At 44.4% G+C, this 72,089-nt stretch overlaps 2 protein-coding genes, 1 long non-coding RNA gene and 1 pseudogene across 4 annotated transcripts; 3 read left to right on the top strand and 1 right to left on the bottom strand.

Annotated features, from left to right (window-relative positions):
* Window positions 1-14,398: 14,398 nt before the first annotated feature.
* On the top strand, window positions 14,399-17,352 carry LOC103640146 (DNA polymerase eta). Its single transcript, XM_008662783.1, has 7 exons — window positions 14,399-14,805; window positions 15,732-15,941; window positions 16,032-16,143; window positions 16,251-16,418; window positions 16,497-16,661; window positions 16,859-16,962; window positions 17,123-17,352. Exons 1-7 carry the CDS (start codon window positions 14,399-14,401, stop codon window positions 17,244-17,246), a joined length of 1,290 nt encoding a protein of 429 aa, XP_008661005.1. The 3' UTR covers window positions 17,247-17,352.
* A 4,187-nt stretch (window positions 17,353-21,539) lies between these two features.
* Window positions 21,540-22,040, top strand: LOC109942230 (uncharacterized). Its single transcript, XR_002264904.1, has 3 exons — window positions 21,540-21,591; window positions 21,725-21,800; window positions 21,883-22,040. It is a non-coding gene; the product is annotated as an uncharacterized lncRNA (long non-coding RNA).
* A 6,337-nt stretch (window positions 22,041-28,377) lies between these two features.
* Window positions 28,378-46,435, bottom strand: LOC542673 (barley mlo defense gene homolog 7). Of its 2 annotated transcripts, none has more exons than XM_008660810.2 (14): window positions 46,231-46,435; window positions 39,926-39,983; window positions 39,460-39,617; window positions 39,194-39,310; window positions 39,061-39,115; window positions 37,029-37,168; window positions 30,646-30,720; window positions 30,456-30,544; window positions 30,334-30,383; window positions 29,960-30,000; window positions 29,587-29,799; window positions 29,438-29,505; window positions 29,236-29,296; window positions 28,378-29,117 (listed from the first exon to the last, which is right to left on the bottom strand). In XM_008660810.2, the coding sequence occupies exons 1-14, from the start codon at window positions 46,342-46,344 to the stop codon at window positions 28,848-28,850; spliced, it is 1,509 nt and encodes a 502-aa protein (XP_008659032.1). In that variant the 5' UTR covers window positions 46,345-46,435; the 3' UTR covers window positions 28,378-28,847. The 2 variants fall into 2 exon arrangements, with proteins under 2 accessions (XP_008659032.1, NP_001105661.1); NM_001112191.1 differs by having other exon boundaries at window positions 28,736-29,117; window positions 37,029-37,159; window positions 46,231-46,392.
* A 4,382-nt stretch (window positions 46,436-50,817) lies between these two features.
* On the top strand, window positions 50,818-59,706 carry LOC103640145 (L-Ala-D/L-amino acid epimerase-like; annotated as a pseudogene).
* Window positions 59,707-72,089: the final 12,383 nt, after the last annotated feature.

The following is a 72,089-nucleotide window of genomic DNA, read 5'->3' as shown; positions in this document are numbered from 1 at the left end:
GGGCGAGGGACTCCGATCCTCCCCGCTGTCGTAGCGTCCCCCACGCCTGGGGTGGTAGCCTCGGCGCACCCTCTCGTCGAGGTGGGCTCTACGATTGCGGTGGTGGTGCTCGTTGCCGAGGCGACCCGGGGCCGCAAGCGCCGTGTTGCGCGTGCGCCCGGTGTGGACCGAGGCTTCCCGCATGAATTGGGAAGTCGCGGCATGATGCTCCGAGGGGTACCCCTGCCTTCTCGAGGCAGAGCTTTCGGTCCGTCGGACCGCGGCATCCTCCAGGAGATTCTTGAGCTCTCCCTGGATACGCCGCCCTTCGGTGGTTGATGGTTCCGGCATCGCGTGGAGTAGTATTGCTGCTGCAGCGAGGTTCTGGCCGACCCCACTGGAAGCTGGTGGCGGCCTTGCCCTGATGTCATTGGCAATGTGGTGCTGGATGCCCTGGGGTAGATGACGCGCTTCTCCGGCCAGAGCTTGGTCTGCCCATTCCTGCCCGATTTTCCGTTGGAACTGCTCAAGTGTTCCTGCTCCCTCGTTGAGCCTGGCCTGCATCTCGCGGATTTGCTCGAGCTGTGCGTCCTGACCCCCCGCAGGGATTGGGACCACAGCTAGCTCCCGAAGGATGTCAACGCGAGGCGCAGGCCTAGGGGGATCGCCGTTTTCTGGCATACCAAGATGGTTGCCTTCGCCGGGACCCCCTAGATCGATGTGGAAACATTCACGACTTGGGCCACAGTCCTCGTCGTCGAAGCTGCGGCTACCATCGGAACAATCGGAGAGGCAGTAGTCGCATGCGGTCATGAAGTCCCGCATGGCACTAGGGTTACTGAGCCCGGAGAAATCCCAACAAAAGTCGGGCTCGTCATCTTCTTCGGAACCCGAGGGTCCGTAGGTCAAGACGGTCGTCAGTCGGTCCCAGGGCGACCGCATATGGTACCCCGGAGGGTTGGTACATGCCTCCATGAAGGCTTCCACCGAAGCGAGGTCGCTTGGTGGGTTGAAGCTGAATCCAAAAGGCACGAGATGGGAATCGGTCGGTACCTCTTGGTCGACGGGCGGTGACGAAGTCGCGTCAGGGGCGGGCTGCACCATTGTCTCAGGTACGAGGGCGACGCCCAGCAAGTCCTTCGCGAGCGTGCTGGCGTCGTTCATCTGCTTGGGGTTAGCGTGTAGCGGGGAAACGATGCTCGTCTTCGTCTCAGACGCAAGGTCGAAGCCCGACGTGTCCCCCGCTGGGGCGCCAACGGTGTCGACTTGCTCGACAGCCGAGAGGTGCCGCCTCCTGCTTGGCCATGGTTGCCCCGCCTCCTCCTCCATCGGCGGGGGAGGTGACGGGACAAACCCGGATGTTGTTCTTCCGCCACGTGGGGAAGACGTCGTTGATTCCGCCCTCGGTGGGCGGACTGACGGTCGCCGTTGTCGCTGTCGCGTGGCGGAGGAAGGAGTATCATGTCGTAGCTGCCGTCGAGGGACATGAACTCAAGACTCCCGAAACAGAGCATCGTCCCGGGTTGAAAAGTTGTTCGTCAACACGCAGCAGGCCCCTACCTGGCGCGCCAACTGTCGGCGTTTCGACCCCGGGGGGTCCCTGGACCGACAAGTAAATTGTCGCCGCGTGTCCCAGCCCAGATGGGTCGGCGCGAGACGGAGCACGAAGGGGGGAAGAAACAGGCAAAGGGGAAACCCGCGGCCTTCGTGTTGCCCTGCGCCCAGGTCGGGTGCGCTTGCAGTAGGGGGTTACAAGCGTTCGCATGGGAGAGAGAGAGAGGACGAGAGCCTTATGCGCCGGCCCGTTCTCCCGCGCGGCCAACCCTCTCGTACGAGAGTCCTGAACCTTCCTTTTATAGGCGCAAGGAGAGGGTACAGGTGTACAATGAGGGGTGTAGCAGTGTGCTAACGTGTCTAGCAGAGAGGAGCTAGAGCCCTAAGTACATGCCGTCGTGGCAGTCGGAGAGGTTTTGGCACCCTGTTCATGTGATGTCGTGGCCGTCGGAGGAGAGCTGGAGCCCTGCGGAAGGACAGCTGTCGGGGCTGTCGAATCCTTGCTGACGTCTCCTTGCTTCCGTAAGGGGCTGAAAGCCACCGTCGTGATGGAGCACGCGGGGCGCCATCATTATTTGTTTACCGGGGTGAGCCAGATGGGACGGCGGTCTTGTTCCCCGTAGCCTGAGCTAGCTAGGGGCAGGGTAATGATGGCCCCCCTGGCGACGTGGCCGGTCCGGACCCGAGTTTGGGCGAGGTGGCAATTCCTCCGAGGTCGAGGTTGAGTCCGAGCCCTGGGGTCGGGCGAGGCGGAGTCCATCGTCTTCCGGAGCCGAGGCTGAGTCCGAGCCCTGGGGTCGGGCAAGGCGGAGTTCGTCGTCTTCCGGAGCCGAGGCTGAGTCCGAACCCTGGGGTCGGGCGAGGTGGAGTTCGTCGTCTTCTGAGTCGTGGTTGAGTCCGAGCCCTGGGGTCGGGCGAGGCGAAGTCCGTTTTCCGAGGCCGAGACGGGGGCCGAACCCTGGGGTCGGGCGAGGCGGAGTCCGTCGTCCAGCGTCGAGGTTGAGCCCGAGCCCTGGGGTCGGGCGAGGCGGAGCTTCCTATGGCGCCCGAGGCTGGACTTAGTTGCTGTCAGCCTCACTCTGTCGAGTGGCACAGCAGTCGGAGCGACGCAGGCGGCGCTGTTTTCTTGTCAGGTCGGTCAGTGGAGCGGCGAAGTGACTGCAGTCACTTCGGCTCTGTCGACTGAACAGCGCGCGTCAGGATAAGGTGTCAGGCGATCCTTGCATTAAATGCTCCTGCGATACGGTCGGTTGGCGTGGCGATCTGGCCAAGGTTGCTTCTCTACGAAGACTGGGCCTCGGGCGAGCCGAAGGTGTGTCCGTTGCTTGAGGGGGCCCTCGGGCGAGACGTGAATCCTCCGGGGTCGGGTGCCTTTGCCCGAGGCTGGGCTCGGGCGAGGCGAGATCGTGTCCCTTGAGTGGACTGAGCCTTGACCTTAATCGCGCCCATCAGGCCTTTGCAGCTTTGTGCTGATGGGGGTTACTAGCTGAGATTAGGAGTCTTGGGGGTACCCCTAATTATGGTCCCCGACAATTTTGGCTAGGACATGGAACTAAATACCATACCTCATTCATCGTGAAGTTGTTGAGTTCCTCTTGCATTGCCAGCACCCAATCCGAATCTCTTAGTGCATCCTCCGCCCTGTATGGCTCAATAGAGGACACAAAAGAGTAATGTTCACAAAAATGAGCGATTCGAGATCGAGTGGTTACCCCCTTATGAATATCACCGAGAATGGAGTTCACGAGGTGATCTCTTTGTATCGCTTGGTGGACTCTTGGATGTGGCGGTCTTTGACCCTGTACTTCTTGATCATCTTCCTCCTCTTATTCAACTTCATCTCCCCCTTGATCATTGTCCTCCTCTTGAGGTGGCTCACCCTCTTGATCTTCATCTTCATTGTCTTGAGCCTGATCCTCATTTTGGGTTGGTGGAGATGCTTGCATGGAAGATGATGGTTGATCTTGTGCTTGTGTAGGCTCTTCGAATTCCTTAGGGCACACATCCCCAATGGACATGTTCCTTAGCGCGACGCATGGAGCCTCTTCATCATCTAGCTTATCAAGATAAACTTGCTCCACTTGGGAGCCATTAGTCTCATCAAACACAATGTCACAAGAAACCTCAACTAACCCAGTGGATTTGTTGAAGACTCTATATGCCCTTGTGTTTGAGTCATAACCAAGTAAAAACCTTCTATAGCCTTAGGAGCCAATTTAGATTTTCTACCTCTTTTAACAAGAATAAAACATTTGCTACCAAAGACTCTAAAGTATGAAACATTGGACTTCTTACTGGTGAGGAGTTCGTATGATGTCTTCTTGAGGATTAGGTGAAGATATAGCCGGTTGATGGAGTAGCGGGCTGTGTTAATCGCCTCAGCCCAAAACCGATCCAGAGTTTTGTACTCATCAAGCATGGTCCTCGCCATGTCCAATAGAGTTATATTCTTCCTCTCCACTACACCATTTTGTTGAGGTGTGTAGGGAGAAGAGAACTCATGCTTGATGCCCTCATCCTCAAGAAAGCCTTCTATTTGTGAGTTCTTGAACTCTGTCCCATTATCGCTTCTTATCTTCTTGATCCTTAATCCGAACTCATTTTGAGATCGTCTTAAGAATCCCTTTAAGGTCTCTTGGGTTTGAGATTTTTTCTGCAAAAAGAATATCCAAGTGAAGCGAGAATAATCATCCACAATTACTAGACAGTACTTACTCCCGCCGATGATAATGTAAGCTATCGGGCCGAATAGATCCATGTGAAATAGTTTCAGTGGCCTGTCCGTTGTCATGATGTTCTTGTGTGGATGATGGGTACCAACTTGATTTCCTGCTTGACATGCGCTACAGACCCTGTCTCTCTCAAAATGAACATTGGTTAGTCCCAAAATGTGCTCTCCCTTTAGAAGCTTGTGAAGATTCTTGATCCCAACATGGGCTAGTCGGCGATGCCAGAGCCAACCCATATTAGTCTTAGCAATTGAGAAAGTATCGAGTTCAGCTCTGTTAAAATCAACTAAGTATAGTTGACCCTCTAATACTGCCTTAAATGCTACTGAATCATCCCTTCTTCTAAAGACAGTAACACCTATATCCATAAAAAGACAGTTGTAGCCCATTTTACATAATTGAGAAACAGATAGCAAATTGTAATCTAAAAAATCTACAAGAAAAACATTGGAAATGGAATGGTCAGGTGATATAGCAATTTTACCAAGTCCTTTGACCAAACCTTGATTTCCATCCCCGAATGTGATAGCTCGTTGGGGATCTTCGTTTTTCTTGTAGGAGGAGAACATTCTTTTCTCTCCTGTCATGTGGTTTGTGCATCCGCTGTCTTTTATCCAACTTGATCCTCCGGATGCATAAACCTGCAAAACAATTTAGGTCTTGTTCTTAGGTACCCAAACGTTCTGGGGTCCTTTCACATTAGAAACAAGCACCTTGGGTACCCAAACACAAGTCTTGGAGCCCTTGTGTTTGCCCCCAACATATTTGGCAACTACTTTGCCTGATTTGTTTGTAAGCACATAAGAAGCGTCAAAAGTCTTAAATGAAATATCAGGTTCATTTGATGTAGTAGGAGTTTTCTTTTTAGGCATTTTAACATGTGTAGAATGCCTAGAGCTAGATGCCTCATTCTTATACATAAATGCATGGTGAGAAACAGAATGAGACTTCTTAGCATGAATTCTCCTAATTTTGTGCTCAGGATAATTAGGAGGACATAAAATGTAACCCTCATTATCCTGAACCATAGGAGCCTTGCCCTTTACAAAATTAGACAATCTTTTAGGGGCATTAAGTTTGACATTGCTCCCCTGTTGGAAACCAATGTCATCCTTGATGCCAGGGCGTCTCCCATTATAAAGCATGCTTTTAGCAAATTTAAAATTTTCATTTTCTATCTCATGCTCATTGATTTTAGCAGTTAATTGAGCTATATGATCATTTTGTTGTTTAATTAAGGCAAGATGATCATGAATAGCATCAATATTAACATCTCTACATCTAGTACAAATAGTAACATGATCAACACTAGATGTAGAGGGTTTGCAAGCATTTAATTCTTCTATCTTAGCATGTAACATGGCATTCTCATCACTAAGACAGGAAATAGAATCATTGCAAACATTTAAATCTTTAGCCTTGGTAATTAAACTAGCAGTTTCATTTTTAAGGCTAGAAATTGATTCATTCAATTTATCAATCTTAGTAATTAAACTAGCATTTTCATTTCTAAGATTGTCAATTGAATCATTACAAGCATTTAGTTTATCAACCTTAGCATATAAACTAGCATTCTCAGTTCTAAGGTTAGAAATAGTGTCATGGCAAATGCTAAGCTCCTTAGTCAAGTTTTCATTTTTCTCTACTTTCTGAGCATGAGCATTTTTTACTTTAACATGCTTTTTATTTTCCTTAATAAGGAATTCCTCTTGGCTATCCAAGAGTTCATCCTTCTCATGAATAGCACCTATCAATTTATTTAGTTTTTCCTTTTGTTGCATGTTAAGGTTGGCAAAAAGGGTAAGCAAATTATCCTCTTCTTCACTAGAGCTACCCTCATCACTAGATGTGGTATATTTGGTGGAGGATCTAGATTTTACCTTCTTCCTTTTGCCGTCCTTTGCCATGAAGCACTTGTGGCCGACATTTGAGAAGAGGAGACCCTTGTTGACAGCGATGTTGGCGGCATCCTCGTCGGAGGAGGAGTCAGTGGAGCTCTCATCGGAGTCCCATTCCCGACACACGTGGGCATCGTCGCCCTTCTTCTTGTAATACTTCTTCTCCTTCTTTCTCCCCTTCTTGTCGTTATCCCTGTCACTATCACTAGACATAGGGCATTTAGCGATAAAATGACCGGGCTTACCACATTTGTAGCACACCCTTTTGGAGCGGGGTTTGTAGTCTTTCCCCCTCCTTTGCTTGAGGATTTGACGGAAGCTCTTGATGATGAGCGTCATCTCCTCATTGTCGAGCTTGGAGGCATCGATGGGGAGCCTACTTGATGTAGACTCTTCTTTCTTTTCTTCCGTCGCTTTGAATGCGACGGGTTACCCCTCGGGTGTGGAGGTGCCGCCTTGCTCCAAGTTGACGATTTGTTTGGATCCTTTGATCATTAATTCAAAGCTCACAAACTTTCCTATAACCTCCTCGGGAGACATTAGCTTATATCTAGGATCACCACGTATTAATTGAACTTGCGTAGGATTGCGAAAAACGAGTGATCTTAGAATAACCTTGACCATTTCATGGTCATCCCATTTGGTGCTCCCGAGTTTGCACACTTGATTCACCAAGGTCTTGAGCCGGTTGTACATAGCTTGTGGCTCCTCTCCTTGGTTGAGGACGAAGCGACCGAGCTCCCCCTCGATCGTCTCCCATTTGGTGATCTTGATCACCTCATCTCCCTCGTGTGCGGTCTTGAGCACGTCCCAAATCTCCTTGGCACTCTTCAACCCTTGCACTTTATTATACTCCTCTCGACATAGAGAGGCGAGGAGTATAGTAGTGGCTTGGGAGTTGAAGTGCCGAATTTCGGCGACCTTGTCCGAGTCGTAGCCTTCGTCCCCCACGGGTGGTACCTGCGCTCCAAACTCAACAATATCCCATATACTTGCATGGAGTGAGGTTAGGTGATGCCTCATTTTGTCACTCCACATGCAATAATCCTCACCATCAAAAAATGGTGGTTTGCCTAATGGAACGGAATATAAAGGAGCGCGTTTAGAAATACGGGGATAGCATAAGGGGATCTTACTAAACTTCTTGCGCTTACAAGTGACGGACGCCGCGTCGGAGCCGAAGGTGGATGGTGACGAAGAATCGGTCTCGTAGTAGACCACTTTCTTCATCTTCTTCTTCCTGTTGCCACTTTGATGCGATTTGACTCGTGGAGGTGATTCCTTCCTTCCTTTGGCGGCGGACTCCTTTGATGGAGCCTTCCCGTGGCTTGTGCCCGTTTCCATCTCCCTCTTGGCGGATCCTCCCGACATCACTTCGAGTGGTTAGACTCTAATGAAGTACCGGGTTGTGATACCAATTGAAAGTCGCCTAGAGGGGGGTGGATAGGCGGAAACTGAAATTTACAACTTTAAACACACTACACGCCGGGGTTAGTGTTAGAACAAATGTCAAGTCTAGGAGAGAGGGGAAAACAAATCAACCAAGAAAATAAAGCAGATGACACGGTGATTTGTTTTACCGAGGTTCGGTTCTAAAGAACCTAGTCCCTGTTGAGGTGGTCACAAAGACCGGGTCTCTTTCAACCCTTTCCCTCTCTCAAACGGTCACCTAGACCGAGTGAGGCTTCTTCCTTAATCTCACGGGTCACTTAGACCCCGCAAGGACCACCTCACAATTGGTGTCTCTTGCTTCGCTTACAAAGATTGAGAGTAAGAAGTGAGAAAGAAAAGAAAGCCAAGCCAAGAAAACAAGAGCAACAAGAAACACAAGTGATCCTCTCACAAGTCCTAATGCACTAGAATTGAATTAGGGACTTTGATCGGATCGGTGGCTTTGATTTGTGTCTTGGAGTGTTGCACTTTTCTCTTGTATTGAATGGAGAGTGATGAATGCTTGGATGGTTGGAGTGGAGGTGGTTGGGGGGTATTTATAGCCCTCAACCACCAATTCAACCGTTGGGGTGGCTGCTGTCGATGGGCGCACTGGACAGTCCGGTGCGCCACTGGACAGTCCGGTGCGCCACCGGACACTGTCGGGTGCGCCAGCCACGTCACCCAACCGTTAGGGTTCGGACGCTGTCGACCGTTGGAGCCTTTGTCTTCTAGTGGCACCGGACAGTCCGGTGCCACACAGGACAGGTACTGTTCATTGTCCGGTGCGCCTCTAGCGGCTGCTCCGACTTCTGCACGCACTGTCCGCGCACTGTAGCGTTGCAGGCATCCGTTACAGTCGACCATTGCGCTGGTAGCCGTTGCTCCGCTTGGTGCACCGAACAGTCTGGTGGCACACCAAACAGTACGGTGAATTATAGCGGAGCGCGGCCACAGAAACCCGAAGGTGGCGAGTTTGGACTTGTACGGTCCGGGTGCACCGGACACTGTCCGGTGGCACACCGGACAGTCCCGTGCGTCAGACCAGGGCACCCTTGGGTTTCTTTTGCTCCTTTCTTTTTGAACCCTAACTTGATCTTTTTATTGGTTTGTGTTGAACCCTTAGCACCTGTAGAATATATAATCTAGAGCAAATTAGTTAGTCCAATTATTTGTGTTGGGCATTCAACCAACAAAATTATTTATAGGAAAAGGTTAAACCCTATTTCCCTTTCAGTACCGCTTTGAATTTGGCTTCTCATTAACCATACATCAACTTACATGCCCATTTTGGCATTGAACATGAATTGACCTTGGCTTTTCGGGTCAAGAACAAAACATGCCCGGTTTTAATGTACAAAAACGATGGCTCCACTCAACGTGCCTATGAAAAGTTGTTGCACGCACGAGAGGTATCCTGGAGTAATCTATCGCCTTAAGATTGTTGTCATTGCTTTGGAGTTTGGATTTCTATTTTGAGCATTGGAAACTAGTCTGGGAGGTCCTGGCCTGGGTGGGTGCTGGTGGGCATTCAAAGGTATATGCATTGAAGCTATATGTAGCACCTCATCTCTGTCGTTCTTTGGCGGGTGCCACTTCAACTCGCAGTTCATCGTGTGTACTCATCAAAGTTGTGCCTTTGCGGTTTATGTGTGACCAGAAGTGGTAATGGATCGCGATCCAAATATTTTTTTACAAAATAAGAGGGCCTTAAATAAATGTTAGTTCAAAAATAAATAGAAATAGGACCCGATCTTATTTCGATCCTTAAATCATATAGTGTAAAATTTAGAGCTCATTGTCACCGATATGTGTGGCTAGATGTTGGTTAGAGACTCTCACCAACAATAGCCATGTTTTATGTCCTAATGCATTGGTACACGTTGTCTTTTGGTTTATTCATAGCATCACTTTTTGGGGTGTTTGAATGCACTAAAGATAATAGTTAGTAGGCTAAAACATTTCTAGTTGAATAAGCTAGCTAACAAATATCTAGCTAACTATTAGTCTCGAGATTCAATCTGCTAAGTTCAAGTAATCGCGTGAAAAACGAGAAACGCGAGCGAGCGCGTGTGGTAAGTTCATAACAGTCTCCATAGCCCTTTTTGTCTCATGTGAAGAGTAGCATGCACCCTCACATATAAGTTGGCTATCTTCTAACTAGATAATCAATGTGGGACTAAAGTCCTCTATATCATCTCTACACACTACCTTATCTTCCTTAAATCAATTCAGGACAACCACAAGTGGGAAGACCAAAATTCTAACTGCTTTATGAGATGCCCTAGCTACCTCTTCCCTCACTATGTCAATGGTGGTCGGTGGTAGTCCACCGACCCTCTGGTCTATCAATGGTGTAGGCGTTTGGGTATTATGTTGCCTCCGTGCCCACGAGTTTGGGTTTTGTGGGGCATTAATGCTTGCCCTCGGCAGCTCATATAGTTGGTCATCTTTTTCTGGCCTTCTGGGGGCCGAAAAGTGTTTGCCCCCACGCTTCTACGGGGCGGTGTTGTGGTGTTGAGGAGCCGTAGGGGGTAAGGGGAAGCTTGGCTGAGATGGGTCAGATGGGTGATAAAAATTAGCATCATGTTCTGTATACTCTACGCGAGACTGTCCGGCATAACACGTCGACTGTTGGGCCATGTATGCGAATAGTTCGGTTTGTAGGCGCACAGTCTGTGTGTGTCTGTTAGGGTTCTAGCATGTTGTGTGTCTTAAGTGTGTACTGTATGTCATAGGGGTGATGTCTAATACTCTAATGTATTTGAAAATGTCCGATTAGCAACACACACGGAACAAGAGACTAAGATTTGACCTAGATTTTGCCCGTATTATATAAGGCTAAGTGCCTCCAGTCGCTTGTCCGACTAACGCCTAAGGCTATCTTCAATAACATCCTCTAAATTTCATCCTCAGAAGAAATATTCTCTGTTTTTTACAGCACCTTTTAAAAGATTTTATCCTTTGATTCTCTATCTCCAGCAACGTCCTCTATAGCTACAACGTTAACAGATTCCATTTAACAAATTGTTTTTTCCTATTCACCATAGAGCCTACTCGTCATTATCGCTTAGCAAATAAATAACTATTCATGAAAAGACAGGAAGGGAGAGGACGCTTGCCCGAACCAACAATACGTGGGAGAGTGAAGCGGTCTTTACAGAAGAGCGTCCGCCATATTTGAAGGAACAAGGACGCCCTGTAAATTTTAGCGGACGTTATACCAGTCGTTGCTAGAGGCGTCGAGAAGCTTATCGTGCGCTATATTTAGAGTACAGAAGCCTATAGCGAGTGTTGCTTGAGACGAGAGGCCCATCAGCGCGTACCCAGCCCAAGAGCGCCGTGGAGGTCGTGGACGCCCTGTGCTCGCTGCCCATAATGCGCGTAAGCTAGGCCAGCCGCCGCCCTCGTCGTGCAGTGGTGGCGGCCGTGCCAGGCTGCCAGCTCCACGACACCACGACCGGGCATATGTGATTTTGAATTGATCTGTAGTTGCTGACTTGCTGCTTGGTTCATGGTCGGTGCTTGCAGTCACCAACCTTACTTGCACGTCTGGTGGTATTGTGGTTCAGTGCAGGACTGCAGGTGCAAGCGTGTTGCACTGTTGTTCGTCTGCTGCTTGCTGCTAATGTATGGACGTGTGGCGGTGGTAGTACTGTATAGTGCTGTGCAATGGTGCTTGCAAAAGTTGCAAGTTGCAATGTAAGCTTGCTTTGTTACACCACAATGCATGTCTGCACGACTAGGCTGCTTGGCAACCGGCATAGGTTATCCCGCTAAGGCCTTGTTCAGTTGCATGAGATGGGAGAGGATTGAGGGGATTAAATCTCTTTCTATTTAATTTTGACTAGCAGGAATTTAATCCCCTCCAATCACCTTCAATCCACTCATAACTATGCATGTTCAAATAAACGTGTCGAGCCAGGCACGGCTAGGCCCGACACAACATGACCCTAGACCCAACGGTTCAGTATCGTGCCATGTCGGGCTAGCCCACGGACTGTCTGAAGCAATCCATATCCGGCACGTTTGTTCTTACATCGGCCATGTCGGACCAGTAGTGTCGTGCCGGGCTCAGGCCCATAAACAAAAAAAACACTATAGAATTCAGAATTCAAAGGCAAGGATCAAATTCATTTCAGATTCAATAGCTTGCATTCAAAATTTCAGATACAGACTTCTCTACTACTTATTAAGTAAGCAATAGTAGTCTGCCTCTGACCCGTTCTGCCGTTCTGCCTCTGACCCGTTCTGCCTCCGGTCGTACAGCTCCGCGCCAAAAAATCATCTTGCTACGGTACCAGAGACGTTCGTCTGAGCAACAAACAGCACACACCAACACATCTAAGCAACAAACAACACACACCAACGCTTATAAGTCACGTTTCGACGCTCTGGGTGGCCGGTATGGCACTAATCAAATAACACCATAGCAGTGCCTCTGTTCGAGTGGTGTATGCGACCCAACGATGGTGCGGCCCATTTTACAGCCCATCCTACGGCGCCTGCCTTCTACACCCCAGGCTACGGCGCCTGCTGCCTTCACTCCAGCGACGGCGCGAGCAGGATGCCCACGACCTCGACCTCCTCCTCACGACCACGGTTTCAACCGCTCCGCCAGCTCCGCCATTTACGCACACGACTTCAACCTCGTCAGGCTCAGGCTCCGCGACGGCCGCCACCTGATTCAGCGCACGCACGACTTCAACGGCGCCTAAGCTCAGGCTCCGCGACGGCCGCCACCTCGCCTACTGCGAGAGCGGCGTGCCCCGGGACCAAGCCAGGTTCGCCGTCGTCTTCTCCCACGGATTCACCGGCTCCCGAGAGGACAGCGTCAGCGCCTCCCAGGTACCGACCGATCCAAGCACCACCACCACCTTGTCTACCTCCCCTTCCCTCCCCCATCTGCTGCCGGACCCGTACGCCGGCCTTCGCTTCACTCGCCCGCCAGGTTCATGGACGTACGGGCGAGATCTGGAGCGCGTCTCTGCCGGTGTCCTTGGAACGAAGACGACCTGGCAAAGAGTCCCCTTTTCTTTGGTAGCATCGGTAGGTGGAGGTGCCAAACGCTATCCCATCCGTGTGTCGTCATGTGCTGGGTGAAAGCTTCTTCTCGAAGGAACAACAGCTGCTTGCCTCTCTCATCTTGCTAGCTTGCACAGTACAGTACAATTCTAATCTTGTTGCCATTCGACCAATGGACCTATAATAACCTACACCTCATTAAGACAGCAAACACCCATTTCAATAAAAACTTTCATACGACCAGGAGTTCCTATGACTATATCCTGCAACCACAAACCCCCAAAAAAATGAATACAGGGTCAGGCAACAGTATGCTTTTACACAAATTAACTGTCAAAGACTGATTGGGGACACAGTTACATTACATGTCCTATATAGTAAAGAAACATTGAGTTTTCATTAAGTGAAATCCGTGAAAAAAGAAGTGGCATGGTAATGGTTTGGTATGCAACGATATCAAAAGTTCATAACTTAATCAATATTCAGTATTCAGTACAATTATATGAACTGTGGCTGGGAAAAGAAAAATGAAATCAGTTATCTTACCACTCCAGATTTAAGGGCAGATATTTGGGGTTCCTTTTTAGTTCCACCATAAAGACAGCCTGATTTTATCCCACATGGTGCACCAGCCTCACTAAGTACATCTGAAATATGGCAAAATATAGAAATGTGTAAATTATTCTTGTATGTTCACATTCAACCATATTATTTTTGTTCGCAATCAAGCTTACAGATTACTATGAATTAGTTCTTTTTCATTATCTCACACACCAAACAGGATATGACATGTGCATTTTTGTATAAAAAGGTAAAATAATTATTATGCCTCTCTTTCCCAACAAACAAATGGCTATTGATGACAGAATCTTCTAGGAAAAATCATGTTAAAAACTTCAAGCAGCAGTAGAAGCTCGAAAAAACAACTGGACCTGAAGTAATGATTATTTCAGAAAAGATTGTCAAATAAGAAAAGCTTCAAAGATTCATCATGCGATGAATTAGCAGCACGAGCAGTGATAGTGACATCAGTTTTGATTGAAGTAGTGATTGAAGTAGTGTGTTCAAACATCTAATATGGAGTGTATACAGAACATCTGCTTTTAGTTGACAGGGTTTGGTTCGCTGCAGCTTTAGAGTACCAGTTTTTCATAATGTCTATGTTCGCTGCAGTTTTTCATAGTGTATACGGAACATCCGTTTTTTCATAATGTCTATGTTCATTCTTTAGACCTTTGTAATCCATACTCAGTCTGTAATAGGATTTATTTTTTTCTTACAATTCTGGTTTGATCATTCTTTCAAGTAGTGTATTCGTTCATATGTTCAAAAAGCAGATGCTCCGTTCAAGTTTGGGGTTTAAATTTGCTTTAATTCCAACAGTATAATTCCTTGTTAAAAAATTCAAATAGATGAGTAAAATGGCATCATTTGATTTTGCATATGATTCAAACAGGTGAATGGATAATAGAGGTACTTCAACATGTATTATCTTGTCACTGAGTTTGTTTCTTTGCTGTCAGATGTTGCTAATATTAATTCACTGACATCCAGGTAATAACACCGCTAATGATTTTTTAGACCCCACTGACTGGGCCAAACTCAATCATTGGTAGAGCTGTTGTTGTTCACGTTGCTCCTGATGATCTTGTAAAGGGTAATTATGTTCAACACTTTTCCCTTTTGTGTGTTGAATGGTGGTGTTTTTCATCTGTTCTGAGCTAAGTTTTTCACATTGGTTTTGAGTTCAGATAGTCCTATAATCAATATATATACCTGTTTATGGGGCTCTCGGCCATCAGGATCTCGTCTGACACATCCGCCTTCCCCTACACGCACCGCCGCGGCCACCGCTTCGCCATCCGCATCTCCTGCATCATCTCCGAGACGTTCCGCCTCGGCCTCCCCAGCGTGCGCTGGTTCGTCATGGGCGACGACGACACCGTCTTCTTCCCGGACAACCTCCTCACCGTGCTCAACAAGTTCGACAACCGCCAGCCCTACTACATCGGCTCCCTCTCCGAGAGCTACCTGCAGAACATCTACTTTTCCTACGGGATGGCGTACGGCGGCGGCGGCTTCGCCATCAGCCGGCCATTGGCCGAGCACCTCACGCTCAAGTACGCATTGTGGCTCAGCTCCAACATTGTGCTGCAGTCTGCGTTCAAGGACCCCAGACCCCACAACGGGCATGGTTGCTATTCAACCATATGATAAGTCAAGGTAAGCTTATACCAATTAACCTTCCCAATGCAGATCCACTGTTGAGTTCTTTCATCCTATGTACTCACACCCATGTACTGTACACTGTCCGTTCATAAACAGTGTGGCTGCCAGTCACATGGCAGATCAACAACAAACAAAAAATCATTACGAACCAATTATATTCAGTATCACAACAACTTCATTAATGAAGTGCCGGGTATCTTGTCCATTCATAAAAGAATATCTGCATTTTATTCAACATTGGTGTGCAGTCTGTACTCTTTTGTTTTCTGTTTGTTCTTTGATCCTTATCACACTTAGGGACTTTGTAGACTCTGAAATTTTAGTCACTAAGGTATACAGAAAGACTCTGAAATTTATTTTTTCTGCACGATCCAAAAAATGTTTTTTGTGTGTTTCTCATTTTCATTTGGTTAAGTACATTTATGTTTCTACTTCGTGCAGTTTACAATTGAAACAGGCAATGTGCAACTTGGTTTGATCTGGTAACATTTATGTTTATACTTCGTGCAGCTTGTGAACATGGTTACACGTTAGCCCAGAGTTTGGATCCGAACAACGAAGGGAGAGGAGTATTGCAGTTCAAAAGCGGTTACATTTAAGATGTCCTTTTCTCAACTTCTACAGTATTGGAGAATAAACTTTTGAATTTTCATACTTTGTTGGTAAAGGCCATAGAAGTATATCACCATGAATCCATCCCCTTCTTTTTGTGAATCTTTTACTATTATTTTTATAAGGCCATTCTAGATGCTTTTACCTATGTTACTGGTAACAATGATGAATGTTTTTCTGGAGGGGAGAGTATTGGGGATGCCGGTTGCTAGGCCGGAGCCGCAGGAGCCCCGAGTGATCGCCCATGTCGACATGGACTGCTTCTATGTTCAAGGTCTGTGACCATCCTTGCCCGTCCCTCTCCCACCCCGCCCATCACCAACCGTTCTTCGACCGAAAAAGTGATCATCTGCTTTACCACAATCGAGCAACGGAGGAACCCGACGCTCAGGGGACAGCCAACCGCCGTGGTGCAGTACAACGGCTGGAAAGGCGGTGGCTTGATTGCCATCAGCTACGAGGCTCGTGGATTTGGTGTGAAGAGGCGAGTGCCGTTCCTTTCTTCGTCAATAGTCTCGTCTAATTGGAATTTGCTTAGGTCGTAACTTCTGACGAAATGGTTGTGCTTATTCAGGTCCATGCGCGGAGATGAGGCCAAGAGGGTCTGTTCTGGTATTAATCTTGTTCAGGTCCCAGTGGCACGTGGCAAGGCTGACCTTAATCTTTACAGAAGTGCTGGTGCTGAGGTTGGTTCACCATCGTAGACTAATTTACTACAAGTTATAATTGCGCAGGACTTACATGGCATATTATTATAGAACAATAAGTCTATATTTTGCACCTAAACTTTCAGGTTGTTGCAATCCTTGCAAGCAAAGGGAAGTGCGAGCGGGCATCCATCGACGAAGTTTATCTTGACCTTACTGATGCAGCAAAGGAAATGCTCTTACAAGCTCCCCCAGATTCACCAGAGGGGATTTTTATGGAGGCAGCAAAGTCAAATATCTTGGGCCTTCCGGCTGTAAGAACGCTCTCGCAGTTAGATTTGTTACTGCTCTACTATTTGATGTAGCATGGTCATAGGCCATGATATATTCAGGATGCCAGCGAGAAGGAAAAGAATGTGAGGGCATGGCTTTGTCAATCAGAAGCTGATTACCAGGACAAGTTACTGCCATGTGGAGCTATAATTGTTGCACAGTTACGAGTCAGAGTTCTAGAGGAAACCCAATTCACATGCTCTGCTGGGATTGCTCACAATAAGGTTTATAATGAGTCGTAATAGTGAGTAGATGCTTTTCTTTCTGTTGACAAAAATGTTCAGTAGCCCATGGTTATTATCATGTTAGTTTTGCTGTGCTCAAAAAATCAGCTAAGGTTCCTGTTTTTCTGTTTTATGCATTCCTTTATTCCTTTCTCTTGCTATCTTAGTTTTCCACTCATTGTTCTTATACTGTGCAGATGTTAGCTAAACTTGTCAGTGGAATGCACAAGCCTGCTCAGCAAACAGTTGTCCCTTCTTCATCAGTTCAAGACTTACTAGCATCACTACCTGTGAAAAAGATGTAATGATCTACCTCTAACAAGATGCCTCTATCCTTTATGGTTCTTTCTTTCCTGGGAAAAGTTTTTGAGACTTTGTGACACTATTAGATCACATAACATTGTGCTTTAGTTGGAACTCTGCATGTGAAACTGAATAGTGAGAATAACCATATTGTTCAGGAAACAACTTGGTGGTAAGCTTGGAAGTTCCTTGCAGGATGATCTTGGGGTTGAGACTATTGGTGATCTCCTAAGTTTTACAGAGGAAAAATTACAAGAGCAGTATGGAGTAAATACTGGGTAATTATGTTCATGCTTTATTAATGTGTTATTATTTGGTTTACCTTGATTAATGTAGACATAAGATTATAGTGAAGATATGATATCACATTTTAAAGAGTCAAGATTTGTTATTCCCTTAGGATTTTAGCAGATTATTTAACTTTTATAAGTTAATAGTTAGTTTGTTGTAGCAAAAACATGCTTCTTTGCATACATTTATTTAGTATCATGTCAAATACTCACTAACTCATCTTGTAAGCGCTTGACTTCGTGCAAAACTTGGTTATGGAAGATTGCCAGGGGCATTAGCGGGGAAGAAGTTGAGGACCGTCTTCTCCCAAAGAGTCACGGGTGTGGAAAGACATTTCCTGGCCCAAGAGCACTGAAGTACAGTGCTTCTGTATCTTTATTGTTATTTCTGGGTCTAGATTTAAGATAGATGATTTGTTGACATGGTATATGAGTGAACATATGACGTACAAAAGGCTAGAGTAGCTGAATGACTGGCCCCACTCACCTTAGCTGTCAGATGTCTGTTTACCGACTTCGTCAGCCTTGGCTTACTAACAAAATGTCATCCTGCAGACTGTCTTTGCCGTCTGCACATCGTCGAGGACATAAAATGGGGAGCTGAACCATGAGAAGGCCTCCTGCTCTTCGCCTTCTCCGTTGCGTGTGGGCTCTTCATGGCATCGATATGGCCTACCACAAAATTGCTCCGCGGTGATTCTTTCTCATCACTGAGAGCCTGACAAACTGATAAGGTGAGTTTCTTCTTCTCTTTGAGTGAGATCTTAGTTCTTCTTATATATTCAATGAGATAAGTCAGCTCTTCCTTGGCAGTATGAATTTCCCTATCAAGCTTTATGAGCCTCCTCTGTGAAGCTGACATTGATTATATGAGTTTGAACCTAAGCCAAGTGTTAGATCTCATGTACTTCATGATTGGAATTTCATCGGTCTTTTTAGGTGCCAGGGTTTTTTATCCTATAATAAAAGCGAAAAGGGTGTATTTGTCGTGAAAACATGCTATATTTCTGCTAGCTGTTCTTCTATTACATTTTTTGTGTAAAGAATCAATTTCATTCTTTCATTACATTACTTTCAAAACTCCATTGCTAACAAGGTTTTATTGACAAAAAAGGTGGATTTGAATGAGGCAGTTGAAACCAAGAGTTGTTGTCTCTCCCAAGAACACATTTCATCACCATCACTAAGTATAAGTGTTGTTTCATTTCAAGGAAGAGAACATGTCGTGAAAGATCAGATATAAAAACAATTCAGCTTTTCGTGTATTTCGTTGGTGTTTGGGTTTGTGGCTGGCTCCTTTCCTTGAGCAGTATCATTTGATCTCTGTTTTTTTACTTAGTTAGGTTTGTGGTACTCACAGTTGTGCAATTTCATTTGTGTTTGTGGTCCCTTGACATCCTGCGTCATCTCTGGACAACACATTCCTTAGGCTACTAGCACAATGCATGCTTGCTTTGTTTTATTTATCTTCAGTAGCAAGGAGCAGCTAGGTAACATAGCAAATTAGGGTTCTCCACTTCAACTCTGACTTCTGTGATGATTCGAGCGGCAAGTTGATGGTCGAGCATAACACCTGCTACCACATGACATGGGGCACTCTACTCCACTATGAAGGCTAGAGGTCCCGGGCCGAGAAGGAGACTATTGTGCACCCTCCATTGTCACCATGTAAAGTATTATTAAGCTATTGGTTACATTGGCCTAAGGATTTTATTTTGATTAAAATCATTTTACTCCGAGAGGTGTGAGAAGTGTATTCAGGATGATGAAACTTCTGTGCCATAAATAGAACTATGCATTAAATTTTCAGCCCTTCGGCCCTTTTTCGTTTTCCACTGACATGGTACTCAAGTTCACATCTTTATACTTTTGAGTAGTCTAAATTCAAGTATTAATTTACTGTCTATCACTTGGAGTATAAACTTTCCATGGAATACTTATATGATTGTATTTATTATTCATTACGTAACAGTTTTTTCAGGTTCTCTTGCAGCCACGGGATGGTGGCGGCCTTCGCGCGGGCAGCGTGGCTCAAGGAGTACCACGAGAAGGTGCTGGTGGAGATCTACGGGTCACCTCTCCTTCTCTCTGCCTAGATCCAGATCCATCCTATACCTCTGCAGCGCCACCCCTCTCTTTGCCTCGACGCAGATATATCCCATACCTCCGCGACGCCACCCCTCTTGATTTTTACTCTCTTGATTTTTAACTATATGATGTGTTTTTAAACTAACTACTTGTCCCAACATCATATATGCAAAACATGAGGGAGTATCTACTTTTTTGAAACTTATCGGTTTACTTTTTTTTCTTTACCACATCAACTTTAACTATGTGAGGTGCGGAATTCAAGATGCATATGCCATCTTAGACATACTATGAGTTAGTTTTGTTTATACAACATGTATGGTTTATTTGAACTGTCTAAACCCGTTAGTTTAGCATATAGACTCCAGAAGATGGACAAGGCATCAAAGTTCCTAAAACTGTTAGTTTAGCATGATTATAATTTGAACTGTCTAAATCATCCATTTTTAGTGTGATGAACTGTTATTTGGAATGGTGCTACAATAGTTTGTATATTTGGTGATGAACTATCAAAGGTTTGTTCATGTTGAAGGACTCGACCTGTCATTCCTGAATGAGGGTTGCTCAAGAATAGAAGAGGGTTCAAACTTTTCTATAGTATCATCTTTGGGGGCACAACTATACATGTAAATTTTTCTGAAATATTCTTTGCATAATGTATCTGCAATTCAGATTTCTAAAGCATTGTGTGTGGCACAAAACTGCATGGACAATTAAATTAGGCTACTTGTTTAAGATATGTGCCTCGAATTTGTAACCATTAATTGTTGTATTGTTCTTCAGGTTAGCATGACGCTGAACATTTTGGCCGACCTTTCACCTCTTTTCACGTGGAACACAAAACAGGTAAACACGTATTTCTGGCACTTCAGACCATTTCCTTCATGGTCGTCGTTCCTGGTTTCCACTAATTTTTACTGCACAATAAAGTGTGATTTTATCTTGATGTACAAGGTTAACACTGAAAATAAGGAATCCCCGAGCAGAGGAGGTACCTCTCGTTAATGTTCGGGTCTTTTAGCGAATGAGAATTTAAACCTGAGTTTTGGGTAACTGTATTAGAGTGTTCTCAATTTGCAGAATGTTTTTTCATTAGAAAATTTTAGTCTATCTTGATACATCAGTGCAACTGAATCTCTTATGAACCTTTTTTATTGTGTTGTTCAAGCGAAACTTTAAAATATTGTTGCTTAACTTTTCTTTTATTGCATGCTTTTAGGTGTTTGTTTTTGTGGCAGCAGAGTGTGAGACTCCACATGATGCTTTTATTCAAGTAAGTTTGTCAGTTATTATTCTTCATGAGTCCATATATTACTTGTGGTCCTGTAATGTAGGTCATTATTATAGTGGCTTAGATGATCGTTAATCACTATTAGCCTCCAACAATTGTCCATAAAAGCATGAGTTTTCTGCTTGGGACTATAGTGCAATCTCATGAAATTGCCACTTGCTTGAGGGTTGTAGTAATGATGCCATATAGCTTTTCTCTTGGTCTTCAACTTACATTGAGAGTTGTTGCAGATGCATATAGTGGTTTTGGAAAGTGAATTTTTACTTTGTTGTGGGTTGTGCCAATTGCCAAATCTTTTAAAGCTACACAATCTGACCTAACCCATTAGACATGTCCATGTGTTATTCATGGGATTTTTTCACCAATATATGTAAATCTAGATGAACAACAATTGAGTATATATTATGGGAAAACTGAAGTCTGTATGTTAATTAATCCACGTCCTTGTAGACCAGCTAGCTAAATCTGGTTCAAGGAACATCAATAGTTGATAAAAAGAATGTAGTTTGATTGCAACAGGCCAGAACAACATTTTAGAACAAGGTAACAAATTGAGACTGCTCTTTGTATTTGTGTGATATAATCTTGGACTTAATGGATACATGTACCAGTATGTCATTTGCACAATTACTGTTGTTTTTACCTTCAAAGCTATTTATGCTTCTATTGTTAATGTTCATTGTACATTCACTCTTCTGGCACAATTGTGCTTGACTACTTGTGTGTGATTGATTAGCTTAGTAATTGGTTAAACTGATTAAGTTTTGCAGGCAAACAATAAGCTATACATTTACTTGTCACCATTATGAAAACAAAGAAATAAGTTATGTGCATTAAATTGTGGGATTTCTTAAAAAACTATGTTGCTGCTGTAATGGTGGGAAGTTACATGCTCATGTGTTTTTGCAGTTGTGTTCAAATACGGAAGTGGTTTGATTATCGTAGCCATATTTGTATTGTAAGTATAATGCATGATTTTTAGAATTTTCCCCAACCTGTCAAGTAGACATTGGGGTCAAATCAATCAATAAATTTCAGTGAATGAACATGTTTGTGAGAAACTTGGCCCAAATTTATATGAATTTCTGTAGAAAACTGACATCTGTGAAGGAAAAGTCCCTTGGGCTCCTCACCCAGAATTTTGTCAAGCTCTTCTTCACCATGAAGGTTAGAGGACTAAATTCACACTGTGTGGTTCTGGTTATTTCTCTTTCGCACTTAACTATAATGGGGCTTGTATTTTGTGCAGGTTGAGACAATCTCACTTTGACGAAGGTGCAAGGCTTCTCCTTGGAGACGGACATGTAGAGAGCAACATGAGAAGTTAGCGCATGCATTCCTTTTGTTTAGTTCCATGTTTGTGTTAAATGCCTTTTCTATCCAAATAGAACACACAATGGACACATGTAAGCAAATATATACTCCAATCTTTAGATTTTCATTGTTAAAACACTCTATTTGTTTAATGATGTTATTGTCAATTAAACTAGGATCAGTGGTCTTCTCTATAAAGGTATATGTTGATAGATGCCTTATTTTCATTTTTATTTATATTAATACCCTATATTATTTTTTGTTTTGGGGAATGAAGTGCATAGGAAATTTGTAATGTGGGCGATGATGCTTATCTTATTCTGTGGGATGCTCAAACTGGCATTGGCTCAATTAATTCGATGCTTGTCTTATTCTGTGAATTTTAATATATTTTATCATAATATGTTCTTCCGTAGCAACGCACGGGCATTTACCTAGTAAACATAGAATTGCAGATACACACATAAACACATATTACATTTCAGAATTTTAGATACACATATAAACACATATCACATTTTAGGGGTGACGGACACCTGGTTATATACCTAGGTGGGCCATTACTGGGTCGCCCCCTTAACCGGGCCAGGCACGTGCCTGCACCGCAGACCAGACTGGCTGCCCAAGCACGGCACGGTAGCCGTGCCGGGCTCAGGCCCATAAACAGAAAACACTCTAAAATTGAGAATTCAAAGGCAACGTTCAAATTCATTTCAAATACAATAGCTTGCATTCAAAATTTCAGATACAGACTCAAACATGGAATTTCAAATACACACATATTACATTTTAGGGGTGATGGGTGTCTGGTTATATACCTAGGTGGGTCATTACCGTGTCGCCCCCTAAACCGGGCTAGGCACGTGCCTGCATCGCGGGCCAGGCTAGCTACCCAAGCATAACACGGTAGCCATGCCGGGACCGTGGGCCAGGCTGGATACCCAAGCATAACATAGTAGCCATGCCGGGATGACCCAGGCATGCTTCTAGTAGGGCAGGCCGTGCTCGTGTCGGGCCATACCCAGGCCGAGCCAGCCCGTTTTGGACATGTATACTCCTAACCAAACAAGCCCTCCCCTTCGATTCACATGCAATCGAACAAGGCCTAAAGTTTCTGACTTCCATCCGTTTTTATCCCTAGCAATAGTTGATGTCCATGTAAAGCATCTCCATGAGGACTGACCGAAGGGAGAGACTAAAGAATCAAATATGTAGCTAGCTCACCGAGAAGAGTGAAACCAAACACATCAAGGCGCTAAGTATAACCTATTATCTTGATTACATGATGACTGACTAGACTTCCTTTAGTTAGCTTGCATGAAAATAGAGACTTGGAGATCTCACATCTCTCAAACTTGCTTGGTTCATGAACATGCTACGAAGTCCCACAATCATAGTATGGGCATCCACATACTCATATTGCATCTGAAGCTCAGAGGATATAGTGGCAAGCATCAGGGGCAAACCTAGCCCATAATCTGAGTGTGGACCTAAATGGATATATAATAACTAATAGGCCTTTGTAGTTATAGTTTATGAGATAAAAAATCTATTAAAACATGAACATTATGTGGGTCCGCACCTGGCAAACATGAGGTAGCTAAAAACCAGGGAGTCATTCATGTGCTTCTCATAACCACTTCAGTCAGCATCACTTGCATTCTTCGTTGGTTCATCAAGATAGAGATTTTGAACGATATACTCCTTTTTTTATTTTGCTTTAGAATAATTCTCAATTTATGATACCAGTCAATAATTTTTATATTTTAATGAGCTTTTTTGTCAATAATCGATCGTAAATTAAAAATGGTAGAAGCATTAGGTACCACATCACTACAACAAAATAAAAGGCAAAGTTTAGCACTACGTTTAGTTAAACAATTTAATAAAATATTCTTCTATTATATGTTTTGCAATCATCTTCCCTCTAACGACATACGACGGACATAATCCATACTCACTAAGTTCTATTGAGCTTTGGCATCATGACTATAAACATAATAATATAGGTAAGCAATATTTGCTAATCACATTTTATGTGACTCTTGTTTTTTGCATGGCAAGCCTGGCTCCCAACATCATGCCTAAGACCCAAATCCGATTTTGTAGCATCGTTAACCAAACCAATACGATGCATGCATATGTCTGTCATCCACCCTGCTAGATTAAAATTATCCATAGCTCTGCTTTGGCAGACCTACTAAGTGATGATTAGAAATCTCTATAGACACAACAATTGAAAGGGCGTCAAAATAAGCTCTTAATTTTTTAGGGAACTTTTTCTATCACATTTAGTATATGGATGAATAGCATGATAGAAAAAAATAAAAATATCATAGATAATCATATTAAATATGGATAGTATGGCCCTTTATTCCATTTGTGGTTGTTATATTTTGGCTATACTATTCATTGTATTCCCTATAGAACCAAGTTACTGCATGGTGTAATAAGGGATTGTTCAAACAATCTATATGATGTAAGCAAATGGTGGCCCCGCTTAGAAATCTAATAGTCACATCAATGAAAGCGCATTGAAAAATTCATCAAATTTGATCAAATCAAGCTGATTCCAAGGTATTCAAAATGTCTCTATTTTTACTACCAATCGTATTGACAACCATGTGAGATAGAACAATAACAGAACATCTAACTCGGATCCTTTATCTCCTCTAACCTAAATTATACACATTGTTAGTCTCGATAGTGATTCTAGCTGGTAAGGGCAAACAAGTTATGCAAGTATACTGATAACTACCTCATGCGTCTCAATCCATGCTACAACCGAAGTAAAAGTAGATCCCATCTAATAGGCATATCACCTATATGTAAACCATTTAGATAAAAAAATTGTGCATGACCTAGCTTCGGTACCACTATTAAAAAATGTGTATGGCACGCACTAGCATATCTACCACGTTCAACCAAGATCCTATGGGAGTAGATGATCATGGTCGCTACCATTACACACGCAGCACAATGTAAAAAACATGTCGATGTAGTGAAAGCAGTCGAATGTCCTCGCCAGAGGCGGGCCCAGGGGTGGTTCATGGGTATTCATTGAATACCCCAAATTTTTGGTGATCCATAATAATGTGTCAATAATATATTAAAAAATAGTGTTAAAACACTAATTTCTTTGATCTTTTAAATTTTGAATACCCAATCTTAAATGTCTAGGCCCGCTTCTGGTCCTCGCACACCAGCAGTAGCTAGAACACATCCACTCATCCTACTTATGTTCGTTGCCAATCAATACTACATTAGTAACACCATCTACACAATATCTATACGTGCGGCGATGAAACAGTATGATGTTGATATGCTAGCACCGCATGTATAGTAGAAGAAATAGTAGCAGCATCTTGAACGCCCGCAACCATAAGAAGGGAGACGATAATCGCTAAGATGACGCTCTCTAGTATATCTGCCCCTTTATATATATAATGGAAGCCCTGGGCTTCCAATAGTTAAAGGAAGCCCAGGTCGATCATCTCTGCAACCTGGTTCAACCCAGCGCACCAACTGGACCAGGTTGTCAGTTGCACCACCCGCGCCCGCGTCTGTGCATGCAAAAAAAGAATGCATGCATGAGTCAAACACGTCCCCTTGCATGCGCACAAATTTAGGAAAGATATGTGTGACGGTTTCTATTTTTAAATGCTTTATTTCTTCCATAAATTTAGAATCGCTGCAACAGCCATGCAACTAGACTCGTAAGGACCATTTTATGATATATACTGCTACTAAATATGCTACCCTATGTAGATAATTATGCAATCTGGTATACTGCGTAAAAATCTGTTACCAGCTGTATGTACACGAATTTATGATAAAAATAATATGCAATGAAAGAAAATGAATTGCACACATAGAAACAAAAAATCATATTTAATGTTTTATTTTCTTCATAAATATAGGATCCCTCCAACAGCCATGCAACTAAACACATTAGATCTAGTTTATGATATATATTGATACAAATTATATTACATGTTGTAGATATTTATGCAATTCGTTACACTGCGTAAAAAATCTGGCATGTTGTTCACTGGTGGACACATCTCCGGGTTGGAGCGTAATAACCTTAAGTTTTGAGCATAAAATCCTTCAATTATAAGCGTAAATACCGAGCCAATGTGAGAGGTTGATAGCTCTAGTAGATTGTTATTACGATCCTATTTTTATGGCAGATCCGAAAAACATGGCAGTCGCATGCATGCGGTTATACAGATCCAAAAATTATGGCAAAATGCATGCATGAGTCAAACACGTTCCCTTGCATGCGCGTAAATTTAGAAAAGATATGTGTGACGGTTTCTATTTTAAATGCTTTATTTCCTCCATAAATTTAGGATCGCTGCAACAGCCATGCAGCTAGACTCGTAATGACCATTTTATGATATATACTGATACTAAATATGTCACACTGTGTAGATAATTATGCAATTCGGTATACTGCATAAAAATCTGTTACCAACTGCATGCACACGAATTTATGATGGAAAGAATATGCAATGAAAGGAAATGAATTAGAAACAAAAAATCGCATTTAATGTTTTATTTTCTTCGTAAATATAGGATCCCTCCAACAGCCATGCAGCTAAACGCATTAGAACTAGTTTATGATATATAGTGATACAAATGATACTACACGGTGTAGGTATTTATGCAATTCGTTACACTGCGTAAAAAATCTGGCATGTTGTTCACTGGTGGACGCATCTTCGGGTGGAGCGTAAAAACCTTAAGTTTTGAGCATAAAATCCCTCAATTATAAGCGTAAATACCGAGTCAATTTGAGAGGTTGATAGCTCTAGTAGGTTGTTATTACTATCCTATTTTTATGACAGATCCGAAAACATGGCAGCCACATACATGTGGTTTCTATTTTTATACAGATCCAAAAATTATGGCAAAAATCGTAGGAGTTTCATTGCATGTGCGTAAATTACGAACAACATAAATCAAGGAATTGTCTTTCCAATGTGCATGCAGTAAACTGATATACGAACTCCGTGTTTAAGCATAAAATCGTACAGTTTTTTGCGTAAATAATACATGTGGTAGGCATAAAACACAATAATCGAAAAAAGAAACTGCGCCGGATCGGAGGATGTCACGCGCGATCATCGCTGCGCGCATCTCAGGCCTTTCGTGACGCCGCTTGCTCGAACATCGCGTCTCATGCGTCGCCGTCGCTACTCGCACGTCGACGGGCGTCGCTTGCTCGTCGGCCTTGGAAGTGCTGCCTCCTCAGGATCTCGGGGACGCAGCCGCTTGCCCGCACAAGGGCCCCGCTGTCGCTTGCCCTCTGGATCGGGGAGCCGCCGCCACCGACCTGGGAACCGCCGCCACTACTCCGGATCGAGAAACCTCCGCCACCGCGCGTCGAGGCCATGGAGTTGCGGCCACCGGCTGGGGGTCCACCTCCGCGCACGCTCTGGGGCAACTGCCGTCGTCGCACGCGGCGTCGCTAATGAATCGGGGTGGAGCGTAAAAACTGAACCCTAGCACTCCGGGTCCTGTTTTATAGACGTACGGATGTGGTTCGGCTCGACCGGATTGCACCGTCCGACCTGGGCTTCCTCTAGTTATTGGAAGCCCAGAGCTATTAATATATAAACTATATATATATATATATATATATATATATATATATATATATATATATATATATATATATATATATATATATATATATATATATATATATATATATATATATATATATATATATATATATATACTAATAGATTTTTACTCTAAAGGTTTATTAAATATGGACGATGATTAACTCTTAGTCATATATTTAACAATGATATCTAACATGTCGTCTGCCTACCTGACCGCCTATTCCACCCCGATCGATTGATGCATGATTCATATATCTATAAGTCGGTCTCTAATGGAACGTGTATATATAGACGTACAAAACACAGTTTTACATTGTATACCGTGTTGTTTTTACGATGGAATTTAAAATAAAGAGTGAAATAGAAAGGTCGCTAGAGCCTAGAGATAGCCTTACGGAGCGGACGGTGCGTGCATGGATGGATAATGATCTAATCCCCGATGAAAATAGCATTTTCAGATACTCCTAGCACTAGAATCGACGTGATGCTGCGCGCCTCTCTTTCCCCAGTTCCCTGCCCTACGTACGCCTGCCAGGCACCGCAGTCGTCGCTTCTGCAATTATTGGCGTGCGCGCACGCGCACACACCCGTATGCGTCTGTCAACGGACACGCACGTACGTAATGGCAGACGAGCGCGCGCAGGCGCAGGCATCGAAAGCTAGACGCCTCCCTGGCCTTCGCCGGTTCTAGCTACCTCCATGCTTCGTACTACCAGTACATATACTGGCAGCGAGCACAGACACGCATAGTCAGATGAATGGATCGAACGCGTCCTTTTCCTTCCATCACACTCTTGAGAACGCTCACCTGCCTGCTACATTGCAATAGATCGCAGTGAGCCATGGATAATGGGTTATGTACGCCCAGCTTTCCTTTACAGCAAGGTACGGCCGGCACAAGGCAGCAGCAGCAGGCCATGCTGGGCCAGGGCCAATGACGCGCCGGCTGGCTGTGCCACAGCCCACATACAACGTTGTAGCGTCGCGCTGCAACGTCGCACGTGACATGCCACAACGCCTGGCGGCCGGCCCTAGCACGGGAGCAGGCATGGGGACGACGCGTCCCGTCCTGCCCGTACCGTTACACGAGATGACGTTGACGTTACAACACGCGATCAGAGCTACAGCGCGCGGGCGCGGGCGCGGCCGCCCAGCCTGCTCCCGACACGAGGAATTTTCCGCAGCGTCCGACCCATCAACCCGCTGCGCACGGTACCTCGGCAGCCTGCCTGCCTTCCCTGCTGGTGTTTGCTAGCTAGGAATTTTATGGTCCTTGGCCAACGGCAGCTGCAGCCACCGCGACGTCGTCGACGGTGACGATCTCGTCAGCCGGCGCCATCGGCATGCTGCGCGAGCTCCCCGACCGCTCCTTGGCCACCCTGCGGGTTACGTCGGCCTCCCTGCCGGAATCAGCGTTAGGGTCACCGCCGGGAATCTTCCAGAACGAGAAGGGTTTCTTCCTCAAGCCGATCCAGCCATGGACACTCTCGTGCACGCGGGAGCCAAAACCATGCAGCTTGATCTGTCCGGTCATCTGGATCATCACAAATAGCGACCCGATGCTCAAAATACTCCAGCTTTATATGATGAACATTAACGAAAATAACGAGATTCTTTCCAATAGATAGATAGTGTGTATCCTTGGAGCTTACATGGGTCACGATGGCGTATAGTGGCAGCGTGATATAGCTGCAGATGACTTCGATGATCACCCTGAAAAACACAACACAATTTACTGTCATGACTGATGCAAGGACCTGATTCTTTGCTATTGATCTATTTTGTGCGCTAATCATCCTCGTACTGACAAGGAGAACGTTCTAGATTTTTCAGGCAATTCAAACTTTCGCTGACCCGATAACAAGTCTGGAAATGACATAAGGCTTCCGTTCCATCATACACGAACCGAAACCTTCTGATACCTATTAAGTGATTATTGTTAGCTCCAAGGTGTGATTCATGGAAAATTAATTGAGAAGTAGAGGACGTAGTGCAAAAAATACCAGAATCCAGAAGAAAAAACTAATCTCGAACGAATTCTGGAACAGGATGAAATGGATCAAATGAAGGACTAGCTCAGGCTTGTGAAACCAGAAATGGTCCTTGCATGGCTTTATTTTCGGAACTTCCTCTGTATTATTTGATAATGATATCGCTGCCTCTTGAGCCAACCGAGTGATAATGTGCTCTAGTTTGGCACCAACAATAAGTAACAGCTGCAATTTACCACTTTGTTTAGGGATGGCTCTCATCCATTCATTCAAATAAACAGTGTTTGTAGTCAAACTTCTTGGATATGACAGTTTAGTTCAAAAGCGAAAGGCCGAATATCTGAATTCAATCAACACAACGCCGAAGGAAACGTATCATACTTACAAATAGAGGCAAGAAAGCCAACCAGAAGTATGTGTGCCATCCTGCATTTTGACAGAAAGCAACAGAAAAGGGATAAATAGAATCACAGCAGATAGTTAGATGTGTATGAATGTATGATGCACTGCATATGTGAAAGCAATGATAACTATATCAGATGTAAAAACAATGATTACTAACTATATCAGATGTGAAAGCAATGTTGATAGGCACAGACCAACTAATCCACCCTACTGACCAATCAATCGTCAAAGTTACGCAAAACTATAGTACTAGTTGGCATATAAATTACAGAGGGCAAATAGAAGCTATAAGAACAGCTACTGATATAGTTAAATGCTTCTGCTCTACCGATTTTAAGACATGAAGAGAATTACCATTTATATTCAGCAGCAGGAATAAGATTACAAAAAGCCACAGATACCAGCTGCATGCAGGTAACTCATGTAAGATCACTTATGTTTAAGGAAACATGGAACCTTTCTCTGAATACACCAACCTGATACCAACAACTCTTTTAAACTCATATTCAACAGCGCGAGTCATGTATTTGTGGAAATCAATATCTGGTTTCTCGGGATAGTGTTCCTGAATGAAAAGAACAGATATATGCCCAACGAGCTTCAGCACAAACACGGACAGATGCGTGAAAACTAATGGGTGCAATGAAACTAAAATGTATATCATACCACGACAAAAGCTGATCTAAGTGCTTCATAATCTGATTTACTCACTGAATCTTGAAATTGCTTCAAGAATGCAGTCTGCAACAAGTTGGACAAAAGTCCCTCCGTAAGACATGAATAACACACTAATTGAAACTGAACAACATCGATGCTCCAGAAACCCCAAAAATATAGAGCATAGTGTGAGTTGAGAGAATTACAGAGTACCAAACCCTAACCCTAACAGCTACAGTGATAAAGCCCCCTAGTGGGCTGTGGGCTAGGCCCATATACACAGACACACAAATAGCTAACACCCCCTGCAGTCGAAACTCTAGCCACTGCAGATGTTGAGACTGGATCAAAACTCCGTGAAGACCACCGACGGAAGCCCCTTTGTGAAGACGTCGGCGAACTGGGAGGTGGTCGGGACGTGAAGAATGCGAGCAGCTCCACAGGCTACCCGTTCGCGGACGAAGTGGAGGTCGATTTCGACATGCTTCGTGCGCTGGTGTTGGACGGGGTTGGTGGAGAGGTAGACGGCGCTGACGTTGTTGCAGAAAACCAGGGTGCTCATGGTCAGCGAACTGTGGAGCTCTTGGAGTAGCTGACGGAGCCAGACCGCCTCAGCCACGCCGTTGGCCACGGCGTGGTACTCGGCCTCGGCGCTGGAGCGGGAGACAACCGGTTGGCGCTTCGACGACCAGGAGACAAGGCTGTCGCCGAGGAACACGGCGTAGCCCGAGGTGGACCGGCACGTGTCAGGACTGCCCGCCCAGTCGGCATCGGTGTAGACGCGAAGTTCCGTGGCGGAGGACCGGCGTAGAAGAAGCCCGAAGTCGAGAGTGCCCCGCAAGTACCGCAAGATCCGCTTCAGCGCGGTGAGATGCGGCTCCCGAGGGTCGTGCATGTGAAGGCACACCTGCTGGACGGAGTAGGCAATGTCGGACCTGGTTTAGAGGAGGTACTGAAGGGCCCCGGCAAGACTCCGGTAGCCGGTTGGATCGGCGACCGGGGGGCCGGCGGCGGGGAGTTTGCTCTGCGTATCCACGGGAGTCGTGCAGGGCTTGCATTCAACCATGCCAGCGCGTTCAAGAATGTCGACAGTGTACTGTCGTTGGTGGAGGAACAGGCCCTGGGGACGGCGCTCGACGGTGACCCCCAGGAAGTGGTGGAGCGTCCCGAGGTCCTTCATCGCAAACTCCCGCTAGAGGCAGGAGATGATGCGACGCAGAAGCTCGCGGGAGGAGGCGGTGAGGACGATGTCGTCGACGTAGAGCAGGATGTACACTGTATCCGAGCCGTGACGAAGGATGAATAGGGACGTGTCCGACTTGGCCTCGACGAAACCCCGCGAACACAGGAAGGTGGCGAAGCGACTGTACCAAGCCCGGGGTGCCTGGTTGAGGCCGTAGAGGGACTTGTTGAGCTTGCAGACCAAGTCGGGTTGAGCATGGTCGACAAACCCAACGGGCTGGGTGCAGTAGATCGTCTCCGTCAGGGTGCCGTGGAGGAAGGCGTTCGTCACATCAAGTTGGTGGACCGGCCAGTCCCGCGGCCAGTGTAGAGTCAGAACAGTCCGGATGGTGACAGGCTTGACCACCGGACTGAAGGTCTCGTCGTAGTCGACCCCAGGGCGCTGGGTGAAGCCCCGGAGCACATAACGGGCCTTGTAGCGCTCCAGGGACCCGACGTGTAGCTTCAGCTTGAAGATCTATTTCCCGGTGACCACGTTGGCACCAGGGGCAGGCACCAGGTCCCAGGTGTGGTTGGCTTGGCGAGCCTCGTACTCCGCTTCCATGGCGCGCCGCCACTGTGGGTCGGCAAGTGCACCACAGACAGTCGTGGGTACCGGCGAAAAAGCTGAAGAAGGGGTCGTGGAGAGAATCAGGCGATCAGGTGGCCGAAGGACACCGGCCGCGCGGCGGGTGACCATCGGGTGGATGTGTCGAGGATCACGGTGGACGACGACAGGGTGAAAGGTTGGGACCTCGGCGCGAGAACGAGCCGGGTACCGCGTCGACCACGACGCTGGTATGTCTGGATGGGGTCGGTGTAGCGAGACAGTGGAGCGGGGAGTGATGGAGCAGAAGGCGCCGGTGCCGCACTTGGCCGTGCGAGAGATGGAGGGGACATCGAGGCTGCACGTGGCTGTGCAGGGGAGGGCGGTGCAGACAGGGCCGCGCGAGGCGACTCAGGGAACGTTGAGGCCGCACGTGGCTGTGCGGGAGAGGGCGGCGTAGGCAGGGTCGCGCGAGGCGACTACGGGAACACCGAGGCCGCACGTGGCTGTGCGGGGGAGGGCGGCGCAGAGGGCGTCGAGGCCGCACGTGGCAGTGCGTGGGGTGGGCGGCGCAGGCAGGGCCACGCGAGGCGGTGAAGCGGACGAACCGGTGGGGAAGGGAGGCACGATTGTGGGGGACACAGGGTCGAGGTCGAGGAACACGTCGAGGTCGATGAGAGAGGCAGTGGGGGTGGAGGAAAAATGGAAGTCCGACTCGTCGAAAACGATATGACGAGAGATGAGGACTCTGTGGGAGGCGAGGTCAAGACACCGATATCCCTTATGATCGGGAGAGTAACCGAGGAAGACACAGCGAGTGGAGCGAGGGGCGAGCTTATGAGGAGCAGTGGAAGCGATATTGAGATAGCAAGCGCACCCGAAGACACGAAGATGGTCGTAAGAGGGATGGACGCCGAAGAGAGCGAAGTAAGGGGTGGGGTGGGCAACCGCCTTGGTGGGGAGACGGTTGAAGAGATAGGTGGTAGTGCCGAGGGCCTCAGCCCAGTAAGGAGCGGGAAGGGAAGCCTGGAAAAGTAGAGAGCGCACGACATCGTTCGTCGTGCAAATCATACGCTCAGCTCGGCCGTTCTGTGGAGACGTGTAGGGGCAAGACATGTGAAGGTGGACGCCGCGAAAGAGGAAGAAGTCACGGGACACATTGTTATAGAACTCACGCCCGTTGTCACACACTCACACTGGATGCTCCGGATGGTGCGACTAAATTGAGTGGAGACCAAGCGAAGAAGTGAGTCAGGGTGGGAAAAGTGTCGGACTTCTGACATAGAGGAAAAGTCCACAAATAATGCGAGAAGTCATCAAGAATAAGTAAATAATACTTATAGCAAGAAATGCTGATTCCAGGGGATGTCCATACATCACAGTGTATCAGATCAAAAATGTCTGCTGCTCTAGAAGAGAAGATGGGGAATGGGAGCCTAACATGGCGACCTAACTGAAAAGCATGACAGAGGTGCTCAAAAGATCCCCTACAACCGGAAACGGAGGTGCTGCTGGAGAGCTTGGACATCACATCACGACCGGGGTGACCGAGACGACGATGCCAAGTCACAGAAGAGGCGACGGCTGCAAGAACACGTGGGGCAGAGGTCGGTGTAGTGGAAGCAGGCATGCGAAGTGTGTAGAGTGGCCCGGGGCTGTCACACCGAGCGAGAAGGGTCCTGGTGGCAAGATCCTTCACAGAAAGACCAAACGGGTCAAACTCCATGGAACAAGAGTTGTCAGTAGTAAACTAACGGACGGAAAGAAGATTTTGAATAATGTGGCGAGCAACAAGAACGTTGGATAAATGGAAAGGACCGGGAAGGACCGCGTCACCGGCTGAGGTGACGGGAAGGGCAGAGCCGTTTCCAACCACGATGGAGGACAGAAGGGAGGGGTGGGGGGAGAGGTGGAAGACAGAATACCTGTGTCCGGGGTGGTGTGGTAGGAGGCACCGGAGTCAGCCACCCAGTCAGAGACTGAGGTGGGTGGGGCCAGTGTCATTGTGGAGAAGGAGTTGGCGAGAGACTGCGTGTCCCACCCATTGGTCTAGGCCCCCGCACTGGTGGGGCCGGAGGCCCTGGGAGGGAAAGGCGGCAAAGAAAACCTGCTGAGGGGTGGCGGGGCGAGGGGCTGTCCGCGGACGGCCTGGGCCACATCTGGATGGTGCCAGTCCACGGGTTGTAGAAGGATGGCCACTGGGAGCCACCCGGTGAATGGCCTCGGCCGCCCGGCGTGCCACCGCGTCCACTCTTGCGACCATGACCGCGACCCCCCGGAGCCAGTAGGCTACCGAAGAGCTCCAGGTGGCGGGGGACCGGAGTGCGGTGAAGAGGATCCCCCCGGAGCCAGAGGGGGAGCCCAAGGAGCGCTGTAGAGCGCCGTGGCGGGAGCGGCGGTGGCAGTGGCGGAGAGGCGAAGCTCCTCGAGAAGCAGATCGTTCTTGGTCTCCGCAAAGGTGGGAAAAGGCTTCATGCGGGTGAGGATGGGCGTCACACGATCGAAGCGAGGGCTCAAGCCGCGGAGGAGGTTGAGCACGAGGCACTCGTCGGTGATGGGGGCCCCGAGGGTGCGAAGAGTGTCTGCCATCGTCTTCATCTGACGGCAGTACTCGTCCACAGAGAGATCGCCCTGAGCAAGCTTACGAAAGGCGGTCTCGAGGTACAGAATCCGAGTCTGGCGGTGGCCGAGGAACTGAGCCTCAAGGGCACCCCAGATCCGGTGAGCAGTGTCGTCCAGGACGCGAACGATGTCCTGAAGTTCGGCCGTGAGGGTGCCATGAATCCAGGAGAGCACCACCTCATCTATCAGAAGCCAATCCTCTGACGGGTCAGAGACCACTGAGAGGACGTGGTCGGCGAGGGCGTACCGGCGGAGGGTCTGCAAGACCTGATCGCGCCACCGGGGGTACTGAGTGGAGTCCGGCGCAAGGACGTCGGTGACGGTTGCCCGGATGCTGGTGAGAGTCGCCGCCTGAGCATGAAGAGAAGCACGAAGGGTTGAGGCCGGGGCGGGCGCGGGCTCGAAGGTGTCGGCGCTGTGGCGAGCGGATGTGGGGGAGCCATCCGACACGCCCTTGCCAGCGAGACGGCGGTAGGTCTCGGCGTACTGGCGCTCAATGGCGTCGACAACCGCCTGCTCCTGCTCAAGAGCACGAGCGGCGTCCTGGGCCCGCTGGCGAGCAGCCGTAACGGCCGCCCGGGTGGCAGTGAGAATGGCAGCAGCATCGTCCGAAGGAGCGCGCAGGGAGGAGGTGATGGTGGACGGCTGACTGTAGACAGTAGTCGCCAGGGGACAGCCACGCACGAGGGCCCCGCCGGTCGTGTCGAGAGGAATATGTGGAAAGCTCGACGCTAGCAGCTGGGAGCGAAGCAGAGCGACGTCCGGCAGGGAGAATGCAAGAGCCGACCAGGAGCCATCGGGGCCAAGGGCGGCCGCGAGGGTAGTGGATTGGGTCGGCGCCAGCGGGGGTGGCTCGGCAGTGGGGGGCAGCGCAGCGGTGAGGACGAAGGCGTGCCCCGGCGGCGAGATGGAAGCAGCGACGGGGCGCGCAGGACCGGAGGAGGAGGCCGGAGGTGCCGACGGCGCGCTGGCCAAGGAGGGGAGGGTCGGCGGTGCCCCTGCCGCAAGGGAAAGAGAGGCCGAAGGTGCAGCGGGCCTAGGCGACACGCCGGCGAGGCCCGACGGCGCTCCTACGCCGAGGGGGAGGGGTGCTGGAGGGGTGGCAAGGGGCGGCGGCGCGCCGGCCGTTGGAGAAGGAGCCGCCATGGGCGCTGGAAATCCCGGCGGTGCTCCAGCGATCGGATGGACGGGAGCAAGGGCGGCGCGGTAAGAGAGAGAGAGGGGAGGGAAGGCCTCACCGGCGGCAGAGGAGGGGGGAAGGGGCGGCGGCGGGCCCGCCATGGAGGGGTGGGGGAGGGGCGGCCGCGACTGGAGGGGGTGGGGGCGGCGGCGGCTGGAGAAGGCCTGATACCATGTGAGAGGAGAGAATTACAGAGTACCAAACCCTAACCCTAACAGCTACAGTGATAAAGCCCCCTAGTGGGCTGTGGGCTAGGCCCATATACACAGACACACAGATAGCTAACACATAGTACCATAAACACACACATATTGTGGTTCGCCAAAAAGGAACAAAAAAGCAAACAAAACAAAACTATGTGATTTTGAGAACACGATCTTGCAGGAAGCAGCTCATCACAATAGACTAAAAAGGAACATTACACGAGGATATTGATCGATTGTAGAAATTGGAAACATGAGTAGTTTCAAATCTAACATAGAAATGCATTATGGACATGGTTTATATACTTTTTGTGATAAATGTTTTTCTAGCCAGAACCTTAGAAGGAAACAGTCCTGTTTCTAGTGAAAATGCACTACGCACAAATTGTTGGTTGGTAATGATTTATGTGTCCATGTTTTGTAATTCCAGTGCCTGTTAATAGAAGTTCACATTTCTGTCTTCAGTAAATCTGCATGTAATGCTAATGAATAGGCACACACATGGTAGTCAAAAGCAATATCCACACTGCATGCTTTTATAAACACTGAGCCCTTATGTTAGCAGATAGATTGTATTTAACTGAACTGGGCAATAAAATTGGTTAAGCAGATGACTTACTATCCAGCTTGCAACAGCGAGCTTCATCCAAAATCCCTTTGTCCGCTTGTGGACAAATTCATCCTGGTGCTCCCGATGTAGCACAACAATACTCAATGATGACCCTTGTCCTTCATTCTTTTCTTGCTGTACTGCAACCACTTGTCATCAATGGCAAAACAAAACAGTGAGCTAAGAATACAGAAGTGTTAATTTCACTTAAAACCTCAATACAAGAATAGTTCTTTGACACAGAACTTTCTAGTAACAAGCAAGTCCAAATGAACACAGTCATTTCATCTGGAGATGGAAAATGATTGGTAATCACTACTTCCCGGAAGATAATTCCTTCACTTTAGATGAATCCAGAAACCTAGATATGCCTCAAGTTTCTAGCTGGGAGAATAATTTTATTACGGCTGACTTTACTGAAAGAGAGATCAATGAGGCTATTTTCTCAATGAAACTAAACAAAGCAGCAGGTCCGGATGGCTTTCAGCTGAATTCTATCAGCATTTCTGGGAAACCGTCAAGAGGGACCTAATGCAGATGTTTTGGGATCTCTCTAAAGGAGATCTTCCGCTTTTCAGTCTTAACTTCGGGGTTATTACCCTGATCCCGAAGATTCAGGAGGCAAATGTCATTCAACAATATAGACCGATCTGTCTACTTAACGTGAGTTATAAGATTTTTACTAGGGTGGCCACAAATAGGCTGAGCTGTCTCGAAAGTGAATAAAGAAATATGGAAACTAAAGGCCCCTTTGAAAATTAAAATCTTCTTATGGTTTTTGCGACGCGGAGTAATCCTCACAAAAAATAATTTAGCTAAGCGAAACTGGAAAGGAAGCTTAGACTATGTTTTTTGACATAAGCAGGAAACTATTAATCATCTGTTTTTTGAATGTCGCTAGGCCCGGTCGGTATGGGGCATTTTGCAGTTGGTTACAGGTTTTGCTCAACCAGAAAATGTGGATCATTTGTTTGGGTCTTGGGCTCGCAACTTCAATAAAAATAGCAGATCTTTGTTTCTGCTTGGAGCAACGGTCTTGTGTTGGGTCTCTGGCTCTGTAGGAACGACTTAGTTTTTAAGAAAAAAACTCTTTTGCTCTCCTTTACAGGTTATCCAATTGGCGGCCCGCTGGCTCTCTAGCTGGGCTATCCTCCAGCGGGAGGATTTGCAGGATTTGGTTGTAGCCGGATCGCAGCTCTTGGTGCGGGTGGCCACGTTGTTTTTCTCCCAGGCACATGGATGGCGATCTAGTCTTCGGATTGAATGCTCCTAGCATGGGACTATGATGTTTTCTTTTTATTTTGATCTTTAGCTGGCTGTGTGCGTTAAGCAGATGCCGGAAGCTGTACCAAGGCTTTGTATCTTCTTGATGTATCATACTTGGTATTTAAATAAAAGCTTCCTTTATCGAAAAAATCTTGCTATAAATCTATAATTCATGTATTGTTTGAATCGTTAGTTACTTGATTTTGATTAAATCATTGTTACAGAATTCATGTATATGTTCTTTCTATTTATTGAGGTTTGTATTATACTGCAATCAAAATATGCTTTGGTTATACAAATTTTCAAATTTGACCCATATTTTGCATTTCACGCCAGGGCCCTAAATTCCTAGAGACAGCCTATATATTCACTTGTATCTTCAATACCACAGAACTAGCCGAAAAGAGCCAATCTTTTTGCTCTGTGTTATGTATTCAAGGAAAATACCTTAAAATGCATATTCTACTATAGTTTTGTGTAAGAAAATGTAGGGAACCTACAAGGTACTCCCTACGTTCATAAATATTTGACACTGTTGACTTTTTAAAAAAAACTTTGACCGCTCGTCTTATTAAAAAAATAATGAGTTGTCATTTTTTTGTGATTTGTTTTATCACTAAAGGTAGTTTGTGCTTGACTTAAAATTTTACATTTTTAAATAAGACGAGTGGTCAAAGTTTTCAAAAAAAAAGTCAACAGTGTCATATATTTGTGAACGGAGGTAGTATCTTTTAATATTAAATAAAGGAAACAATAAGATAGGTAAATGACATACACTTCTCATGTACTTCTCTGTGAATTTCTGTTTCCCAATGCTTCCACTTTCTCATCTACCAAATTTTAGCAACTGTAAGTTTATTGCCTACAAACATTATCATAGCAACACAGATCTACATTCACATATATACCTTGGCCCCACTAAATGATATTGTTGTAGCGCAGAACACAACATGGACTAAACCAAGTACAAATATGAAAATGTGCAGCTGATGTAATGCCTCCAGTGATAGCAAGGGAACATCACCCTGAAACAGAGCAGGCCTATTGCTTTCACCATGTTCATTCTTGAAAACATTTTTGCACAGCACTACTTTACTTTGTTTGATGTGACAGAAAACCTTATTATCCAACATTATAAATTCATGTAATATATGGAAATATGATATACCCTAACCTTTTTGTTGCAAATTTTAGCACCTTCTTCTGCAACTCTGGAGTTGCCTCTATTGCATGGAAGCATGAAGTCAGTAGAAGTTTCTGGAATGCAAATGCTAACAATAAAACCTTGGGAGAGACTCAGGACGAATGAAATGAATCCGAGAAGCATTAGCTCTGCAAGCATAACCATAGAACCATATTAGACAAAAATAAACAAAACTATGTGCAAAGTCACAAATTGAAGAAATTGCACTGTGCCCTTGGTCATGAAAACATTTCCATCCATTTGCATTGTTTCCTTCAGCTATGATGTGTTTTTTTATGATACTCTTTGTTAATGAAATCACACGCGGTTATCTCCTACGTGGTTAATGAAATCACACGCAGTGCTTTTCTGTTGACAAGGCACAAAGATGACCCAGTGATGGCACTATGGATATTGATAATTTTTCATAGCAATCAAGATCTTCCAAGAATGCTACCTTCTTTTAGTCTCTGTAGAGCTGAAAAAAGCGCTTTCTGCTTCTTACACTCCAGATACTGCACGAGTAAAGATGATAAAAAAACAGGAGGTAATCAAATAAAATAAGTTGAATATTCAAATTACTATTGAAAGGCAGGCCTGGTTTAATGGTGAGAGTTATCTCACCGAGTCACCAGGTCATAGGTTCAAAACAGACTCCCCACAATCCAAATTTGTGGATAGTGTTAGAGTATTGTGTTTGTGTTGTAATGGGTCCTGTGTAATGGGCTTAGACCCAACCTCTCTCTATTATAAATACGGTTCCCAACCCTGTTAGGGTTAGGGTTTCATCTCCAATATGGTATCAGCTAGACTTAGTTTCTCTCCCCACCCAGCCGCCATTGTAGCCGCCGGCGAGCTCTCCCTCACCTCCCCCTGTCGGCGCTCCTCTCCCCAGCCGCCAGCGAGCTCTCCCTCCCCTCCCCCGTCGGCGCTTCCTCCCGTTCTTCTGCCGCCTCTAGTTGCCGCCATGGACGGCCGCCTCCAGTTGCCGCCACGGATGAGACGCTTGTCCTCAACCTCCTGCGTGGGCTCAGTCCAAGCTACGCGCACCTGCGCGCCATCCTCACACGGATCTCCCCGTTCCCGTCTTTCGCTCGGGTTCGCAATGACCTCCTGCTCGAGGAGCTCACGACTGCGGCCGCCACCACCACCGACGCCGCGACGACCCTCTACACTGCTAACCTTGGGGGGCAAGCCCAGCAGGCTGTCCCTACTGCCTCTGGGGGTGCACTCTCACTAGAGCGCTCCTCCACCGCCCTCTGACGCTCCCCGTTTAGCTACCGGCTCTGGCGGTGGTCGTCGTGGTCGCGGCGGCGGCCATGGTGGTCCACCAGCGGCTCGAGGCACCGGCCCCTGGCCGTCCTTCTATAACCCATGGACCGACTCTATCTCCATGTGGCCTGGATCGCCTGCAGGTCATTCTCCACCGCGTCCGGTCATGCCCCAGCCGACCTTTTATGCCGCTCCACCGGCCCCACCTCAGCTCTAGACGGGTCTTCTGCCTGCCCCGCCCTCCTCTCCTGCGCCCTCGTGGAGTCGTGGGGCCCTTAGGGTGGCGGGTGGGACACTTAGTCTCTTAGCATTATTCAGAGTCTTCTCTCTGTTCGTCAATTTACCACTGACAACTCTTGTTCTATGGAGTTTGACCCCTTTGGCTTGTCTGTGAAGGATCTCACTATTAGGACCCTTCTCGCGCGATGTGACAGCACTGGGCCGCTCTACACCCTTCGCCTGTCTGCCTCCCTTTCCTCGACCTCCACCCCGCATGCCTTGACCACTGCTACCTTGTTCATCACTTGGCACCACCACCATGGCCATCCCGAGCATGATGTGATGTTGAAGCTGTCTAGCAATTCTGTCATCTCTTGTAGTCGGGGGTCTTTTGATCATTTCTGTCATGCCTATCAGTTAGGTAGACATGTTAGACTTCCTTTTTCTTGCTCCTCTCATAGAGCAGCAGGCATTTTTAACCTTGTTCACAGTGATGTCCGGACATCCCCTGTACTCAGCGTTTCTGGCAATAAATATTGTCTGCTCATTCTGGATGACTAGTCACATTACTTATGGACTTTTCCCTTGTGCTTGAAGTCTGATATGTTCCCCACCCTTTCTCACTTCTTCGCTTGGGTTTCCACTCAGTTTGGACGCAACGTCTGGGCTGTCCAATGTGACAACGAGAGGGAGTTTGACAACTCCACGTATCGTTCCTTCTTCCTCTTCCATGGCACTCAGCTGAGGATGTCGTGCCCCTATACTTCTTCTCAAAACGATCAGGCAGAACACATGATCCGCATCGCGAACAACGTCATGTCTTCCTTGCTCTTCCAGACCTCCCTTCCCGCCCACTATTGGGCTGAGGGGTTGGCCGCTGCTGCTCAACCGCCTCCCCAACAAGGCAGTGCCTTACCCCACCCCTACTTTGCTCTCTTTGGCATCTCTCCCTCTTACGATCACCTTCGTGTGTTCAGGTGTGCCTGCTATCCTAATCTTTCTGCCACTGCCCCTCACAAGCTTGCGCCCCATTCCACTCGTTGTGTTTTCCTTGGGTACTCTCCTGATCACAAGGGGGTACCGGTGCCTCGACCTCTCCACTCACCGAGTTCTCATCTCTCGTCACGTGTCTTCGACGAGTTTGACTTCCCTTTCTCCGTCTCTTCTTCTGTTGCTTCCATCTTAGAGTACGACGCCCTCCTCAAGGCAGACTATGTTACTCCCTCCCTTGCTCCCTCTGTCGTGCCCTGCGTGACCACGCCCCCCTCGTGCTGCCCGCACGACCCCGACGTCTTTTGCGCCGCCACGCGCGTCCTCGACCTCTCCCACGCCTGTGCCGCCACGCGCGGCCCCGACGTCTCGCACGCTGCCACATGCGGCCCCGGCGTCCCCCGCGCTACCATGCGCAGCCACGCCATCCTCCGCCGATGCGACCTCTTCGTCGCGCTTCGTGGAACTTGTCCACGTCTACCAATGACGTGGTCGGGCTGCTGCCTCGGCTCCCTCCCACCTAGAGCTACCAGTGTATCACTCTGTTGCCCTCCACCGGGACCCCGGGCACGTCCACCCAATGGTCACGCGATGGGCCGCTGGTGTCCTCCAGCCTATCGAACGACTAGTCCTCTCCACGACCACCTCTTCGGCGCTCTCCCCCGAGCCATCGTCTGTTCGTGTTGCGCTCGCCGACCCCAGCTGGCAACGCGCTATGGAAGAGTATGAGGCCTTACAGGCGAACCACACCTGGGACCTGGTGCCACGCCCCTCTAGTGCCAATGTGGTCACTGGGAAGTGGATCTTCAAGCACAAGTTGAAGGCAGACGGCTCTCTGGATCGGTACAAGGCTCGCTGGGTCCTACGGGGCTTCACCTAGCGTCCCGGGGTTGACTATGACGAGATCTTCAGCCCTGTGGTCAAGCCTGGTACCATCTGGACTGTTCTGACTCTGGCTCTCTCATGGGCCTGGCTAGTGTATCAGCTTGATGTCAAGAATACCTTCCTCTACGGCACCCTGACAGAGACGATGTACTGCTCTCAGCCTGTGGGCTTTGTTGACCCAGCTCACCCCGACATGGTCTGCAAGCTCAAAAGGTCCCTCTACGGCCTCAAGCAGGCTCCCCAAGCTTGGTACAGTCGCTTTGCCACCTTCTTGATTTCACAGGGCTTCATCGAGGCCAAGGCGAAACCCTCCCTGTTCGTCTTTTGCCGCGGCCTAGATAGTACATACCTCCTCCTATACAACGACGACATCGTCCTCACGGCCTCCTCCCCCGACCTCCTGTGGTGCATCATCTCCTCTCTCTAGCAGGAGTTCACCATGAAGGACCTAAGTGAGCTGCACCACTTCCTGGGGATCACCGTCGAGCGCCGGCCCAGGGCCTGTTCCTCCACCAGTGCCAGTACATCATTAACATCCTGGAGCACGCTGGCATGGCTGATTGTAAGCCTTGCACGACTCCGGTGGACACTCAGGGCAGGGCGGAGCCAGCCCTTATTTTGGGGTCAGCTGACCTCGGTAATTTTTTGAATATCTAATAGAAAAACGGTGTTAATAACAAAAGTTCTGTAGTAAAGATCCAGTAGATAATACTGATGACCCCGATAAATTATTTGCTAGCTTCGCTACTGACTCAGGGCAAGGTCTCCTCTGACATCGGCCCTCCAGTGGCTGATCAGACCAGCTATCGGAATCTCATCGGGGCCCTGCAGTACCATGTCTTCACCCGTCCCGACATCGGCTATGTCGTCCAGCAGGTGTGCCTCCATATGCATGCCCCACGGGAGACACATTTCGCCGCTATGAAGTGGATCCTGCGGTACCTCTAAGGCACCACCGACTTCGACCTTCTTCTTCGACGATCCGCGACCACCGACCTCGTCGTCTACATGGACACTGACTGGGATAGCTATCCCGACACGCGTCGGTCCACTTCCGATTTCTCCGTGTTCCTTGGCGACAGCCTCATCTCCTGGTCTTCGAAGCGGCAGCCAGTCGTCACCCGCTCCAGCGCCAAGGCCGAGTACCACGTTGTGGCTAACAACGTCACCGAGACAGCGTGGCTTCGACAGCTGCTCCAGGAGCTCCACAGTCCGTTGACGAGGAGCACCCTTGTCTATTGTGACAACGCTAGCACCATGTACCTCTCCACCAACCCCGTCCAGCATCAACGCATGAAGCATGTCGAGCTCGACCTCTACTTCGTTCACAAATGGGTCACCGTCGGAGATGTGTGGGTTCTTCATGTCCCGACCACTTCTCAGTCCACCGACATCTTCACTAAGAGCCTCACTACGTCGGTGTTTGAGGAGTTTCGGTCCAGTCTCAACATCTGTTGTGGCTAGAGTTTCGAATGTGTGGGGTGTTAGATTATTGTGTTTGTGTTGTAATGGGTATTGTGTAATGGGCTTAGGCCCAACATCTCTCTATTATAAATATAGTTCCCAACCCTATTAGGGTTAGGGTTTCATCTCCAATAGGTAGGAAGGCTTACCTCGTTTTATCTCTTCCCTAAACTCTACTCATGTGGGGCCTTCTAGCACTGGTCTGCCTTTTTTAAATTCAAATTACTGTTAAAACATGATTGATTTATTGTGCGCCTTTTAAAAATGTGCAAAAATCAAAGTTAATCACTAATATCTTTGTCATTTCAATGGCGCTTTCTTAAATAAAAAACATTATAACTTAAGTCCTTCGACACAAAATAGCAGACAACTATGGGTCATTGACATAACTTCCCATTAAATCAGGAATAATTTATTAAAATAAAAAGGAAACTGGGTGAAGCTTAGAGCATCTCCATGAGCCTTTCTAAAATATATTCTCTAAATTATCGTTTAGAGAGTTATTTTAGGAAAAAATGTTTTCTACAACTTTGTACCCTACAATAACTTTTCCCAAGTTTTCTACATATTATGCGCAGTCTAGAGAGCCATCCTTGCTCTTCATCTTTGGCTAGCGAGTAATCCAAAATAGAGGGTGTCTAACTCTATAATTACATATCCAATTGAAGAGGTTGTTGGAGGTTTTTTTCGCTAATATCTATTCCTGTAAATTAGGAAAGATATAAAGAGCCTCTTGAAGACGCTCTTATTGAATAATTTGGTAGTTAGGAAGATAAATAGAATTAGATGCTAATAAATTGCCTTGCCGAAAGGAAAAACGACATGGTGTGTAAATGGACAAATTCAATGCATTTTTCTATAAACCTTGTAAAAAGTTTAAAAAAATACTTAGGACAAAACTAAAACAGCCTACAATTTGAAATGGAAGTAGGTTCCAAACTCCAACTCCCCTAAGGGTCCATTTGTTTCTCCCTACTAAATTTTAGTCCATGTCGCATCGGATATTTAGATGCTAGTTAGAAGTATTAAATGTATTGTAATTACATTATTAATTACACAAATAAAGACTAAATGACAATACGAATTTATTAGACCTAATTAGTTCATGATATCAGAATATATAATATAAGTGAATTGTCCACCTTCTCCCATCAGCTTAAGCTTTTGGGTTAAATTGGTTGGTAAATGCAACTTAATATGGTATCAAAGCCAGAGGTCACGAGATCGAATACTGGTTAGCGCAATTAAAAATAATAATTGTTGTTCGCTTCTATTCCACGTCTAAGAACTAAAAGAGGCTCGACGTGAGGGCGAGTGTTATAATATAATATAAATGAATTGCTTATCTCTTTTTATCAGCTTAAACTTTTAGGTTGAATTGGTTGGTGCATGCAACTTAACACATGATTTGCTTATGTGATGCTACAATAAACATTTGCTAATCATGGATTAATTAAGTTAAAAAAAGTTATCTCGCCGTTTAGACTTCATCTATAAATTTAATTTTTTAACTAAACTATATATTTAATACTTGTATTTGGCATTCAAATATTCAATGTGACATGATCTAAACTTTAGTCCCTAAAACTAAATACCCGCTAAAGAGGGGAAGACTTCAGGTGTAAAACAGCCACACAGGTTAGGCAGAATCCCACATTATCCCCAATTTCAATAACCTCTAAAGCATCTCAAAGCAAGATGGGAGTACCAACTCAATGCAACGCCCATGGCATCATAAGTTCATCACCTTAACTAGCTAACTGAAGGCCAGACATGGCTAGCACGAGCTTGTGAATGGATGGCAGAAAGGAGCACGTCGCTCTGCTTCCCATCAAGTGATGTCTAAAACTCTTGTTATTATATCAGTACATTCGCCGGGTTTTCCGAACTAGAACCGCAGAAACGCCACATCTGCATCGATAGACCACGTACCTTGCCGAGGTAATGGAGTGAGCGCTCAGCGGCGAGGGAGATAGAGACGATGACGAGGCATACGATGGCCACCACCCAGGTGGGCGTGAACGCAAGCGTCGCCTCCTTCCCCATGGATCCTCTTCCAACTGCTGCTGTCGGCGCGACCTGGCTCCTGCTAGCGGCGGCCCAACAATTGGTCGGCTAGCGAAGACAAAGCCGAGAGGTTAAAGCAGCGGGCGCACGCGATTGCCGAGCGACCGCGGCGGCAAGGAAGGAATCGGCGTGCCCTGCGCGCCTCTCGGTTGCCTCCCGCGTGCGGCCACCCGTCAGATTCCATCCCTCGCTCGCGGAGTGGGTACGGGTCTACGCCTCTACGGGGGTAGGGGGCAGTAGGCTACCTCCCCGGCCACATCGGAGTTGCTTTGCTTCGGCCACCGGCCTCCTCCCCTGATGCCTGATGGCGACCGATGTCATGGCAACGGCTACCTCCCAGTGCTGGCGCCGCGTGAGGCATCATGAATTCAGGATTCAGGAGGTCTGGAGGTGGCCTCGTCGGCATGCCCAAGCCCACGCGAGGTTGGAGGGCGGTCATCTCATCTGGAGGCTTGACGGCCCAGGCGTGGTCTGCGCGTCGGGCGGACAGAGTGGGCTTGCAGTTCGGAATTCGCTTGGTAGGCCCGTAGTTCTAGCGCTCCTATGTGTTAGTTGCATAGTTACAAGTGAAACAGTGAGTTTAGTTTCGAAAACAACTTAATATCTCTCATCATCATCATCATCATCATCATCATCATCATCATCATCAAACATGAGTTTGCAAGGTTCCACGGTCATCATGCTTCAACCTTGCTCTTCCCGCTTTATATAAAAAATAAAGTAAAATTATACACAGGTGAGATTCAAGTCTTGGTTATTGGCTCCACATTCACACTCATCTAATCAACAGAACACACATATTTTTATGTTTTATTAAAACAAAGTCTACTCGTGATATATAGAAACCGTAGCAATGCACGAGTATCAAACTAGTCGATGGTTATAAGCTCTAGTTCAAAACTTAAAAAATAATAAGATGAAATAGAGTGATTATTTTCAAAACTATAATTTAATTTTTTTAACGACAAAAACAAAACTCTTTTAATTTAAATATAACCATTTTAAAAAATATGCATCGGTCTTGTTGATTAGGCCTCATCCATGTGCCTCACTAGTAGGATCTATATGGTTACACAAGGGTGAATGGGCTATAAGAATAATCATCCATGCCAAAAGATACTAGAGTAAAGATAATTAGTATAAGAGACGGAGTGAAAGAGAATACTTGCTCTAGCTTTATTTCTCAAAACAAGCCCTTTAAACAATTCTAGTTGCTAGGTCTCTAAGATGATTTCACTCAAGTAGCAACTAAAAACTAAGTAGTTATACTAGAGAAATAAATACAACTTGGTTACAAATCAACTATCTCACTAGAAAATGATATCAATGCAAATGTAAGTGTGATAGTGAATTAGGCAATGGATTTGAATACGATGATTATCCTAGAGGTTTGGTTGCTTGTCGGTGACCTACGTCCTCATTATGGCAAGTTCAAGCTAAATGGTTCACGTGCTAATTGGCATCACATACCATGCCCACAATTAAGAAGTCATAAGAACCACACTAGTGAAAAAACTATAACTAGCCACGAATCCATTAGAGTTGATCTTTGCGGGCCTTTCACAAGAACCATTTGCGATTCACTAGGAGCTCTCCAATCTCTCCTAAATGATAATCTACAAGATGCAAGTGAGTGCAGTGTGTTTCTACGGTCCCAAAAGGTGTTCATAGGTGTATGAGGTACCAAAATGTGAGCCACAAGGGATATTTATAGACCCACAATAAAATCAAATGGTTCCCTACCGACGGGCTAAAATTGGGGTACTAGACATGTTTATAATCCCAAAAGGTTAGAAACTAGTTGTTATTATGTGTCAATGTTAGAGTTAAAGTGCGCATTTTACATGCTCTCTGACTTCCCTATCTAATGTGGTACCCAGTGCAACATCAAACACGTTTGGTGAACTTTAGAGCGAATGTGTCAGTTTACATGCTTTCTAAGTCCCTTGCTCAGTGCGCATTGTAAGGACCTTGTTTGATTTTGATAGTTAAGTAACAACTTAGGTGGAGTAATGTGGGTTTTTAAAGGGAAATGGGATTTAAGTCATTTCTAAATTGGTTTTGGTGTTTGATGACCATCACAACCTTATGGACTAACTAGTTTAATAAGTGAATGAATGCACGTTCATAAGAATAAAATTGAAGTATTCAATACAAACAATAGCCCAACATAAGGCTAAAAGGGCATAATTGGAAAATATGAGCTATAAGTAGTTCATGTGTTTGGATAAATTCTAAATGCCCTTAGAAATGTATTTAAGCACCTTAGAGGGATTGAAAAGTTCAGACTTTGAAAAAGGTGCATTAGAGCTAAGTTTGAGCTAGAATTGGAATCTAAGTTGGAGAAATAAAAAAGGTGAAGAACAATGACTTAGACTAGTTGGACAAACTCTAGATATGTTTGTCTAAATCATAGGAATGCTCATGAAGACATCCAAATGAAGACAAACAAGGAAAGCCCAAGAAGGACTTAAGTGTACTGCTCTACGGCGCATCGAACCAAGTCCAGTGTGTGTCGGACCAGTCCGGTTGGTCACCAGACTGGTTACGCAGAGAAGGTCTATTATAGGCTTGTGTGGGATGGTGCACCAGACGAGTCTAGTGGTGCATCAAACCATTTATGCAGAGAGACTATTTTGAAGAGCTAAAGACCATGGCACACTGGACTTGGTCGGATGAGCACCAGACCTATCAGAGTTCAATGGTTGGCTTCAGGACCCATGGCTAAATTACGAGGCGACACACACAACAGGGTTCGGTGGTGCATCAGACCAGTTCGATGCCACCCGACAAGATAGCCTTCTATCAGAATGGTCACTGAGCGGATAGACTGATAGAGGTCTGGTGGTGCACCAGACCATTATTGTAGGTGGTCCAGTGCACTTGTAGAAAGTGGGGATTGTCCACAATGGCTATTTGGGTAGTTAGGGGCAATAAATACACCCCTAACCTACCCATTCAATACACACGAGTTGAGCAATAACTCCTACAAGCTAGAGCAACACTCCCAATTGATTAAAAGCCTCCTAAGTGCCACAATAGAGAGAATTAAGCAAGTGATAGCCATTCTAGTGTGATTCGTGATATTGCCTCATGAGAGAGCAATAGAGAAGAGTGTGTGCTACGATCTTGTGCTCTTAAGCTTGGAGTTTTGACTTGCTTCCATTGTAAAGCTAGCAAGAGGCTTCGACGTGTGAAGTACCTTGCAGAGAGTTCGGTCTTGTTGGGGGCCTTCCTCTTCCGAAGGTCCTAAAAAATGTGACTAACCATATGTTTTCAGCATGATTACGAATAGTTATAGGAAGCTTCATCTTTGGGATGGAGAACTTATTTTATAACAGAACGAAGGAAAATAAAGAGTGGGCGACGAAGCTAGAAGCCAAAGGACTTCGGCTGAACATGTTGACGAAGCTCAAGTATGATAACGACTGAAAAGGATAAAGACCATAGAGTCCTTAATAATTCTTGTTGATATTATAGATAGTTACCAGGGACATAAATGTACTTTTACCCGGGCTACGTCTCGTGCCTATAAATAGATGAACAGTAACACCGTCCTGTTCACGTTGGTTTGTAATCACTCTCGCGTCATTCTCGCACCCTTACCTTCTGGCAAGCCAAAGGTACTGATGTAATATGAATATTATTGATGTTTATTCGTGTTTATGAAATATAAGAATGAATAGATCATTGATATATTGTCATCATAATCTTCATTCCTTAGTGTTCCTTTACTTTCTCGTTTATATTCACATCCATATGTTAAAATGACGAAGTATGCTCTTCGTGACCCTTCGTCTGAAGATCATTATATCCGAGAGGAAATAATGCTTCGAAGGACAAAGGCCTTTAACCATTAACAATTGTGTTGCCTTGCTCTTGATTTATAGCATTTGAGAACAAGTGACCAACAGGTCTCTCGATCAAGAAAAGTGAGAGGACTCAAGTTTGATCTTCGGAATCACTTGAGAGGATTGAAAGAGACTCAATCCCTTGGGATGCCTCAATGGAGACGTATGTTTCATTTGGAAACCGGACTTTGGTAAACAAATCACCATGTTTTTTGTGATTGTTCTTTGCTATTTGTTTTCCCTCTTCCTCCCTAAGTTCTCTTGTTGATTTCCATTCTAATCATCTTGTGTTGCTCCCAAGATTATTCTACACATTCATTGAACAACATTTTGCAAGAAGAACTTATCTCCCTAACTTCAATTATCTTACCTCTTGCTCTAATCGACTAATTTGGAATTAAGTTTTGTTTTGAGTGATTAAATTCCAAGTTTCATCTATTCACCCCCTCTAAGCAACTATTAGGTTTATGTTGAGATACTTAGGTAATTGGTCCATGGATACACTAGTGTGAGCTACTTGAGCCATGGTAGTGAAGTGGCTTGGATATGATAATATGCTCAACAAGTATGATGGAGGAGCTCATTACATATGAGACATGACATGGTGTCATGCGGTAAGGTGGAGAAGATCAAGAGACATGGCTTGTCTATGATGGACCAGGTTGCTAGTGTGAAGGGCAAGTTAGACGCTTAGGTGCGATGGACCATATATGGCGGTGAAGCAAGAGCATGGCTTAGCGTCAATGAATTGGGTGCAACGATAAAGAGCAAACCAAGTTACAATCGATAAACCAATAATACCACATGATTACATGAAGTGCAACATATCATTAAATGGAGATCAAGCCAAGTGTTTATTTATGTTGTTCATCAAGTGGCTTAATGAAGAATGATGGTGGAACTTCATGCTATGAACAATGATCATAGGTAGCATGGTTGGCTACACTATGGATAGTCATTATTTATTTATACTACTTATTAAGGCTCTAAGGGTAGCCTACCTTTTTTGGTTCTGCCATACGTGAATCTGGACCGTTCGCTTCATCTAGGGCGATCCGACCGTGCTCCGCCCCCGCCCCTCCCCCTCCCCCGTCCCAGCCATCCCTGCCTTTGGCAACCACCCCGCCCCCACCCATCGCCGTGCAGGCACCGCCCCGCTCACCCTTCGGCGGCATCGCCCACGAGGCCGATCCACCGCCAACAGCCCCCCACCGCCACCACCCGCCTCCGCGCCGTCTCGCCGTCCCCGTCCTTACCCTCCCCCGTGGGCTCGTTCGGCTTCAACGCGCTCAAGGAGACCTTCTCCGTGGACGTGTCGGCGGCCGGCGCACGCCCGCTCCACGTCCCGCTCGTCGCGCCCTTCACCATCGCGTCCTCGCGCCTCGCCATGCTCTCCAACATCATCGTGCGCGTCGAGCTCCGCAGCGGCGCCGTCGGCTGGGGCGAGGCGCCCGTGCTTCCCTCCATCACCGCCGGGGACCAGCCGGCGGCGCTCGGTATTGCGGGCCGGGCGTGTGCCGCTGCCCCCTCGGCGCCCTGCTGTAGGATGTTGCCGGTGTGCTCCCCGGACACGACTTCGCCTTAGTGAGGGATCTGCAGCTTCTCTCGTCGTGCTTCGGCAAGTAAAATTTGCCTTGCGATACCGCGGTGGATTGGCTGGTGTTTGATCATTGATCCTAGGATCGAGGATAGGATAGGAACATGATTTCTCATACGGATTCCTTTAGGGCTCCTTTAACATATACTAGCACATATGGAGGCGTTCCAGTTTTTTTCCCTTGGAAATTGATGAGATGCAGACATAAGGAACTGACATAGTTTCTCACTGATTCTCATTTTTCTTGATGGCCATTCAATTGCTTGATTTCTGTTTAGACTTATTAATGATTAGTCCTATGGTTGTATTTGATTGTATCCTTTTCCATTTAAGGCCAGAGCAGGAGTGGAGATGGCGCTGATTGACGCGGTTGCTAATAGCATTCGCATACCTCTGTGGAGATTATTTGGAGGAGCGTCAGATAGTGTGACAACTTACATCACGATATGATTACCTCACTGCACTGACTCCTACTCCTGAAGGCTTTTAAATGCCATAACCAAAATTTTATCCTGATATTTCACTATTTAGATTACAATCGTGACCCCAATGAAGCTGCTCAATTGGCTACTGAATACCGCGGACAAGGGTTTCAAACTCTGAAGCTCAAGGTTGGGAAGAACTTGAATTCAGATATAGAAGTTCTGAAAGCTATACGACTTGTCCATCCAGATTGCTCATTTATTTTGGATGGGAATGAGGGATACACAATAAATCAAGCAATTGAAGTTCTCGATAGACTAAATGGTCTGTTTATTTGGTAATTTATCCATCTGATCAGTTTTCAATTTTGTATCGCATTTCAAAATTTCAAAACATAGGGAGCATCAACATGCTTGGTAGTTGGCACTTCTTAGTGTTAATTTGAATGTGTTCACAGCTATACTGATATACAATTCTCCAAATTGTTAATGAATATGTTCTCAACAAGTATGATATTGCATCGATTGGATTTAGGAATTATGAATAAGTATATTATATGCCCTAGCATTCTGAACTCTGTACCTAAATTTAGCTTTACTTCTCTAAGCCTGTTTCATTCAGTTACCTTGGCCGCAACAGTTGTAAAGTAAAACTGAATGCTACTAAAAACATTAGTTCTCTTTTTATGTATTTTGATTGTTCCAAGCAGCATAATTAATTACATAGTGATTTTGAAATGTTCTTTTCAGTTAGTCAGTACTTTGATGTATATCAGGATTAATCTCTGGTGTTTAAAACTTCTTTGTTGAGGGAGGAAATGATGTACCATCTGTTAGAAGATGCATTTATCTGATGCTCTGTTGGTGGTGTTCTTGACCAACAGGATGTAGAGGAAGCCGCAAGGAAAGATGAAGCAGCTCAAAAGCGAGCTACTGATATCGTTTCGGGAGCGGTGCAGATGAACGGCTGCGTGCTATTCCAACATGAGCCCAGAGTGTTCAACAACAATTAAGATACTGAGATGATAACATGGTTGTGTCGGGCTACTGTTTTTAGTTGTGGTTTCGTTTGCGAAACTGGTTCTCTTAGTAAGGAATTTTATTTCACATTTTCTAATACTAATTGCAGCAGTTAATGTTATGATGCTATGGTCCTATATGTCGTATTAAAATATTTGTCATACATGGTACTAAACCAATAATTGAGTGCATAATGGTGATCAAGGTAAAGTTAGAAAGGAATCTTCATATGTTGGTGGATTTGTTTGAGCCTAAAATGGGTCTATATGACAAGTATGTTCTACTTATTGACTTCAACAACCTTTACCCTTCAATAATCTAGGCAAATGATGAATACTTACAATCTCATTGAACTGATGGATCCTTATGCCAAACAGTTCGGGAACATTCCTTGGTGCTAATGAAGACTCAACTAGAACCCTTGCAGAAATCGAGAAGAAGATTGCAAGGGCTACCGTGTTACCCAGAAATCATGGGGGAGGTACTACATAATATTTGCAATTATATACCATATTTTGTGGTTTAATTGTTCCAGTTTGGTCAGAGAATTGATTAGCTCTAGGAATATACATGTGCTCTAGGAATATACCATAACTTTAGGAATATACCATATTTGCAATTATATACCATATTTTTTCTGATGAGAACCAACACACTTGGGAACAAACCAACTCAATAGTTAGAGTAAAAGAACAAGGGATATAGTGATTTACATGGAAAAAATAAATGTTAAACAATATGCAGTAAAATGCTACTTGTTAGTAACATTTTCCACCCAGGGAACCCTTCACTGATATAATGAACATTTACTCCTTCGGTTTATACCTTGGATTTGTGTTTGTTTTGTCTTAAAATTAATTAATTATTAAATTGTTACTAATGAGCTATTGGAATGCAATTCCCTACGTGGCATCTTTCTTGATTTATCTCATGAATGTAAAAGAAGGGGAGAAACTATGTTCCCATATGAGGTGAGTGCAAGAAAAAAATTATGAATTTTTATTTTTTTATTATGCATTTATTTATGCAGCCATTCTAAACTCCTCCACCTGGTCCCTTGGTCTCCATCAGGAAGCCACCATAGGCTCATAACATAAGTTCTATCAGCGTTCAACGCGCCTTTATGTCCTTCCCTTGTGATTCTCTAGCAATTGGACCATGTCCATCCTTTGGTCAGATACTGAACATATATTGCTATGTTAAATTAGTCAACACAAGGATTTTACATAATGTTGTCACCATGGTGCTCTTAGGTTGGTGGTTGTTCAAATTGCTTTATTTATTTACATCTCCATTGCACGCTGCTGGTTGTTGGCGATTTCTTGTTTTTATCTCCAATTGACTGAACTTTAGTTTTCTTATATAGTTTGAGGCTTGGCCATGCCTTTAAATATAGATATTGCACTGTTCAAGCTAGACATTGATGAGCTGATAGCTGATTATGCCAAGGTAATTTTTCAAATTCTCTCCTTGTGTGCACATGTGGTAACACCGAAACCGAAGTTTCGGCGTTTACTCAAATCATGGGTAGGTCTGGTAGACATTACTAGCCTAATCGAGAGGCAATTTACAAAATCTCCAGGCTCCAGCCGGAAGTATCCTGTGTTCACAAGCCCAAGTCCTATTTCAACAGCTGAAAAAACTAAACGAAAAGATTTGAGAAACTCACATCAATCTAAAATTGCAACACTATCAACAAAGATGTTTAGCATTATTCCACCACCATAACTCAAGTGGGGGACCTTGTTTTAGGTCTAGATCGTCCACCATCTTCTGTATAGATTCGATATCACCTGTTGCTGAGAGGGAGTGAATCCACAGGCTGTCTGCATCCTCACTGCTCACAAGAAAACAAAAAATAATGACAATTACCAACAAGGGGCAAAAATCTTCACAATAAAATGGACATGACAAAAGAACTGTTTGAGGTACAAAGAAAACAAGGGGGGTTTAGTAAAATATAGACATACTCTGTAACTTCAAAGATTTCTTTGACTACAAGTGAGTTGTCCCGTGAACAGAACTCCAGAAGCTAGACAGAGATTCACAAACAATTTCTATTAAGATCTGATTCATCATGGTAACTTTTATGTAGACTAATCAGTAACAAACTACAAAAAAAGACGACCTAATAGTATCTCCAAGAGTTCTCAAAACACTCTCCCAATCCAGAAGTTTTGGCAACATTGAAAAAACACATCCCTAAAAACTGCCAACCCTAGCTCCCAATCTTTTAGCACTTGGGAAAACTGAGACCCCTGTACGTGGGACTAGGCATTTTTTCATCGACACCAAAACACCGAACTGCTTCATCCATTTCAGTTTAGATCAGAATTTGTATATGGTATGTTTAGGATATATATATAATCTAGACCAAGATAATTACTGCTCACGATATGTTCTGTTCTTCATAGCTATTTATTGATTGGGTAATGCATGGCCAGATTATGTTGTTTGGCCATTGTGAGACAAACTTTTTCTGCATTTCTAGGTCATATATGAATTCTTATTCATGGAGAACTCCATCTTAAAGTGTTTAGTTTGCAGTTCAACCTTTATTGAAAGATGGCACTGAAAAAAAATTACTGCTAAGCTTATTCTGTCTTTGAATTTATCCATGATTCTGAATCATATTATTTTTACTTTATCTGTATCACCTTCTTTTTCCCCTATATAAATAGTGTCTATAAAGTCCGGTATTAAAACACGAACCTACTGCTTGGTGCATAGTAGTATTGAATGTGGGGACCCTAATTGGCCCTTTTTTGCTTTTATTTAGCTTATTCTTCTAATAACACCGATTTAGTTAGATATAGATCTTCTGTTCTCGGTCGCACTGTGTTATTTAAATCCTGCTCCAAATTGAAAATGCAATTCTGTTATTGGAAGGTTTTAATTAAGATACTCGTTTTCGAATCAAACTGCTGCTTAGGTCTCCTGTTCTTCAGCTGAAGATCATACTTGTTGTGGAGCCTTTGATCCCTTCAGAGGGACCAAGGATTTAGTTAGAGGAGCTGCCTAAAGCTGAGAGGGTTGGAGTTGGACTTGCTCTCTCAAATTTTGAGAATCCAGACTTGAACCTAAAAGGTAAATAGTTGGGTTTTGGAAAGCTTTTTTATTAGAAATAAATTTCTTTTGTGAATTATTAGTTCACTTCATTGATATGCTTACCTAATTCTTGTTGTGTAGGGAGAAAATTTACAATTGCTCAAATTAAGGAATCCAAACATCAACATGAATATATATACGCAGCTCGGAGACTAGGATGAGGTAAATAGTTGGGTTTCAAAAAGATTTTTTATTAGAAATAGATTCTTTTGTCAATATGCATACCAATCTAGAATATAAAAAGTCCATCTTGACCAAACAATTCAACCCTAGATGGTCCAAATCAATTTGATTAGTCATGGTAATATCGTGTTATTTACCATTATATTCATGTTCTGTATCGAGAACATTCACATTAGATTGTTAGACTGAAAACGATATTTTTAGCCTTGTAAGCTACAATTTTTGGACTGACAATATGGTTACCAAAAATGATTTGATTAGGTACACTACACATCTGAATATCTGACAGCATTTTCACCCTCAAAATTTACGCATCGTATGTGGTTCTGTCCTGTCTTCTGATTTGTCTAGACCATGGACAATACTATCAAGGCTATTATTATTTTATCATTTCAATGATAGGTTGGTATGCATGTTCATCGTATCCCTCAACTATGAACCTGATGTTTTGTGATAATTTAGGACCTAGGTCCATATTCTGCCACCATTTTTACCTATCGGTCCTTTACGATTGTGCTAGCTTCCAATTGTACTTGAAAGTGGACAGATAAAAAACTAGAGACAGTTACAGAGACGTTCTCACCTCCTTTGCTTTTTTGCCATCCATGATTTGCAGATAGTGGACATCTTCAGTAGCAGCTGTCGTGGCCACCATAAGAATCCTCCTTCAGAGTCATATGTCCTTAGTGAGGTGAGAGACTGGGCAACACTGCCCAAGTCCCAACAATGTGTTGCTCAACATCTTTCTTAGGTTGGGGTTTTGCAAGATCATGTTGAAAGTGGAGGCTGTGTGCAAGGCGTGACAGCGTGTCGTGGTCAAGGATCCTAAGCTCTAGCGCCACATTCATATCACATTTGTTCTGGAATGGTCATCCACTAAGCTCAATTTCTTGTAAGCTATAATTACCGCTGAATTAGCTGACCAACATTTATATTGCCACTTGTAGAGATCATGAATGGTCCCTAGGGTTGGCTTGGTTCACGCTCCATTATCGCTGCTTGCAGCGCGTTTTCCGACATCGTTCTTCAAGCAAACATGTGAGTTGGCTCCTATTTTCACTTAGCTTGTGGATTGTGTGAGCTTAGATGGGGAGTCCTTGCAAGCTGCTTTGTCTAGGCAAGTTCTGAATTCTATACAGTGGATTCTTGTACAGTGGATTCTTGTGATACCAATGTGGTATATATCTTTGTTCAGAGCATACAGTGAATAGATGAGATTATCAACTGATTTTTTTCATCACAAGATTGTTGCCATGAATTTTGAGGAGAATATAACTCTCTGTTAGTTAGGTTATTGAAGGTCGAGCTAATTTTTACATTCCTAGCTATATAATGGTTTCAAGTTAACAAGGACTTATCATTTTATAATTTCAGAACAAAGCAGGTTCATGAAATTACCGCAAGACTGCTAGATATTCATGATAAGATGATGTTGATAAATAATAAAGAGGTGAGTAAACTGTTTCTTATCAGCCTCTGTGTCTCAGTTTTGACCTTTAGGAAATGCTTTTTTTCAAACTTTCTCTTGTTTTTTAGCCAACCACTGATATGTGTTTGATACACTTTTAGGATATACGCTTAATATTGCACCAGTCGGACTATATGTTGGATTCTGAAACCAATTCACTGCTTCAAATTGAAAACTCTAGGAGCTATTATTTTGCCATCAATGCTGCAACTTTCTGTTGTTCCATCAGGTTGCTACTGAATTTACCTGACCATGCTTGCCTAGTTGTTTTGTTTAGCTATTTTGGGGTGCACAGATTATTTTGCACTAGACACTGAGTTCATTTTATCTCCTGTCTAACGATGGCCACATTAGCTTTCAGCACACGATTCAATATAATTAATTCCAATGATCTATGTAGTTGTCTCTATAGCTATTTGAATGGATAGCATGCAGTTTTGTGTGCTTTGTTCTGCTTTGTTGGCTACTATTTTTATTCGAATCTGCTCCATTACAAGTGAGTCTTTTGTAACAATGGATAATACTTTTTGAGTGGCAATTAGCTATTTTTATTTGAATCTTTTGTAGCAATGGATAATCTTTTGTTGGCTACTATTTTTCCCCGTTGGCGTCCATGGCAGGACCTACCTAAGGTAGCCCAGCAAAGCACTAGCCCCTATCCGCACGACATTGCCCCTACCTTTCACCGCCCAGATGCCAGACACAACGCCTAGTGCCCAGCCGCCATGGCCAGGTCCCCAGTGCTCAGTGCTAGGATGCCCGCCTTGACTTCATGGAATATTATAGCTATGTTCCCTCCAACACTGGAAAATGAGCCGCTAATGTGGAAAACTAGGAGTTAGATTGATCGATTGGTTGGGAGTTTGGAGGTATTGTTTTTACACCATATTTCTAAAGAATGATGCTTGGTCACTTGATTGGCATGGTCATTTCTATTTTTCTTTGTCCGCTCAGGATTAGCAATGCTAGAATCTGTATGGATTCTGTCAGCTGTTCGCCTACTGATGCTTATGTGTCAATTCAGTGAGACTGGAGTCATGCACTCCATACAAATCTATACAAAATAAAAGTAAGTTTGTTTTGGTCTTGATTTTTTATGAATGTTCTGGTGTAAATTCGTTTATTTGTTTTGTTTGATTTATTTCTTGAGAAGTTGGAGCTATTGAAGATTTGTCCTTGCCAGTTTGTATTATCAGTTTGACAATTACAGGTATCCAATTGTGTTGGTTAATGTCCTTTGGTGAATTACTGAAATTTCTATTGGAGTTGAACAATCTACTGTATGGAACTCTGGATAGCATGCTATGCTAAAAATGGCTCATGATTATATATACAGATAGATAGAGAGAAAAATGTAAAGAGCACGTTTTAAAAAGCTAACATAGATATTGCTAAAGAAGGTGCTAAGAGTTTAGTGCTATATATCTAAATATATGTATCTGTTCAGACATTAGATTTCTCGTTTTAGGTGGTTGGCATTGCAGTGATGCTCGGTGAAATCATAAACTACGTGCAGTCCCTACAACGACAAGTTGAGGTAAATTTCCACTATCAGTTCACAACTGGAATGACTCATTGTTTTGTCGTTCTAGAATGGAACAAGGGTCGACCTATTCTCTCTGAAAACCTTTTTTCTTTTCGCATTCCGTTTCGTAGTTTATGTCCATGAAGCTGGCCATCGTGAATCCCTAGGTGGACTTAAATAGCCTGCCTAATGTCCTCCCTAAAGATGTGAGGACACACATACATGATCGCTCGCTTCACGTTACTACATTTGGTTTCAGGTATGGATCAAGGGGCCCTAGCTCACATTTTGTTCCTGTTTGTGATCAGGTACATCAGTCTTGTGGCCCACCACATTTCTCGCTGGAGACCTCAGGCGCTCCGTTGTCGTACCTCTGCCAGCCTCACCATGGAAGCCCTCTTGGCTACATGGACAACCAGAGTTGTATGCACCCACTTGACACGGCGTTTTGCCTGGTGATAAATTTGCAGTATCATTTCCTCAACGGTGTTAGCGATGCATCGTCTCAGGTAAAAAAAGCAACCATTGTCTTGTGACTCTTAACTAGCTTAGACCATATTCATGCAGTGACACTAACGGTGAACATCGATACGTCACATAGGTTGGGAATTTCTGGCCTTGCATTTCCAAGGGCCGGTGAATAGGTGATCTTGTAGTCTCTGTGTTGTTGTGCGCTTGCTGATTTTAGACATCCAGTTAGCTTTAACAATGCTTGCTCATGCCTTTACATCCTGCCAGTAATGTGTGACTGACACAAGATTTTGTTTTCACTCCCCACAAGTTGAAACAATTGAGCTTTTTGTTTATTTTCATAAAATGAAACAATTAGTGTGGACGTAGCTTAATCTTTTGCTATTGCTTGTTCTGATCTCTGAAGCCACCTGATCGACCATTAGTTTTTATTCTGCGATTCAATCAATGAATCAATGTTCCAACATTTTATATATATGTACTAATTTTCTATTTTCTTTTCAGTTGCAGCTAATTTGATGCTTGTGTTTGTGGAAACCAAGAGGTGGTGCTGATTCATTGGAAACCTAGTTGTGTATGAATGGGTTTCCAGCTACTTCTATTCTTGGAGATAGAAACCAACATGTTTGGTTTTTGTTTTTATTCGCTTTAGAACAACTCATTTTTGTACAGAAAGAGGCATTTAGCTATAATTGTTTGTTGTAGTATGTTTACCGCAGGATAGCCGGTTCCATGAAATACATAAAAACCTAATATTGTTGCTATATTTGGTTTATTCATGCTCTTATGGAACCTTTAATGAGGATTTTTTCTATATCAAGATATCATCATCATTATTATTTCATATCATACTTCTAGATCTATATAGCACACTTAAAAGAGTTTGTTATTTACGTGTACTTGTTTGCTCATAAATCAACCTTCTTTGCTGTTGTCTCAAGGAGGAGCGGGCGTTCACGAGGCCGCTCGGCGCTCTACCTTGCCTCGCCCTTTTGAAGGACTCCGCTTTCTAATTTTTACCTCTTCTAAATTGTTCCTAGACATTGGAGCTCGTTGCAAGTGGCAAATCCCTTATACTTGAAGGTTGTAATGTAGTGGCCCCATTGCAACGCACGGGCACTGACCTAGTCATTTGATGAAGAATGGAGGAACATCATGATATGTTCAATGATCAAAGATAGTATAGTTGACTACACTATGAATGATCATTATTCATCATTTGATAAAGGATGATGAAGGAAGTCTATACTATGAACAATGATCAAGGTAGCATAGTTGGTTATAGTAGGATGATCATTGTTCATCATTTGATGAAGAATGATGGCGGAACCCCATGTTATCAGCAATAATTAAAGGTAGTATGGTTGGCTACACCAATAGATGATCATTGCTAATCATTTGATGATAGAGGTTAATGTTTATGTAACGTCATTATTTGAAGAGATGAAGTAGAATGCGCAAGGCAAAGGTATGACTTGTAGGATATTTCTTTCCACTGGTCTAAGGTTATGTAAAGAAGTGAATGATTGGGTTTAGAATATATAGTTGTACTATCGAGAAGGGAAAACTTGTTTGCATATCGGCCATTAGTGCCACTTAAGTGATCTAACTTTGCATACATTGGTCCAACACTACCACAGTTCACAAGGTTCGACGATCCTATAAGAAGAACTCTATCAACTACAGTTACGTCATATGGTCCGATGTCAGACCAGTTTGATGCGCCATGGAACTCTTTGATCTATTTCCATAGACCATTGGGCCATACCCAATAGTTTGATGCTCCACTATTCACATGGCCCTACAATCAAGCTCTCTCTTATTGATTATGTGGAGGAATCAAACCATCATTATTCATTCGAGGACCCTAAAACTTTAGGGTTTGATGCCTCTAAAACCCTTCTAGTTTTCTAACTTTGGAAAGAATATAAATGAGTTTTTGATCCAAACTTCTTTTGGGTCTCATCTAAGGTACCTAAAGCTAAAGACAACTGGTGTGCACCACACTAAAATTAATAGACTTACCTAGGTCAATCTACTAGTTCATACCTCCTTTATAGTACATGTTGGTCACTTGTTCTCAATTGCTATGAATCAACATCAAGGCAACACATTTGTTATATGTTAAAGACTTTCGTCCTTCGAAGCATTATTCCCTCTCGGGTATAATGAATCTTAGACAAAGGTCATAAAGAACAAGTCTTCATCATTCACAGATATAAAAACATAATTACAAATGTAATATCATGTCACAAATTTACTTCATAACGAATGTATTGATACTATCAAAGTTTGTATTACATTGATACCTTCGGCTTGCTTGAAGGTGACGCGAGTGCGATTACAATCCAACATGAATAGTACGGGGGTACTGTTCATCTATTTATAGGCAATCGTACAACTTCGTACGTTATTACATTCATGCCCTCAACAATTACATACAAGGTTTACAAATGTCATAGGGACAACATTGTCATTTATACTCAACAACTTGAACAACACATTCTCCCTGTGTCGCCTTCCTGCTTCATCGTGACGAAGCTTGCTTCGTCGTACGTCCCTTGATCTATGTCGAAGCTTTTCTGGTAACGAAGCTCCTGTAATACTTGATAATATACTAGAAACAAATGGTTAGCCATGTTTTGAGGACCTTTGGAAGATGAAGCCCCCAACAGTAGCCCCTCGCAGTATTAGTTTGTTCCTTTGTAATAAATTCAGACTGTGAAATGAACAAAGGTCTTTAGTCAAAGGTCCAAAAAAACACCTTCCATTCGCTAGAATAGCGAAACCTTTTGTATCGTGGGGCCCATCGTGCAGTGGTGCTTTGCATATATATATATATATATATATGAGGGTTGCGATGAAAATATTTTTCGTGCTACCAAGCTTGTGTTGGGTATGTTGTTTTAACTTTCTTATTCTGTAACCGTGATTGCTTTGGAGCTTTGGCTTTTTATTTCAATCAACGCTGAGATGGCCGAAGAGAAGAAAAGTGTGGACCCCACACTAGCTGCTTTTTATGAAGCTATGGAAAGGAACAATGTTGAAAAGATTACTGATGAAATTTTAGCTGGGTTGTCTGGAGATTCTAGTGACAACGAAGATTTTGATATAGAGAGTGACAACGATGACGCCGAAGACCGGCCATGGAGGCCAAGTCTTGTTGTATTTGGAAAACCCACTGTTAAGAAAGGACAGATTGAGGCAATGAAAGGCAAATATTTCCGTGATACAACTATAGTGAGGGCCAGAGGAAAGAACATTGTTCCTATTCCTGAACCTGATGAAGTGGTAGTTTTCAAGGGCTTTATGAAGGCTAGGCTTCAGTTTCCTTTGCATAAGATTTTGGTCTAAGTACTTAAAAGGTTCGAGATATATCTTTATCAGCTCACCCCCGAAGCTTTGATTAAAATCAGGGTTTTCATCTAGGCAATGAGGAGCCAAGGGTTGGATCGGACGTTGACTGCTTCTGCAATATACATGAATTATCTTATCAGATGAAGGCGATGGGGAAGGAGCAATATCATAACAATTTTGGTTGCTACTCCTTCGTATACCGCTCTGATGCGAGACGCTCTATCCCCACATTTCGGAAGAAATGACCAGGATCTTGGATGAAGCAATGGTTTTATGTTAAGAATGATTTGGTTGAGAAGGAGGATGTAAAAGATATAATTCAACATCCAATACAATCATGCTTTGGCATCCGAAGGCCCTCGATTGTGAATAGTGATAAGGCTCAAGCCTGCCTGGTAGCCTTCATCACTGTGTGCAGCTACATTGGCACCAGAGACTTGGTCCAAGAGCACATAGCTTTCAAGGTATGGACCCTTGTTAATGGATGGGAGATGCCGAAGGAGACCACGGATAGTTCAACCGAATGTGGTCTAATTTATTTGAAATATACATACTGCTACAAAAATCAGTTTGGGGAGCCAGATGACGCATGCTCAAGGCCATTAAGGCGACCACTGATGATTTGTTGGGGGGCTTACACGAAAGCCGAAGACGAAGCCATGAATATTGCCTTTGGCGCCCGTAGAAAGAAAAAGGTTGAATAGAGTTTTTAATGTCATTGGTTTTGTCTATCCCGATTACTGCTTTCCGGCTCGAAAGCAAGGGACGAAAAAGAGAATTGCATCAATCACCCCTTCTACCGCGCCGAAACCAAAGAGAATGAAAGTTGTAACTCACCAGCTGAAGTCATATTTTTTGGTGAGGGCTGCTATACTGCCTGCTGCAGGGGTTTGAAGATAGAGATTGTTGAATCCGCCGAAAATATCCTCCTAACTTTAGAGGTAATATTCTTTTTGTTTTTTCCTTGCTTTAAATCGAAGAAAATTTCATCTAATGTTATTTTTGAATTTTTTTGAACAGACGATGAGAATACCCGCTGCAGCAGCCGAAGTTCCCACCATTTAATTGGACAAAACAACAGCAGCGAGTTCTAAGACCGAACAGCAGCCGAAGCTGTAGAGTTCTCTAGTGGCGCCAGGGTAATCAACGATGGCAGCCGCTTCGGCAGCAACACCTAGGAAAGGTAGGATGATGGCCAGTGTCTAGACGTTGTTCTAAGACCTTCGAAGATGGCTACTCCTGCTCCTACTAGGGTTTCTAAATACAAAGTTGAAGAATTGGAAGAAGTTGTCGCTGCAAGTGCTGCTCCTGATTGCACTAAGGACGGACCTTCAGAAACTAGACCAACAGAGTAAATAAACGAGAGTCTGCCATGGAAGTTATCATTGCCGATACCTAAAGCAACGTCGACCAAAGATCTTGATTTTATTATGCGAAGTGTTTGGGAAAGAAATTAACACAGAGGCAAATTGCCAAGGCCTAACATTACGCTAAGGAATTGAAGTATCCTCGAGGGTCCCTAGTGTACAAAGGTGATGAAGAGAATGACTTTCTATACTGCCTTCCTGACAGCAAGGAAATCGATGTCTGCTGAGAAATGATGGACAACATGGGTTATCCGAAGCTTGAGCTCGGGCTGTCCTTAATGCCGAAGGATCATCTAGCTGACTGCTTAGCTTACAATAGCTTGAAGGTTGTTCTTAATTTTATTGACTTGTGTTAGCATTTGACAAATGTTTTAATTAAAGTATTTACTTGTTTTTGTCATTATCAGGGGCTTATTTTAAGTAAGGCTTTAAAAGCATAAAAAGATTGCGAAGATGAGAGCACAAAAATAGCCTTCGGGAATTTGCGCTTGGAGATTATAACCCTTCGAAATGAGGCGCTTGGAAAAGATAAAATCCTACTTTCTTTGGTCGAAAGGTTAAAGACAAGCGAAGCTATCTTGGCCAAATTCTCCGAAGTGGACCAAAAAATTCTAAAATTTGAGAAAGAAAAAGAAGCAGATGCAAAACGTATAGCTGATCTCGAATATGCTTTATCTATTCAAGTTGGATTGCATAGATCTGAAGTAGCAGGATTGGAAAAGAAGCTTGATGAAGTTACTGAGAATTTCAACGTGGAGCAATCGAAACGCGAGATATCCGACACCGAACGGTTGAGGGTTCAAAAGAATGTTGAAGAGCGTCGACATGCAAAGGAGGAATGCTATAACATAGCCATACAGTGCTCAGACAAATTAAAAAAAATGCTTTTTACTAGTGTTGGCGCGTTCTCGGCTGAGTGGAATTTCATTCGTGGTGACCCCGAGGGCGTGATCAAACGGATTGAGGACGAAATCGAAGGATTTGACAAAGTTCTCACTGGCAGTGGGGATTTTTGTGCCTACATCGGCTCTCGGGGAGCTGTATCTTTGCTTGAAAAAGCTGGTTGCGAACATGTGAAGGCTATAATTCAGCCAGACTTCATAGTTTCAGCGACTGACATCAAAGAGCGTTCAGCCAAAGCTATTGCCCTTAGTGGGAAATTTCTGTTCTGAAGTGTGGATGAACGGCGGCGAGAGATAGTAGACGAAGCTATCAGGCAGAGCAAAGAAGAGTCTCATCTTGCCTCAGAACAAGCAAGAAAAGCTGAAGAGGTCGCTGAGCACGAAAGACGTATAGGTACATTTGTCATATTTTAGCTTCGTAAGTGTTTTAGCTTCGTATTTGATAAAAAACTTATATTTTGGTGTAGCTGAACTCTCTCCTCCTCCAGAGCCATACAACCCTGACACCGATCCAGCTCTGAAGGGTACTCTTAATGATATCAGAATAGTGAATGCAACAACTGATGAAGCTGTAAATATACTTCTAAACGAAGCTGCTGAGAGAGTCCTAAAGGAGGAGGATTAGACTATGTATAAAAACATTTGCAGAATTTTGTATGATGTTTTCATGTAAAAAACAATTGCAAACTATGTGTCTCATGATGTAATATATTTCTTTGTGTAGCGTGAAATTGTCATACGTACCGTTTTGAGCCGAAGGCGAAAAAACACCTTCCCTTCTTTTCACGCTTCATAAAGAAAAAATCCCTTTTCGCCGAAGCGGCATTATTGAACTTGAAGGTCTTGCCACAGGTCTTGCATAAGGAATACCGTTGCCAAAGTGACAGTATTAGTCCCAAAGGTCTTGCTGTAGGTCTTGTATGAAAAATTCTTTAGTTTAATAGCAATGGGTGGAGTTGCAGCATCCTATCATAATTCTTTGTCAAAGATACTCTTAGCTTCGTAGGTTAACCATTGTGGACGAAGGAGCAATTTCTCTTCTTTTCCACTATTTTGAATTATGCAAGATGATGAATGATGTGATGTTATGATGCAGGATGATGCGATGATATGATGCAACAAATGTTGATAAAAACACTTTGTAATAGTAAGACTCTATATCCCCTTAGGAATGACTTTGGAGTCTCTTCACCTTTTACTTAGGTGGCATTTAAGCTCTGCATCCCCTTAGAAATGACTTTGGAGCTTCTTCACCTTTTACTTAGGCGGTATTTTACTATGCATCCATGTAGGAACAACTTTGGAGCTAAGCTCTACATCCCCTTAGGAACGACTTTAGAGCTTATTCACCTTTTACTTAGGTGGTATTTTAGCTCTACATCCCCGTAGGAATGACTTTGGAGCTTTTTCACCCTTACTGTTACACTCGATGGTGTAACCATAGATTTATTGCAACATATCGAAGGTTGTACCTTCACAAATTGTTTCTGAGGTAAGAACATGTAAACAAGAGAAATAAAAATTACAATAGGTGTATATGAAAGTTTTTAACCTAGCCCCTCTGTAGCTTCAGTAAGTGTGCCTTGACTCTAGAACAGTGCTATTAACTGTTCGAGCTTCGTACTCTTCCCTTGCATCGTGTTGTTGCTGAATTTGGCACTGCCCTTCGGGCTGCTGGTTGTGGGACAAAGTTGGAGCTATGACTGGTGGTTGTGGCAAGGCCCATTTAGCTGGAGAGTGGTTTGCCGAAGCTACTGAAACTGTAGGATGTGAGAATGGCTATTGATTGCCCACATACTCAGGAACGTACGGGGAATAACACGAAGTAGCATATAGGACTTGCTTCGACTGATTCTGCTGTGCTTTGGTCTCAGCTATCCCCTTTTGCTTCTGTATTGTAACTTGGCAGGTCCTAGTTTTATGCCCCTTATCCTCTCCACAGAACAAGCAGAACAACCTTCTTGATTGTGAGTTGAATCTTCCTCCGAAGCTTCGTCCCCCACTGCCTCTTGGAGCTGGTGGTCTAAAGGAGCTTTGCTGCGTCCCAGTTGACTGGGAACTGTGTTGGTGTCCTTGGTTGTGATTGCCTCTGTCTTCACTTTGGCTGGGATTGTGTATCATCCTGACATGCCTTGAGTGGAGCCTTCTTCCGAAGCCCCTGATCATCTTAGAATATATGTAAGCTTCTTCCCTTCTTTGCCGGAAGTCATTGTCGGCCCTGATGTACTCATCCATCTTTTGGAGAAGCTTCTCCAGTGTTTGTGGGGGCTTTCTAGCGAAATATTGCACTGTTGGACCTAGACGAAGTCCCTTGATCATGGCTTCAATGACAATCTCATTTGGCACCGTTGGCGTCTGAGCTCTTAGACGTAGAAACCTTCGGACATATGCCTGCAAATACTCCTCATGGTTCTGTGTGCACTAAAATATGGCTTAAGCAGTCACTGGCTTCGTCTGAAAGCTGGTGACTAACATATCCTTCAACTTTTGCCATGATGTAATTGTTCCTAGCCGCATAGAAGAATACCAGATCTGAGCAACACTCTTGACTGCCATGACGAAGGATTTTGCCATGACAGCGGTGTTTTCGCCATATGATGATATAGTTGCTTCGTAACTTATGAGGAACTGCTTCAAGTCCGAATGCTCGTCATACATGGGAAGTTGGGGTGGTTTGTACAAAGGTGGCCATGGGGTAGCCTGCAATTCTGTAGATAGGGGAAAGCATCATCAAAGGCAATGTTATCATGATGAAAATCGTCATACCATATGTCATTATAGCTTGGGCTTTCTTGACGAAGCTCTCTCTGTTGTGGCTTATGCCCTTGCTCGTTGTCTTGTGTGATGTGACGCATCTCTTCGGCTGCTTCATCAATCTTTTTCTGGAGTTCAGCCAGCTGAAGCATCTTCTCCCTTCTTCTCTCCACTTGTTGGTGGATAGCTTCTAGATCTCTGATTTCTTAGTCCAACTCTTCTTCCTATGGTGTTGGGCTAATAGCTTTCCTTTTCTGGCTTCGGGCCTCCCTTACAAAGAACCCCTCTTGATTGGTGTCCAGCGGCGCAAGGGCAGCCCTTGGCATTGCTACCTTCTTCGGCGGCATGACGAAGGTAGTTGTTCGAGTTCTTCTCGTCGAAGGTGGTCGTTTGAGCTCACCGGAGATGGGCGCCAATGTTGGTCACTTGTTATCAGTTGCTGTGAATCAAGAGCAAGGCAACACATTTGCTATACGTTAAAGACTTTCGTCCTTCGAAGCATTATTCTCTCTTGGGTATAATGAATCTTAGACGAAGGTCATAAAGAATAAGTCTTCATCATTCACAGATATAAAAACATAATTACAATTGTAATATCATGTCACATATTTACTTCATAATGAATGTAATGGTACTATCAAAGTTTGTATTACATCGATACCTTCAGCTTGCTTAAAGGTAATGACGTGAGTGCGATTACAATCCAGCCTGAACAGTACGGGGGTACTGTTTATATATTTATAGGCAATCATATAACTTCATACGTTATTACATTCATGCCCTCAACAATTACATACAAGGTTTACAAATGTCACAGGGACAACATTGTCATTTGTACTCAACAACTTGAACAACACCTTCTCCCTGCGTCACCTTCCTGCTTCATCGTGACGAAGCTTGCTTTGTCGTACTTCCCTTGATCTATTTCAAAGCTTTTCTGGTAACGAAGATCCTGTAATACTTGATAATATACTAGAAACAAATGGTTAGCCGTGTTTTTGAGGACCTTCAGAAGACGAAGGCCCCCAACAGTACGGTCAAAGAAAAAAGTACTAAACTATTTGAAGTTTCAATCAACTCCAAATGACATTTAGAACTAGTCCATCCTTGACCCAAATCTATCCTTTGAAAATTGAAACTAATTACATGCTTAGGGGCATAAAAATCATCGATTTCTCAAACAATCTCTATCCTTGTGGTTTAACCTCAATTTGCTTTTATAAAACACACATTAGTCACAATAATCTTGTGTTACCATTAATCACTGAAACCTTAGAGGGCCTAGATGCTTTTACTATCTTCTATAAAGAAATATTCCATTTCAAACTCTCTATTAGGAAATGAATATGCTTGGTAATGTTTTACTGCCATGTATGTTGTGAAAAATACATATGTCATGAGCCATGATATACATACTCAGATTCACTCTAAATAAATGCAAATGTAAATAATCAGTATCTTTGTCTATACAGACTGCTGACTGAAAATAGGAATGGCATGTCACAATAATCCATTGTTCGATGAAATGACATATGGCTCTTTGCTGCAGCATTTGAGGTTCTTTGCTAGTTTTGGGATAGTTCATATTCAAGTAATAAAAATATAGTTTTCCTTCTAATTTTATTTTAAGAGCTATGGATTGGAACATTGGCAACATGAAACAATTCTAATCCAATATCTAGATTTAGAATTAAGATATCATTTCTACAATAAAGTATAGGAATCAACAAGTGAAAAATATTATTATTTCAAGTGATATGGGATGAGGTTGGTGAAGCGATGAAGATTGTGAAAGGGTGTTACTTTAGCTTGAGCTTGGGTGCTCAGATGTTTATAGGAGATAGGTTGATCAAGCTTATCTCCTCTAACAACTTTCCAACTCCAAATAGGAACTGACTAGACTCCTTTCTGTGCTAGGAGAGTCATCTATTTCTGGCATTGTAAGTATCTGAGAAAATGTATTTGTGAATGCAGTAAATATTTTATTCAAGGCAAAATACTTGAACTTGTAGAAAAAGTTTTGGGATAACGTAGACTACAATGTGTAATTTATTCATTTATTGCTACTGAAGTATAGTATTGTGTAGATTTAAGTTTCTTATCCATTTATACTAGCCCCTAGTTACCTATTTCATCAAGATTTAAATATTTACCCACTTCATATATTTTTCTTATGTTCATTTTATGTTTTGGTATACTATGTATTCAATTATTATGTATTTCCTCTAATATAGTGCCCATGCTCTTTACTCCTAATTTTTGCAGGATGATTAGACATCTGATGCAATCAAGGAGCAATTATTATTTATGTCACCATCTTTAGAAATACTATGCAGGAAAAGAGATAGTAGAGTTAAAGAGTTTGCTGATGTGCAACTTCTGATTCAGACACTTTGTAATGAAATCGCTGGGAATCTGCATGTTGGTGAACACTTGGAAACACCCCCATGTTAATGAGGATGATCTTTTAGTGAGGAAATTAAATGAATATCTTTCTGAACTACAAGCCCTGCAAAAGGAAAAGGTTGTTACTAATTTTATAGTTTGCTTTGCCTTTTGCAATCTATTAGAGCATCTCCAAAAGGGGCCCTATACAAGGTTGTATTTTAAAATATAGGGCTCGAAACCATAAAACATCCTCCAATAGTGACTTTATTTCATAAAAATTCGTCGAGCAATTGTAGGGCTCAATGTCTCGGGTCCTAAATATAGTGCCCCATATATTAGAGTCATATCCTTGTTTCTCTTAATTTACAATTGTTTATTTCCGAATAACATGATTTAGTTCCTAATAGTATTATCTAAAGTCTAACTATTGGAGTAAAAGTTTTTATTTTAATTTTAGGGCTCTATTTTAGAGCTCTTTGTTGGAGATGCTCTTAATTGTTAGTCTGTTACTTTCTTTTTGTGTTCCTATGCTCTAACTTTCTTTTGATATATCTGGTAGAGGGATTCTAATCTTTAACATAAGATGTAACTTGGCATGTTTTATCTATTGGACTATTCTCAATATGTGCCAAAATCAAATAACTCAACATGTCAAGTTGTACACCATGATGTTGTAGCATCATGGGCACTTAGGCCCTTTGGTCTAGCTTGGCACTCAAGTAGTGCTATAGCCTCGCAAACCATAGCTCCGCCTCTTCAAGTTTATAGATAAGATTAGAATGGCTAATAGTAGATTGGGTCACTTCTTTAGGACTTAGGAGTCAAGTAAACCTTCATATATAAAGGAGAGTTATCCATCGAAGGAAAACAAGACACCAATCTAGTTCCCCTCTTGTGCTCGTCCCTCCCATATATGAATTAGCCCCTTGTCTTCAACAAGCCAAATCCACCTAAAAATGAATCAACATGAATGGTACCTCCTAATACTTTTTGCTTGGCATGGATTGTGTGGGCAGTAGGAGGGGATTTTAAAAAATAGCTTGAAATTCGCTAGCACAGGAAGTCAAACTCAAGAATAATGTGTTTAGTAGATAAAAATAGCTTGAATCTGGTTTCTCTGAAGTTGTCATGTCCTGTTCTCAATGCGAGGAGTGGGATGGCAGTTGTTGAGTCTGGAACTCTTAAATTTTCTGTTCGAGGGCCCTTAGGCACTCCTTTTCTTGCTGAATAAGGTGCTAGACCTTGGCTTAGACTTCGGTGCGCTATTTTTTGGCTGTGAGAGTGTCATTTTGCTTCTAGAGGTTGTTGGCT

Source organism: Zea mays, chromosome 9 (assembly GCF_902167145.1).
Source record: "Zea mays cultivar B73 chromosome 9, Zm-B73-REFERENCE-NAM-5.0, whole genome shotgun sequence".
Taxonomy (NCBI): Eukaryota; Viridiplantae; Streptophyta; class Magnoliopsida; order Poales; family Poaceae; genus Zea; species Zea mays.
The sequence above is the reverse complement of the archived record's forward strand: the minus strand, read 5'-3'. Positions and strand labels throughout refer to the sequence as shown.

Bases quoted from the DNA above. Each gene is read 5' to 3' on its own strand.
- LOC103640146 (XM_008662783.1), top strand. From the start codon at position 14,399: ATGGGGCTCTCGGCCATCAGGATCTCGTCTGACACATCCGCCTTCCCC. The intron at 16,144-16,250 runs GTTGGTTCACCA...CTAAACTTTCAG, and splicing joins ACAGAAGTGCTGGTGCTGAG to GTTGTTGCAATCCTTGCAAG. The intron at 16,963-17,122 runs GTAATGATCTAC...CATATTGTTCAG, and splicing joins TCACTACCTGTGAAAAAGAT to GAAACAACTTGGTGGTAAGC.
- LOC542673 (XM_008660810.2), bottom strand. From the start codon at position 46,344: ATGGGGAAGGAGGCGACGCTTGCGTTCACGCCCACCTGGGTGGTGGCC. The intron at 39,618-39,925 runs GTAGCATTCTTG...TTATGCTTGCAG, and splicing joins TCTACAGAGACTAAAAGAAG to AGCTAATGCTTCTCGGATTC. The intron at 30,721-37,028 runs GTAAGTCATCTG...AACTTGTTGCAG, and splicing joins TCGCTGTTGCAAGCTGGATA to ACTGCATTCTTGAAGCAATT.